At 44.8% G+C, this 64,725-nt stretch overlaps 1 protein-coding gene across 3 annotated transcripts; it reads left to right on the plus strand.

The window, feature by feature from the left end:
* Positions 1-25,787: 25,787 nt before the first annotated feature.
* LOC117873088 (serpin B6-like) lies at positions 25,788-41,269 on the plus strand. Of its 3 annotated transcripts, none has more exons than XM_034762111.1 (7): positions 25,788-25,844; positions 33,505-33,682; positions 36,350-36,487; positions 37,792-37,909; positions 38,147-38,289; positions 38,803-38,970; positions 39,845-41,269. In XM_034762111.1, exons 2-7 carry the CDS (start codon positions 33,515-33,517, stop codon positions 40,247-40,249), a joined length of 1,140 nt encoding a protein of 379 aa, XP_034618002.1. In that variant the 5' UTR covers positions 25,788-25,844; positions 33,505-33,514; the 3' UTR covers positions 40,250-41,269. The 3 variants fall into 3 exon arrangements, with proteins under 3 accessions (XP_034618002.1, XP_034618000.1, XP_034618001.1); XM_034762109.1 differs by lacking the exon at positions 25,788-25,844 and adding an exon at positions 26,762-26,907; XM_034762110.1 differs by lacking the exon at positions 25,788-25,844 and adding an exon at positions 27,016-27,169.
* The last annotated feature ends 23,456 nt before the right edge of the window (positions 41,270-64,725 follow it).

Below are 64,725 nucleotides of genomic sequence, written 5' to 3' on the forward strand. Positions count from 1 at the left end.
ATTCGATGTTATTGGCCTCCGGGAGCTATCCCACAGTGCTTCATTGTGACCGCTCTGGACAGCGCTCTCAACTCAGATGCACTGACCAGGTAGACAGGAAAAGACCCGCGAAGGTTTGAATTTCATTTCCTGTTTGCCCAGCGTGGAGAGCACAGGTGACCACGCAGAGCTCATCAGCACAGGTAACCGTCATGGAGTCCTCCCAGGATCGCAAAAGAGCTCCAGCATGGACCGAACGGGAGGTACGAGATCTGCTCGCCATATGGGGAGATGAAGCAGTGATAGCTGAACTCCGTAGCAGTAAAAGAAATGGAAAAGTATTAGAAAAGATCTCCAAGGCCATGAAGGACCGAGGCCATAACAGGGACACACAGCAGTGCCGCGTGAAAATTAAGGAGCTACGGCAAGCCTACCACAAAGCCAGAGAAGCAAACGGAAGGTCCGGGGCAGAGCCGCAAACTTGCCGCTACTACGCGGAGCTGCATGCGATCCTAGGGGGTGCAGCCACCACTACCCCAACCGTGTGCTATGACTCTCTCACTGGAGAAACACACAGGGAAGACGGTTCGGGGAACGAGGAAGATGACGATGGAGGTACTGTAGGTAGCTCACAGCAGCAAGGAAGCGGAGAAACCGGTTTCCCCAACAGCCAGGATATGTTTGTGACACTGGACCTGGAACCAGTAACCCCCGAACTCACCCAAGACCCTCAGGGCACACAGGAGACCTCTGGTGAGTGTAACTTTGTAAATATTTGTAAACATTACAAAAAAAAAGCAAGCAAGTCTGTTAACGTGTATGGGGATGGAGCGGAAATCCTCCAGGGACATCTCCAGAAAGCTCTCCTGGTTGAAATGGGGTGATTTTATTAAGGGGGACATTCAGAGGCGCCCGTTCCTGCTATTCGGACCAGAAATGTTCCCCGCTGTTAACCACGCGGTGGGGGGGAGGGGTGAAGTGATCATCCCAGAGAATCGTGTGTGTGTGTGTGTGTGGGGGGGTGGTTTACTTGTGTTTGTGCCGCATGTTAACCGGGAAACCGCAGCCCCCTCCTTTTACATTGAAACCCCATTTTAAATGGACAACCCAATTCATCCTTGAGATGGGAAATGCGCTGCTGTTTGCAACCTTTCCCGCATGTTAAGAAGGTTAAATAAGCCAAAACACTGTGGCCTACGATGGCTGCCTGCAAGCCGAAATATGCGACCTTGTAATGAAAGAGTGTACCCATTGTTCCCTAAAATGTGTCTTTTTTAACCACCTCTCCCTTCTCCTCCACCAGCTGCAAATGTTTCTCCTTCGCAGAGGCTCGTGAACATTAGAAAGAGAAAACTTAAGACGAGGGACGAGATGTTCACGGAGCTGCAGATGTCCTCCCACGCTGATAGAGCACAGCAGAATGTGTGGAGGCAGTCAATGTCGGAGATGAGAAAAGCCCAACATGAACGAGAGGAGAGGTGGCGGGCTGAAGACGATAGGTGGCGTCAGCTTGCAGACAGACGGCAAGAGGCAATGCTCCGTCTGCTGGAGCATCAAAGTGATATGCTCGAGCGTATGGTTGAGTTGCAGGAAAGGCAGCAGGAGCAGAGACCGCCGCTACAGCCCCTGTGTAACCAACAGCCCTCCTCCCCAAGTTCCATAGCCTCGTCACCCAGATGCCCAAGAACACGGTGGGGGGGCCTCCGTCCACCCAGTCACTCCACCCCAGATGATCGCCCAAGCATCAGAAGGCTGGGCTTCAATAAGAGTTAAAGTTTTAAAATGCAGTGTGTCCTTTTCCATCCCTCCTCCCCCACCCATCCCTGCTACCTTGGCAATTATCCCCCTACCTCTGTAAGGAACTAATAAAGAATGCATGAATGTGAAAAAACAATGACTTTATTGCCTCTGCAAGCGGGAGGGGAGGGGAGGGTGGGGTGGGGTGGTTGGTTTACAGGGAAGTAGAGTGAACCGGGTCGGGGGGGAGGGTTGGAGGGTTCATCAAGGAGAAACAAACAGAAGTTTCACACAGTAGCCTGGCCAGTCACAAAACTCGTTTTCAAAGCTTCTCTGATGCGCACCGCGCCCTGCTGTGCTCCTCTAACCGCCCTGGTGTCTGGCTGCGCGTAATCAGCGGCCAGGCGAGTTGCCTCAACCTCCCACCCCGCCATAAATGTCTCCCCCTTACTCTCCCAGATATTGTGGAGCGCACAGCAAGCAGCAATAACAATGGGGATATTCTTTTCGCTGAGGTCTGAGCGAGTCAGTAAGCTGCGCCAGCGCGCTTTTAAACGTCCAAATGCACATTCCACCACCATTCGGCACTTGCTCAGCCTGTAGTTGAACAGGTCCTGACTCCTGTCCAGGCTGCCTGTGTATGGCTTCATGAGCCATGGCATTAAGGGGTAGGCTGGGTCCCCAAGGATCACGATAGGCATTTCAACATCCCCAATGGTCACTTTCTGGTCCGGGAAGAAAGTCCCTTCCTCCAGCTTTCGAAACAGAGCAGAGTTCCTGAAGACGCAAGCATCATGTACCTTTCCCGGCCATCCCACGTTGATGTTGGTGAAACGTCCCTTGTGATCCACCAGGGCTTGCAGCAGCATTGAAAAGTACCCCTTGCGGTTTATGTAGTCGGTGGCTTGGTGCTCCGGTGACAAGATAGGGATATGGGTTCCGTCTATGGCCCCGCCACAGTTTGGGAATCCCATTTCAGCAAAACCATCCACTATTGACTGCACATTGCCCAGAGTCACTACCCTTGCTATCACCAGGTCTTTCATTGCCCTGGCAAATTGGATCACAGCAGCCCCCACAGTAGATTTGCCCACTCCAAATTGATTCCCGACTGACCGGTAGCTGTCTGGCGTTGCAAGCTTCCACAGGGCTATTGCCACTCGCTTCTCAACTGTGAGGGCTGCTCTCATCTTGGTATCCTGGCGTTTCAGGGCAGGGGAAAGCAAGTCACAAAGTTCCATGAAAGTGCCCTTACGCATGCGAAAGTTTCGCAGCCACTGGGAATCGTCCCATACCTGCAGCACGATGCGGTCCCACCAGTCTGTGCTTGTTTCCCGGGCCCAGAATCGGCGTTCCATGGTATCAACCTGCCCCAGTAACACCATGATTTCCACATTGCTGGGGCCTGTGCCTTGTGAGAGGTCTATGGCCATGTCAATTTCCTCATCACTCTCGTCGCCGCGCTGCAATCGCCTCCTCGCCTGGTCCGGGTTTCGCCTTGGCATGTTCTGGCTCTGCATGTACTCCAGGACAATGCGCGTGGTGTTCATAGTGCTCATAATTGCCGCGGTGATCTGAGCGGGCTCCATGATCCCAGTGCTAGCTATGGCGCCTGGTCAGAAAAAAGGCGCGAAAGTAGTATCTGATGGACCAGGAGAAGGAGGGCGGGAGGGAGGGAGGGCCGAGTGACGACATGGCGTACAGGTACAGGAACAGGGAGAAACACAAACAACTGTCACACAGAATGGTCCCCCCAAAGATTAAACTGGAAACCCTGGTCTTAGCAGGCCGTTGATTTCACGGAGGAAGGGGAAGCAAATGAACACAGAACAAATCTATTTTTTACATCTTAAGGTGGCAGCCGACGCTGCAGCATGAGTGACAGCCATACCAGTATGACGATGACGGGTACCAATCATAATATGCCATCATCTGCCAAAAGGCAAGGGGCTGCTGCTGTGTAGCAATGCAGCCCCACGTCTGCCAGCCCCACGTCCGCCAGCACCCAGCATCGCCCTCGGCCTCTTCTGGGTGCTTAGCAGACAATATTGGGCAATTGGCAGAAAATAGTATATTATGACTGGTAACCGTCATCATCGAAACAGTAGCATGTCTGCCCAGGTGGCCATGATTGACAGCCATACCAGTACGACGACGACGGGTACCAGTCATAATATACCATCGCCTGCAAGGGGCTGGTGCAATGCAGCACTACGGCTGCCAGCCCCACGGCTATCACTCATGCTACACCGTCTACCGCCAAAAGGCAGTTAGCAGCTGCTGCTGTGTAGCAATGCAGTCCCACGTCTGCCGGCACCCAGAGGACATATGGTGACGGTGAGCTCAGCTGAGCTGAGCGGGCTCCATGCTTGCCGTGGTATGTTGTCTGCACAGGTAACCCAGGTAAAAAGGCGCGAATCTATTGTCTGCCGTTGCTGTGACGAGGGGGGAGGGGCCTGACGACATGTACCCAGAACCGCCCGCGACACTGTTTTGCATCATCCGGGCATTGGGATCTCAACCCAGAATTCAAAGAAAAGGCGCGAACCGCTTCTCGGCTCGAGCTGTGGCGCAAACGTAGTATCTGACGGCCTAGGGGAAGGAGGGAGGGGGGCCGAGTGACGACATGGCGTACAGGCACAGGGAATTAAAATAAAGAACGGTGGCTGTGCATCAGGGAGAGACACAAACAACTGTCACAGACTGGTCCCCCCCAAAGATTAAACTGAAAACCCTGGGTTTAGCAGGCCGTTGATTTGACGGAGGGAGGGGGAAGCAAATGAATACAGAGAAAATCTATTTTTTACATCTTAAGACGACGGTGCAGCGTGACTGATAGCCCTCGGCATTTTTCTGGGTGCTTGGCAGCAAATACTGGGCGGTGTATGACGATGGTCTTCAGGCCTATTGTACGAGCTGCTGCTCAGGGAAGACTCTGCTAACGTGCGATGACCCGACTTGTAATAGGCCGGCTAACAGTCATAATACACCATTTACTGCCAAAAGGCAAGCCCCACGGCTGCCAGCACCCAGATCGCCGATGAAGGCTACCAGTCTACTGCACCGTCTACCGCCAAAAGGCAGTTAGCAGCTGCTGCTGTGTAGCAATGCAGTCCCACGTCTGCTGGCACCCAGAGGACATATGGTGACGGTGAGCTCAGCTGTGCTGAGCGGGCTCCATGTTGTCTGCACAGGTAACCCAGGTAACCCAGATAAAAAGGCGAGAATCTATTGTCTGCCGTTGCTGTGACGGGGGAGGGAGGGGCCTGACGACATGTACCCAGAACCGCCCGCGACACTGTTTTGCATCATCCGGGCATTGGGATCTCAACCCAGAATTCCAAGGGGCGGCAGAGACTGCGGGAACTGTGGGATAGCTGTGGGATAGCTACCCATAGTGCAATGCTCCGGAAGTCGACGCTAGCCTCGTACTGTGGACGCGGTCTGCCGACTAGAGCACCTAGAGCATTTTATTGTGTGGACATACACAATCGGCTGTATACAACCGATTTCAATAAAACCGGCTTCTATAAATTCGAACTAATTTCGTAGTGTAGACATACCCAGGGAGATATCATGAAAGTTGGCAGCACTGCACTCACACTTACTTTTCAATAGCACAAGCAAGGTACACATTCATGCAAAATACAGGACACTTGTATGTCATTTCCTGCCTCAGTTTCCTCACCACTCTGGAATTTCTGGGCTCCAAGTCCTTTCTCCTGCATGTCACTCCACCAGCACAGGCTTCTCTTTCTCTTCTGCTTGGTGAGAGCGAGCAGGCGGTGCTCCAAGCAGTCCTGATCTTTTGATAACTTCCAGTCCCCTCTACGGTGGGAAACCTTGTGGTCAACCTCAAGTCACTCCCTCAGGAGATCAAGATCCCACATCATGTGGTTTGTGGACCTGAAGTTCTTACTTGAATAACTGGCTCTATGTAGGCTGTTGCCCTGCCTCCCCTGGTGTTCTGATGTTGTAGATTGTCGCTAAGGTTCATCAGATTAAGAGGCACACATCCAAGCACCACACACTCCTCTCCGTATCACGATTAGTATGGTGCAAGAATTACAGCATGACATCCATAAAACAATAACAAAGTTACATTGCCTCCAGATTGAACAAACAAAGGCCGAGTCCCTGAGCAATCTGAGAAAACAAAATATCTGGAACCTCCTTTCCTTTAGATAGAAGTAGCACAATCCCAACAACCTTCTCCTCAGGATTTAAACAAAGTCTTCAGCTTCCATTTCCTTCAGGGAAGAGATATGGGAAAAGTTTCACACAATATTTAATAAGGTCTCCAGTTCCTTCTTCTTTCACAGAAAAGATATGAGGAAATTCCAGACAGACCTTAAACAAATTAATGAGCATCTTAGAAAAAGCCCCTCTGTAGCCCATCGGTTTTGTACTCTTAGCTAGCCAATGTCAGATCCCAAAAGCTAACTTTGTCTTCTATTTACCTGCCCCAGCCTGGCTCCCTGGGAGGCCAATCAGTCCCAGCTGTTTTCTGATTCCGTGCATCAAACCTTATCCTGGAGTTTCCTGACGCAGCTTCTTCTGACCTTCCTGAGCCCCAGGGGGCTAACAAATTATGCTTGTTACACAAGAATCATTATTATTTGCCTAGCAGGGATCTCCATTTTGGACAAGCCCTTGCAGCAACAGTAAGAAGTGCAGCAGCTTAGTCCACACCTCAGCTAGCATAGTCCACACCTCAAAAGGGATGCTGAAAATTGGAATATGTTCAAAAAAGAACTACAAAAAATATTTTGAGGTCTGGAGGACATACCACATTGTGAGAGATTTAAGGTCAACCTGGTTAGTTTATCCAAGAGAAGGTTTAGAATTGACTTGATCACAGTCTACATCTACCTACATCGGTAAGATTCTCCATCACATGACATCTTTAAATCAAGACTGGTGATTTTTCTGAACGATATGCTATACATAGCTCAGACAGAAGTTATGGGCTTGATGAAGAGTTTAATGAGTGAGTGTTATGGCCTGTGTTATACAGGAGTGCAACTAGATCAGTATTTCCCATGTGGTGGGTCCTGACCCACCAGTGGGTCATGGAAGGTTACAGATCGGTTATCACGTCCAAGGCCAGAATTAGCCTAGACAAACATATACCTCTCCCAGCCCAGCCAGTTTGGAGGGGAAGCCCTGGGGGAGGGTGCAGGCTTGGAGAGCAAGCCCGCCCATTACTCACCCCACATCAGCTGGGGCAGGCTTTCTTTCCAAATCCTTAATTTACACAAAGTGGGAAAGCTTCAGTGGCTGAGAACTGCGGGGCCCCGCTGGCTGACAGCGACAGCCCCGGGCAGAAAATGTCACGCATTCCATGACTTCCGTGAACTCCGTGACATAATCGTATCCTTAAATATGGCTCATCAGACACACAATATATTCTTGAGATTTTACTGATGCAAACAGCTTGTATTTAGAACTTTTCTTAATGTAGATGGGGCCAACAGGTTATATTTTCAGTTTTTGATTTACTAATTCTCTTTTATAACTGAAGCCAGAAAGAGAATTAGCTTTATAAGACGTTTTCCAAGTGGACCAGCAGGAAAATGATGGAGAAAGCTATAGCAGTGGGCATCTGCCCGGGATCAAGTTGGAAGAAAGTTATTACTTCAATCCATTCTGAGCTGTATGTGAATGAAAGACGCTTTCAATCCACACCAAGCTGATTTTACAAGGCACCACCCTTAGTTCTTTTATGATACCATATTGTTCTAGTGCCATCACACTTTTGAAGCAGATCGCTTATTTCTCTTTTTTATGAGCCATGTCAAGATCAAGACCATCCTCTTCTTTAGTAGACTCTATGCCTCTTAAGAAGTGTCTAAATAGTTTGGGTACTTTTTCTTCATTTTCCTGTATCTTAGGGTATGTCTATACTACCCTCCAGATCGGCGGGTAGTGTTCAATGTATCATGGATCAATTTATTGCGTCTTGTCTAGACATGATAAATCGATCCTTGTAGCAGGCCTGGAACTGCAGGGGCCAGAAGGGTGTTGGGGCCTTGCCTCTCTCTAGTCTTGGTGTTTGCCTCTCTATGGGCCGTCTGTTACTGTCACTCAGTCGTACGCTCTTCTCTCCCCTGGTAGGCACGGTAGCACGACCTGGCAGGCGCAGTCTATATAACCCCTCTTACGGGTGAGGTGGCGCGAACTAGTGGCCGGAGTCCATATAATCCCCCTTTGCAGGTGGGGTAGCACGGCCTCACGGCCAGAGTCCCTATAATCCCCCCTTGCAGGCGGGGTAGCGTGGCCTAGCGTCCAGAGTCTATATAATCCACCTTTACAGCAGGGTAGCACGGCCTAACGGCCAGAGTCCATATAATCCCCCTTTGTAGGTGGGGTAGCATGGCCTAGCGGTTGGAGTCCATATGATCCCTCACAGTTCAGGATGAGGGGGTAGGGGTAATCAGGCCCGCCCTCTCCACCGAGCCCCGACCCAGGGCCCTGGTAGCGGCAAGCACTACTTGCCGCTCGCTCGGCGGGGATCCACCCACAACACGCTGAGCAGTAATACAGCTTTAACGCCATTTATCTCTATTTTTCCCCTGGGTCACTTCCTACCAGTAATGGCAGTGCTTCTGTGGTGAGGGGTCCTCCCGTCTGTTCCTCCCCTGGGTCATCCTCCGTCAGGGTCTCCGGTGGTGCCTCGGCAGGGCTGACTCCCGGATGCTGGCTCGCAGGCCCTCTCTCTGCAGGAGCTAGCAGCATGCGTCCTTCCCCTCCAGCGGTCAGCCCAGACTGAGCTGATCTGCAGGCTTTTATATCTGAGCTCCAGTTGGAGCATGCCCAGCAGAACTTCCAGGGTGGGGCTTCCTCTGCCAGGAAGGAAGGGTTAACCCCTGCTATACCAGTGCGGGGCCGCTCTGCCCCGTCACAATCCCCGAATCGATGCCTGTACTCCACCTTGGCAGGAGGAGTAAGCGGAGTCGACGCGGGAGCTGCGGTGGTCGACTCGCCGCCGTGAGGACGGCCAGGTAAGTCAAACTAAGATACTTCAACTTCATCTAAGCGAATAGCATAGCTGAAGTTGCGTAGCTTAGTTCAACCCCCCTGCTAGTGTAGTCCAGGCCTATGTCATTTGTAGAATCAGGAATAGCAAACAGGACAAGTGACCACAATAAATTTAAAGATAAAAAGATGTTACTGCCCTACTGTAATTTGTGTGGACCTGATAATGGTAGTAGTGAATTTCAGCTTAAACTCTCAACAGAAATGTACCAATTTTTCAAGGGATGAATCAGAAGTGATGCCCAATCTAGGTGTGTCTGCTGACTTCACAAACATGGTGAGTCCTTCGGAGCTCATCTTTGAAACAAACTGGGAACGTGTAGCATGAAGCAAATAACGAAGAATGATTTGACCTACATTCCTATGTCAGTGCCAACTATCTAGGAATCTGCTTTTCCATTTTTCAGGCAGTGGTTTGAGTTTACTGGCATTCTCAGTAGACTCCAGTGTGGAGTTCAAAGACACCAACAAGCCCGGGGAGGCATTATTGCCATTACAGCTGTAACAGGTGGTTTGTAGCAGAATCAAAATATAGGAAGCAAGAATACCTGTCCCCCACCCCAATTATCTTGGCTAGAAATGCAGGCAAATTCACCAGTTGCCTGGGGAATACCAAGCAATTCTCAAGGCTGCCACTATTGTTGTGTTCATATGGTATGATTCAGATGTTCATTTTAAAATGAGCTCAGTGAGAAATCCTCTCCTAAACTCTCTAGTGGGCAGGAGAGATGATCAGAATGGTCCTATGTGGCCTCATTGTCTGATATAATTAAAGTTGCAAAGCTAACACTAACCCTTTGTTTTTCTGCAAACACCTTTCTGAACCAGTCAGCTATTGGGCTGCAGTTTTCCATGCTTAGTTTCTGTCAAAAGGTGATTTTTCTTGTCAATTTTCTAAAGACTAAGCAAATATCTTTGGCTGTTTTCAATCTGAGAGGGTTTCTACTTTCAAATTTCTGCATGAGGGTAACTCAAAATTCAGGGCTAGTTCTTTCCTGCTCTTAACATTACTCACGTGAATATAGTTACTGTAACAGGCACAAGTGTTTGCAAAATTGGGCCCTCAATAGGCAACTGGGCCCTCCGGGCCAGATTCTGGCACCCTAACTCACTCCTCCTCAATAGTCCAAAAAGGAAGTAAAGCTCCTTGGAATATCTGTCAGGTGTGGAAAAGGGGAAATCAGTGTGTTTCATCATTGTACATTTCTATGACGATATGGGTCTGTTCAGAAGTGTAAACAGATGTGGGTGATTTTTAAGAAAGAATGGGGGGAAGGGGAGGGAAAGAGGAGAGAGAAAGGGGAGTAAGTTCTATATTTGAAGGCTATACATGAAGAATACCCAGCCCCCGCTGGAGTAGCTGTACTGAACACAACATTGTCAGTGTGGCACAGGGCAAGAAGCCACCTCTGTATTCTGCTGCTATTTCAGCCTCTAAGCTATTCTTTTATTTCTCCTCATATAAAACAGCAGTGCTTTCTAGTAACCATTAACAGAGAAGGAGGCCACTTGGTAAGAACACATTAAATAATGTGTGCTGGAATTGTTTACACTCTGTCCTAGAAAGATATAGCGAAACTATAACACAATGAAGGAGGGGACACAATTTGAAGGAGCAGGGCGGGGAGGGGGGCGGTAAAGACAATGTGGTGGGAGGTATTCTTTCTCTCTGAAATTTGGAAAACACCAGCTGTTTGATGCAATTTGGTTCATTCAAAAAGGCAAAATCAATTGGTTTTCAGAAGTATTAAAAATAAATGTTTTAACAAGAAGCCCCCAGAGAGCCCTTTTCTTGCCCATCAGTGCATTGATACCAAGCTACATTGTTATAACTGGTTTCTGTCTGTTTCCATCCAGAAAAAAGTTCTTAGAGCCAGTTACAATAATGTTACATGAAGCAGAGAATTTTCTGATTCAGCAGCAAGGCAGCTGGCATAAAGTCACACCCTGTGACATCAAAAGAATCTCAGTGAAGTTTCTGTTCATGAATATTACCTGTAAACCTATCATTAACCACAGTGTGTTTCAGTGTTACTATGCTGTGTTACAGAGAAATTCAGGCTCCCCATCCTACTTTTAACCTTATAAGTCAACAGGAAAATGTCAAGACTGCTTGCTGATGTCTGCATCATCGCTGGGACTGCATTTTTGTGAATACAAGATCTAAAGGTGTGTATAGCTAGCAAAGTAGGACAGTTTATATATGAATTGCACCCTCCCGAAAAGTGTTTGTAAGTACATTTAGATTGTGCTTTTGAGTGAGCAGAAAACCCGAACAGAAGAGTCCTGTGCATATAAATGTTGCCAGTTTTGAAGATTTTGACTGAACAAAGAAATCATGCTTCTTCTTTGAGTGCTGTCCCTGTGGGTGCTCCACTCTAGTTGATGGTGTGTCCCGGTGCTGTTGATCGGAGATCTTTGATAGCAGTGCCTGGTCGGGATGCACATGCGCAGTTGCTGTCTCGCATCATCGTTGGAGTCTGTTTGGTGCGCACATGTACTGACCCCCTCAGTTCCTTCTCAACTGTCCTGGGCTGAAGACGGAACTCAGGGCAGTGCTCAACCTCTTCCCTTACTGAGAGAAAAATTAGATAAAAACATCCTAGTTATTACCCTACCTTTAGATAAGTTAGCTATAGTTCGATAGTTTAAAAAACATTTCTTTATCTCCCATTTTCCAACTTTGGGAGCGAACTCTCCATAAGTACTTGTTCATGGACCTTCTGTCAAGGCAAACTCTCAAGATGCCAGGTTTCCTGGTTTTAAAACATGTGGCTCCTGCAAGGACTACATGCTGCGTTCAGACGGACATTCACTCTGCGTGAAATGTCTCGGTGAGACGCACGTCCCAGCAAAGTGCGTCCATTGCAACAATTTGAAAGCAGGGGCTCGCCGCGCCCGGGACCTGCATTTAAAAATGATCCTCATGGAGAAATCTCTCCAACCAGGATCGGAGACGGGCATAACATAACCCTCACTTAGGGGCTGGTCCCAGGTTGGAACCGACCAAAGGCACAGCTCCACCCTCTCACGAGAAGAGGAAGAGAGCCTCGACTTCCCCACACAGGGAATCAAATAAAAATAACAGTCCCCGGTGAGGTTGTTGCCAGCGGTGCCAACAGCTTCAAGAGTCAGCACCGACAACTCCCCCCGCACCTCGGGCACCGGGCACACTGTGCAGAAAAATCGGGAGTCGAGACCCCAAAATGGACAGGTCTTCCCCTCTGCAGCAAAGGCACTGACAACCCGGGCCAGAGTCGGCGCTCTTTGTGCAGCCAACCCCAGCGCTGACAGGGACGTCGGCACCAACGACACCACCGGCACCGATACACCACCCGGCACTGGCTGATGGCACCATGATGCCCCTGCCGGCACCCTCCAAGGCTAAATACAAGACGTCCAACCCAACAGCACCTAACCACAAATCCTAGGTGCTGCACCCCTTGCCAGAGCATCAATTTATAACACACTAAGACATCTCTATTGCCCTGGTGCCAGAATCACCTCTACTTGGTACCGAGGGCTCAATTTTAACCTAGCCAATCTCTCCTATGGACCGGTCAGTGTTCACGGACAATGACGACGTTAATCAAGAGGATGCAGTCTTTTCACCACCTGATTCTCCTCCACCACCACAAAAACCAACACACAGGGCTATGGCTCACAAGGAGCAACCCCAACTTCCATGGTTCGCCCTCCCATGGATGGGACCTCACATGCCATACCCTATGCAGTGGCCACCTTGGGACCCAGGGGTGGCCAACAATGCCCACTACTCCCACACCTCACCACCCAGAGCACAGATTCATGCTCCACCAGGATCCCCAATCCCATCTACATTTAGAGCTACAGAGCATCCACATGAGGAAGTAGAGGAGGAGCCTGCACCCGAGACAGTCACCAGAACAGAACTCCTCTTCATCTCCAGATGAAGCTGTCATGCCACCCCCACCAACAATGGCAGACAACTTCAAGCAATTTCAGGAGCTCTTCAAAAGGGTGGCAATCAGCCAAGACATTCCTTTAGAGGAAGTGCAGCAGACCCAACACAAACTCCTGAAAATCCTCCAACCATCGGCAGCATCAAAGATTGCACTCCGTATAAACGATGCCATACTGGAACCCGCCGACATTATATGGCAGACACCAGCCACTGCCTCACCAACCTGTAAGAGAGTGGACCATAAATATTATGTCCCAGCTAAGGGCATGGACTTCTTATTCTCTCACCCATAGCATAATTCCCTCATGGTTGAAGCAGCGAATCACAGGGCAAAACAACCCCAACACCAGACAAAACCATAGGAAAAAGACCTCAAACAACTGGATCTCCTGGATTGCAAGGTCTACACATTCATCCACTTTGCAATTTAGAATCACCAATTACACTGCTCTTCTTGCTAGTTATGACTTTGATAACTATAACAAATTATTTGAATTTGCCGCTGACATTCCTGAGGACAGAAGAGGAGACTTTAAATCAGTCCTTGTAGAGGGACAACTAGTATCCAGGACAGCACTACAAGTGTCCCTGGATATCACTGACACAACAGCCCACACCACGGCCACTGCAGTGGTGATGCGTAGGGCCTCATGGCTTTCATCATCTGGCATCCCTAAAAAGCTGCAGATCAAAGTGGAGGATCTACCCTTTGATAAAGAAAAACTCTTCTCGGCAAAAAACCAATGAAGTCCTTCACAAAAAGATTCCAGGGCCACTCTGTGCACACTGGGAATATACACGGCCCCTTCCAAGAGAAAGTGGTACCAGCCCGACCAGAGGCTTCGCTTGCAACAATACAACCGCCCATAGTCTAGGGTGTACGAGACTGGGAGGAACCAAAGCAGACCTACTAGACGCAGACAAAACCAACCGGAACAAGCCACATCCCATCGAGAAACAAGCTGAAATTTTGAAGGCTTGGTTGAGGGTCTGAGCAACCACTCCTTAACACCAGCGCCTACCTGTCCACTTCTGCCATCGCCTCCAATGCTTCCACCATGCTTGGCAACAGATCACACAGGACCGCTGTGTCCTGGAAATAGAACAGTTGGGCTACTCCATTCCCTTTATTTCATGCTTCCTACCCTTTCCCTTCCCAGTCCGTCTTCAGAGACCCCTCTCACAAGCACCTACTACGAACAGAGGTAACTCACCTCCTACAGTTAGGTGCAGTGGAACCAGTTCCCAGACAACACAGAGGGAAGGGGTTTTACTCGCCCTATTTCCTGACCCAGAAGAAAAGTGGAGGATGGTGACCCATACTAGACCTGCGAAGACTCAACAAATTCGTATGCTCCCAAAAATTCAGGATGGTCACGTTGGGCACAATAATACCTGTGCTGGAACCAGGGGACTGGTTCTAAGCCCTCGACCTACAAGACGCATACTTCCATATCTCAATACATCCAGCACACAGACGATTTCTATGATTCACAGTGGGGCACGACCACTTCCAATACAGAGTGCTATCATTCAGTCTCTCCACAGCACCGAGAGTGTTTTCCAAAACTCTTGCAGTGGTCGTGGCTCACCTACACAAACAAGGGATCATATTTTTCCCATACTTGGACGACTGCTTCATCAAGGGCCGATCATACGAAGAGACACAAACGGGATGAAACTGGCCCAGTATATCTGTCATTCACCCAATGAATGGGGAAGGCTTACCAAGGTGACTCAAACCAAATTAAGTCTCTTAAATGACAAACAAAACAGGTTATAATTATAACTTTCCAAAGTGCAACCAGTACTGCAGCACCTGAGGCTAAGAGCCCACTCCTATGCTATGCTAGTTCTGTGGAAGTCAAAACAGAAACAATCTGTAGACCAAAGCTTGAAATCCTAAATACAACAGAATTACCTACATTGAGTCAGTTCCCGGTAAGTGAATATTGTTGCACCTACAGAATTTTAAGTTAGCCAAAGGTGGGTGAATCGTATCTAACAACTATTGGCAAAAAGTGGCTGTTGCTTAACATAGTCACACTTTCTCTGTAATGATGTTAGGGAAGGATGTCACAATCTTATTGTTAGTTAAAGTAGCATGGACTTCTAAAGTGATGAAGCAGCTTAGCAGAGGGGATATGATAGAGGTCTATAAAATTATGACTGGTGTGGAGAAAGTAAATAAGGAAGTGTTACTCCTCATAACACAAGAACTAGGGGTCACCAAATGAAATTAATAGGCATCAAGTTTAAAACAAACAAAAGGAAGTATTTCTTCACACAACGCACAGGCAACCTGTGGAACTCTTTGCCAGAGGATGTTGTGAAGGCCAAGACTATAACAGGGTTCAAAAAAGAACTAGATACATTTATAGAGGTTAAATCCATCAATGGCTATTAGCTAGGGATGGTGTCCCTAGCCTCTGTTTACTAGGACCTGGAAATGGACAACAGGGAATGGCTCACTTGATGATTACCTGTTCTGTTCATTTTCTCTGGGGCACCCGGCATTGGTCACTGGCGGAAGACAGAATACTGGGCTAGATGGACCTTTGGTATGGCTGTTCTTATGTTCTTATGACCAATTGTTAGGAAACTCATTAAGGTGATCCTTGCAGAATTTTGTGGCTCCTCTGTCCCACCTTCTGTGAGTTATTGTGCATGTATTGGGGAAAAGTGGAAGGTCAACCCAGGTCACAGAAAACCATGCTTTGAGACAAACAACAGGACAATGAATATTTTCTCAGAAAAGGAGCTGTGTTAAACCATGCAATCAACTTTGGTTCATAAAACTGTATTCAAACTTATATTCTTATTTCATCTGAAGCAAGTCATGCATATTTACTGATGACACGTACGTTTCAAAGAAAGAAGTAGTGATATTTATTTTTTATGGAGATATATAATTTCACAGACCAAGACTAAACCGGTGCAGATTATGTTTGTGAAAGATACATTTGCTACTTGGAAACAATGAAGGGCAAAGTTGCTGAGCTTCCATACGTCAATACTGCAGCATGCTCACCCTATTATCAGATGACACTGAGGATAAATCTACTGGACTGACAATGATATCACGAAAGTTACAACATTAAGGAGTATCATTGGCATGATGTATTATTATCTAGATGCAGCCCAAAAGAGTGCGAGGAATTTTCCAGAACAAATAGACCAGGTCTGTGTCGCAGAAGAGCTTACAGCCTAGTTTCAGATGTGATGCAATGAGAGAGAGTAACAAACCATGGGGCAGTAGGGTGAGGAATGAGAAGCAAGGGGATAATTGGTTTCAATATATGCACATCTTGTGGATTCCATAAAGTCATACGTATATTTAGGGAATACCTGATTCTCTGTTGTAATATGCAGGATTTTCAGCATTCTGTTGGAATAGCTGCATTACTTTCGAGTGGGAAGTGTAGAACTTGCTATACATTATGTGGTGATTCTGTTAAACAAGAATTCCAAACTGGTGGTTAAAGCCAGTTTTTTTGGTCTGGGTAGCACAAAGTGGACCATAATCTGACTTTCTGGCCCCTTGCATTGCAGTTAATGCACTTCCAAGACCTGTACTCCCTTTTCCCCTATCTATCTCACAGAGTTGGAAGGGACCCTGAAAGATCCTTGAGTCCAGCCTGCTTCACTAGCAGGACCAAGTACTGATTTTGCCCCAGATTCCTAAGTGGCCCCCTCAAGGAGTGATCTTATAAGCCTGGGTTTAGCAGGCCAATACTCAAAGCACTGAGCTATCCCTCCCCCTCTGTTTTCTATGCTCTCTTTACCTAGTGAAGTAAGCAATTACTAACCCACCTTGCAAGGGACTAAGCTCCTCACAGTAGGTGCTGAGTGCTCCCAACTCAATGGGAACCAAGAGATCTCAACAACATGAAAAATCAGATGCTCCGTTTGCAAGCACATCAGGGCAAGGACCATATCCTCTTACTTGTCTGCAAGACCCCATGCACACCAATCATATATAGTTGTGATGGGACAAGTCTTCCTTGCATGCACATGTAGATGTTCTATTAACATTAACAGGAGCTCTATATGTGCATAAGAGGGGAACATTCCCATGTACGTTTAAATAGAAAAAACAGGGAACTCCTCTATTGACCCAATCCTGCATTCAAGGTCACCTCCCATTTAGATAAACGTGAGCATACATCACTTAGCACCTTGCAGGATCAAACCCTATTTGCATGTAGCACATCCTATAATGATGGCAATAGCCAAGGGTGGTAGCAATGTATGTGTTTTGTGCCTTTAAGATGAGCTTTTTTCATTTATTCATGATTTCGTTTTTGCTCTTTAATTGTCTAATTCCCTCTCTTTTTTAACTCAGTATAGCTAGAGAGGGAATTGACTTATGAGAAATTATCAACTGGACCAGCCCAGAAATGATGAAGACAACTGAAGTGGAGTTGTTTCTGCCCAGGATCAAGCTGGAAGAGAGCTATAACCTCCAGTGCACTTTGAGCAGTATGGGGATGAAAGATGCCTTCAGTCAGAGCCAAGCTGACTTCAAAGGGATGTCTGAGCATAATGATCTGTTTTTGTCACAAGTTTTTCACAAGTCCTTTGTTGAGGTCAATGAAGAGGTTACTGAGGCTGCAGGGTGGCAGTGCAGTTGTAGTAGTCAGAAGATCTGTAAATTCTGTAAGATTTAAGGCAGATCACTCTTTCCTCTTCTTCATCAGGCACAACAAAACCAACAGCATCCTCTTCTTAGGCAGATTCTGCTCCCCCCTAGAATGTATTACTCTCTGCTACTAAATAAGATCATTTGTTCACCGTGCAACTGGGAAATACAAATTGAAGCCTGAAATTCAAAGCGTAGGTCTAGTTTGTGCTTTTAGTTAAAGCACTGAGCATAAGCTGCCTCCGTCAGGAGTAGCCTCAGAAGTAATTGTGCCTCAGAGACACACACTGAGGTACATTTTCTCCTGTGCTCCTCTGCTGCACTGAGGGACAGTAATCTACTGCAGCCCCTTACAGGGTGCAGCATATTACCCACTGCACTGAGCCTGCTCTCCTGGCTAGTGTTATGGGGGCCAGAGTCATGGCTCTGTAGCCTCTGTCCCCAGGGCCAGCCCACAACATTTTGGCACCTGAGGCGGGGAGCTCAAATGACGCCCCCATACACCCTCACTTGGGCCAAAACTTTGAAAGGTCTCAATTCTGCCTTCTTCCTGGTCTACTCCTCTCATGGTACTGCTCTGCTACCTACCCCAATAAAGGGGAACTAACAACTTAAAATGCCTTGTTCAAAAATTTTAAGTAACACTTAACTTTCAAATCCTTGAACAGCAAATGTAACTTTTCTTGTCTGCATAGTAAACATTGGCATTTTTATCTGTTTGAATAATCAAAGTGCCTTCTTGGTTGCAAAGATTTGAACTGCTTCCTGCTGAAGGTCCACAGTCTGGGCCAGCTCATGCTCTACTGAGATGGTTGCAAGGCTGACCAGCCGCTCCTGTGTCAATGTGGAGTGTAGATGTATTTTTATTAACTTCAGCTTGGAGAAGCTGCGTTCTCCACTGGCAACTGTTACAGGAAGTGTTAGATGTATGCACAGAGCAACAAAAGCATTTGGAAAGTGGGTGGTCATCTTATTTGTGCACATATATTCCAGAACAGCCTTTGGAGTTGATCCTACTGAAATGTATCTTGAAAGGGCTTTCAGTTCATCACCTAAATCATTCATATCAATATCACGCATGTCATCATGTGTCAACACTGTCTCTAGTGCCCTGTATTGCTGGTGTAGGTCTTCTTCAGGTATAGTGAGGATTTCTGGAATATCATACAACATCCCAAATATACTGCTGTGTTCCTTGAGCTCCATGAAATATTCTTCAACTGACTGTATTGCACAATCTAGCACCTGGTTAAAGAATTCAACTTTGGATTGTTGTTTGGGGTCTCTTATGGGATTATCCCTTGCCTCGTAATCAAAATGTCTTCTTCTTCAGTGACTCTTGTATTCTTGAATGGGTGGGAAAACAGCTTCAGTGTGAAGTTCCTCTGCCGACTTCTGTGCACCCTTCAGAACATTTTGAAATCCCTCATCTCACCGGTAAGACTGTAGGTATAAATTTGCTTTGTCCAGTTGTTCCATTGCTCCAGATATATCAAGGTCAACACCTTGGAGTCTTTTGCTTACAACATTTATTTCAAACAGTATGTCATGCCACAACACTAAGCCACACAGAAATTTGAAGTTATGTATGTTTCTGGTGATTCCATTTCCCTCTGCCATTGTTCTCCCACGAATAGTTCCTGTCATAACATTATTCTACATAATGGCAACTATGGCATCATCTATCTTCCCAATTTGGTGTTTGATAGGCTTTATGACCTCCTCTCAACTTTCCCATTGTGTGGCACTCAGTGGTTTCAGTGTCAGAGAGGATGTTCCCAGATGTTGCTTCAAAATTTGCCATCAATGAGTTGATGCAGAGAAAAATACATAGATGCTTTAAATTACATTAAAAAATTCAGCAGCCTCACTAGAAGCTGATGCTGCATCACTGACCACCAAGTTCAATGAATGAGAACTGCATGGGATAAAAAAGCTCAAGGGTTTAACTCTCGGATCCATGTCTGCACTCCTCTGTTCTTTCCTCTCATGTTGGCACCATTATCGTAGCCCTGACCTCTTATGTCAGCTATTGCAATTCCCGTATCTTTCAGCTTTTTAAGAAGCACATTTGTCATACCAGCTCCTGTAGTATCATCAATGTTAATAAATTCTAGAAAATGCTCTCTGACAGTCACCATTGCAGGGACATTTTCACTAGGTTCTGTTGTTGTTACAAAACATACCATTAAAGTCATTTGTTCCGTATGGCTGTCAGGTGTGCCACAATCTCCTGTTTGACTTTTGTTGCCAGTAACTGCATGATCTCATTTTGAATTGTTTTTCCAAGATAATGGTGTGTGTACATTTCTTGGGTGGTGACTCTTCTTAGATGCTCCTGGAGTACAGCATCAAACTCAATCATCAGCTCCACAATTTTAAGGAAGTTTCCATTGTTTGGCACCTACAGCTGATCTGAAGTGCCACTCAGTGCTAGGTTTTGGGCAGCAAGCATTCTCACAATGGCAATAAGCCTTTTCAGAACATTTTGCCAGTAAAGAGACTCTGATGCAACCTTTAACCTTTGTCTCATCTCAAGCTCTTTCCACTTATGGAATGCTCTCTGGTGATTTGCTGCCTTCTCATTGCATGCCAGATATCTAGCCAGATTCTTCCAGTCCTTTGTTCCTGACAGAACCCAATGTGGCTGGAACATTAGACTGGAAGAGTTTGCAACAAAAACAGTATGCAGCATTCTGGGTTTTTGAGTACATAAGCCATGGCCTCTCCACTCTGTCACCATTGGGGATTTCATGCCAGTAATGTGTTGGATGGAAACTTCTATTTTCATTGTCTTTGGGGAACATGAAGTTTTTCACTGCATGCTGTGGCCCATGCAGTACAAGGAAGTCCCTCAAGCTACTGCTCAAGTGGGTCCACAGTCCTGGATCATCTAGCCTTAAGGAATTAAACTCAGCAGCAACTGTTTCTTGTGTCACCACCACACTCTTCTCTGATCTACACTTTTCTTCAGGAATGTGCATGGTTACATCCATTTGAGATGGAGATATGGATGCTGCAGTAGCTGCCAGGTCACCTGCACTCTGACTAACTGGAAGATCAGGCATCTCCTCACCACTCATGTCCTCACTGGGGCCGGAAAACTCACCATGAACATTTGTGTCTATGTATCTCAGGAAAGCTCCTTCCTGCTTCCTTTGCTTTCTTTCTTTTTCTGAATGCTGCCCCAGAGGGGCGTTTTCTTCTTTCACTTGTGACTGCTATCATAGAAATTCCTGTCCGTTCCAGTTGAGGAATAAGGAGAGACGGACACAGCTAATCAAGCAAGGAGCCCCAGGAGGGGCGATCCGTTTATTTCAATTGCAATTGGGTTCAAGCTCATAAGTCAGCAAGAACAAAGAAAACACTTACACCAAAGCATTATATGCAGTTGACTATGATAATCTATCGCTCTATGATTGGCCAAAATTTGCCATCATTAGCATACATAGTTAGCAAGCTACATATATCCCCCCCTCTTGTGACCCCTTATTGTTCATCTACTTGCCCCCCCCGCCCCCCGCCTTGTGTTATTCTGCAAACCAAGCAGTAGTTATCTACAGGATGCAGGCACAGAAAGTTCCATTGTCTCCAGGTTTGGAGTTTGGCTACACACTGCTCTACAGCCAAAATACTTCTGAAATAAATGTAGTCAAACTTTACTAATTCTGGGTCACTGAGAACGAAAATTATGCTTAAAATTGTTGATTGGCTCTAGTTTTCAAGATATGCTATTGGGACAGTATATACGACCCTTGACTTGGGAATGGCGGAGGATAAGTGAGTTATAAAGGGAAGCGTTCTCAATTTAAACCAGAAATGACTAAAATATATCTTTGACTGGATCTATGAATAAATCTATGACTGGGTTTGGACAGTACTTGCTTTTTAGGCAAAACAATGAATGATGCAATCTGAAGCTGGTATTGCATCATACATGATATGAATTGCATCATGTTATTCCTAGAAGTCATGGATGATGCAATCATAACGAAGCTTACATCACTCTGCTGAACAAATTGCCCTATATCAGCTCTAGAAATCATACAGTGTCGTGCTCTCTTATTTGTCAGTGTTCGATTTTGCAAAGGGACACATTTCTGTTTAGCCAAAGTGAGCAGAGATGCCTCGTACTTGTGTGAACAGTGCAGATGACTTCTGCTACGTTTGTGGTGAAGTGACTTTTGCATCACAAAAGTGCAGTATAACCACTATGATTAAGAAAGCCTATCACCTTTATTTTGGCTGCAAAACTGGAGATCAGGACAAGAGGTGGGCCCCACACATATGCTGCAACACTTGTGCAACAAATCTTCACCAGTGGTTGAACAGGAAAAGGAAATCTATGCCTTTTGCAGTGCCAATGATATGGAGAGAGCCAACAGATCATACCTGCAATTGTTACTTCTGCATGGTGCCTCCAGTTGGGAAAGGTGGGTCAAAGAAGAAAAAGTGGACTGTGTATTATCCAAACATTCCATCAGCTATACGCCCAGTACCCCACGGAGAAGGACTGCCGGTTCCTGATGCACCAGAATCATTCTCACTTGAGTCAGATGAGGAAGAGGAAGAGGATGAAACTTCTGGTCCTGAACCATCAATGTCACAGGACCCACATTTTCTCCCATCCTCCTCCTCTGAACCACACCTCATAACACAAGGTGAACTGAATGATCTTGTCAGGGATTTGGAACTACCCAAGAGTAACGCAGAGCTGTTGGGCTCCAGACTACAGCAGTGGACTCTCCTGGCAGGTGATGTTAGGGTTTCCATGTTCCGTGACCGTCAAAAGGATCTTGTCCCATTCTTCTTCATGGAAGGTGATCTTGTAGCCTGCAACAACATCGATGGTGTGATGGCAGCCCTCAACATCGTTCACGATCCAGATGAGTGGAGACTGTTTATTGATTCATCGAAGACGAGTCTTAAAGCTGTTTTACTGCATAATGGCAATGTTTTGCCATCAATTCCAGTTGGTCATGCAGTCCATATGAAGGAAACCTATGACAACATGAAACAACTTTTGAGGTGCATAAACTATGACCAACATCAGTGGCAGCTTTGTGGCGATTTGAAGGTTGTTGCTCTCTTGCTTGGTCTGCAGACTGGATACACAAAGTACTGCTGTTTTCTCGGCGAATGGGATAGTCGTGCAAGAGATTCCCACTACATCAAGAAAGATTGGCCACTCCGAAAGTCATTGGAGCCTGGGAGGAAAAGTGTTCAGCATCCACCACTTGTTGAATCAAGGAAGATTTTGTTACCACCCTTACACATCAAGCTGGGTCTGATGAAGAACTTTGTCAAGGCCATTGACAAAACACAAGCAGCTTTCAAGTATCTCCATGGAAAATTTCCAAAGTTAAGTGAAGCTAAGATAAAGGAAGGTGTCTTTGTTGGTCCTCAGATTCGTGAACTTTTTCAAGATGATGCATTTGACCATGCACTGCGTGGCAAGGAAAAGACGGCACGGAAAGCCTTCCAGTTAGTGGCAATAAATTTTCTCAGAAACAACACGGCAGACAACTACAGGTTGTTGGTGGAAAACCTCCTCAAGGCATACAAAAGCCTTGGTTGCAACATGTCGCTAAAGATACATTTTTTGCACTCTCATCTAGATTTTTTTCCACCGAACTGCGGAGCAGTGAGCGACGAGCACGGCAAGCGATTTCGCCAGGACATTGCAACAATGGAGAAACGCTATCAGGGCAAATGGAGCCCATCAATGCTTGCAGACTATTGCTGGACAGTGACAAGAGTTGCTCCATTTAATGAATACAAGAGACAAGCCAAGAAGCACCGAGTAGACACTGAATAGGACTAAACTATGTACATAATAGTTTGTTGCCTTTTGTTTCATAATAAATTTTATTTATATAACCCTTTTGCTGATTTTTAAAGTGTTACATAAACAGGAGAGGTGAAATATTATCATGTAAAGCAACCATAAACACATGAAAAGACCTAGGTTTACAATTTATGATTAAAACTCTACTATCTACACAATACACATAGACCTAAAATGTAAAAACTTAAATATCTTAGAAACAGTAGCCAATCGGTTGTTTTAATTGTCATATTTGAATTCAGCACATCAAAATACATAATAAATAGCACACTTTATCTCGGAAGCAGACGACTTCTCAAAAATTGTAGACCAGTGTTATCAATAGCTGATGCTGCATGTTTCCCATGTGCATGTGACAAATTCTGCTGGACATACATTGTACATTCATAAGCACTAAAAGAGTTGTTAAATCAGTAATAACACTGCTCATAGAAGCAGAGGAAAATCGACAATTCCTTCTCTCACTGACTTCACTGTAAGTGTGATCTGGCTGACTGAAGTGTTATCACATAGACTGTAACGAGTTTGTTAGAGATCTTGTCTGACATGTAATAAACTTGGAAGTGTATAAAAACATTAACTATCTTTAGTCTAAATTTTCACTTTGAGAATTAATATTTTGGAAATTATTGTAATTTAATAAAATCCAAGGCAAAAACATGTGAAATTCAATCTTCACCAGAAGCTCTCTAAACTAAACATTTACATTTAGTGAGACCATCCTACCTCCCTAAGGGCTGTTGTGTTTGGATCAGAATCACCTGAGGCCTCTTTATTTTCAAGCATGCACGGGGTGGGGGGGGAGGGGGAGACCAGCGAACTGGCAGTCCCCCTGAATACAGATTTTGAGTAGCTTATATAGCAAAAAAACACAATTAGTAATACATACTTTCTTATCAACATTATTGCCATATTTGGAATGCATCAGGGGTCGGCAACCTCTGGCACACGGCTCGCCAGGGTAAGCACCCTGGTGGGCCGGGCCAGTTTATTTACCTGCTGACGCGGCAGGTTCGGCCAATCGCGGCCCCCACTGGCTGCGGTTCGCTGTCCCAGGCCAATAGGGGTGGCAGGAAGCCGCGGCCAGCACATCCCTTGCCTGCGCCGCTTCCCACCACCCCTATTGGCCTGGGACGGTGAACCGCGGCCAGTGGGGGTTGCGATTGGCCGAACCTGCCGCGTCGGCAGGTAAATAAACTGGCCCGGCCCCTGGCGAGCAGCGTGCCTGAGGTTGCTGACCCCTGGAATACATTTTCCATAAAGGGGAATACAGCATAGCAAGCTTTCCTGTTATTCTCAGTTTGCCCTTTGCGGTTACAAGCTTCCCCTAAAACTACCAGGGAGCAGTTATGAATCACAAGCCTTGTGATTATAGATAGTTCTGCATTTGTAACTTTCTTTCACCCTGCCTTCCAACATCCCCTTTTCTCCAGAAACCCGCTTCTTCCAGTTAACTTGACTAATGTCCAGGCTGGAGCCAAAGTACAGGCCTACGTGAGCCAACTAAAGTTTAGGCCTAGCAAATTTTCCACAACAGGGCCAATTTCAGTTTTTACTGATGTCAGAGGAAGGATTCTGGATGAGGCACTAAACATTCTGCCAATGCTCTCTGACAATGTCGGCACAGAGTCAGTGAACTGGCCTAGCCTCCCCAGCCAGTGAACTTGTCATCTTTGTCCATTTCATGACATGCTGCTGTTTCTAGAGGGCTATGCAGGTGTGTCATGTTCCTCATACTAATGTTTGTTCCTGTGCCTGATCTTTTGAAAATGTTTGTAAATTAGATTGTCTAACAGGTCTAATGAGCACAACTTATATGAAAACTTCCACCAGCATACCTCCTGTCTGACTATAATGCTCATGGACATATGATCTAAAACCTGCAGCATTCAAACAACAGTCATGTGTTGTTAATGTAATTACTAGTTGTAATGTGTATGTGTGTATATATATCTCCTCAATATATGTTCCATTCTATGCATCCAAAGAAGTGGGCTGTAGCCCACGAAAGCTTATGCTCAAATAAATTTGTTAGTCTCTAAGGTGCCACAAGTACTCCTCTTCTTTTTGCAGATACAGACTAACACGGCTGCTACTCTGAAACTAGTTGTAATTTGTTCCCATTCCTAGTTACCTATGTCACTAATAAAGTAGAAAAATAGGTTTTCAGTTCACGAATGCAGTTTAGCAAAGATATTCCTGTTATTTACACAAATTCCAATGTGCTTTTAGCTGATATTTTACTCCATAATTCCTGTATGACTTGCACTTAAAGCAATAAAAAAACCACTGAGATTATGTTTCCACTATTCAAATTGGTGAGCACAACTGATACGAAAACTTTCACCAGCATGCATCCATCTGACTATAATGTAGGGTTACCATCCGTCCGGGTTTCCCCGGACATGTCCAGCTTTTTCAGCATTAAATGGCCGTCCGGGGGCGGGGGGGGATTTCTAATCAAGTAGAAATGTCCGGGATTTCCCCCTTCCCCTCATGCAGAGTGCGGCTCGGCTGATTGGATGGCGGGACCTGATTGAAAGCCGCTCACAGCCACTGGGGCCTCTAGCAGCCAGAGTCCCTTCCCCTCTCCACTCCCTTCTCCCCCACAGAGCAGCACAGAACAGTGTTTGAGTCCACAGCTCTCCCTCTGCTGGGTGAGTGGGGGAGCAGAGGCTGCAGGGCGAGGAGGATCAGGGTAGGCAGGGGCATAGAGGCTGCAGGGGCAGGGCAGGTGGGGGCATAGAGGCTGCAGGGTCAGCGGGGTGTAAGGGCAGGCGGGGGGGTGCAGAGGCTGCAGGGCGAGGAGGAGCAGGGCAGGCAGGGGTATAAAGGCTGCAGGGGCAGGGCAGGCAGGGGGTGCAGAGGCTGCAGGGGTGAGGGGGTGCAGGGTGAGGGGGGAGCAGGGAGCACAGAGGCTGCAGGGGCTGCAGGGTCAGTGGGGAGCAGGGGGCACAGAGGCTGCAGGGATGGGGGATGCAGAGGCTGCAGGGCAAGGAGGAGCAGGGCAGGCAGGGTCATAGAGGCTGCAGGGGCAGGAGGGTGCAGGGCAGGCAGGGGGCTGCAGGGACTGCAGGGCGAGTGGGGAGCAGGGAAGCACTTAGCAACCCCCAACCAAGATCAGAGCGGGAGGGAGGAGGGGGAATGCAGGGTGTTCAGAGGAGGGGGCAGAGTTGGGGCAGGGACTTTGGGGAAGGGGTTGGAGAAGGGGTGGGGTTGGAGCGGGGCCAGGGGTGGAGTTGGGGCAGGGGCGGGGCCCCGTGGAGTGTCCTCTTTTTTAAATGTTTGAATATGGTAACCCTATATAATGCTTATGCTTGTCTTTGTCTGCATCAGGTTGCACAGTGGTGTTTAAAATCATGCTATTTGAAATGTTCACTAACACACTTGGCAAACACATCTCTTTTCCTAGTCTAGACAGGGCCTTAGCGACTTGTTTCTATGAACTGCCGGGAACAGCATGTATGAAATGTAATCCTAACAGGGTAACTCAAACCCGCTGGTGCAGGAAATTAGGTATGGGCGGAGGCTGAGGGATGAAACGCCCCATGGTGGCTCCCGGAGGGAGAAATCGATCCCTCAGCTCAGCGGAGCTAACACAAGCCCGAGGCCGCCTCCCCTTTGCCCAGCGCCACCGGAGCCTCTTCAACCACCTGCGCGCCCGGCTCCCCGCAGCAGCCGCCGCCCGATTCTGCACCGGTCTCGCAGCACCGCCCCTGGGTCAGTCCCGGCCTGGCGCCCTCTGTCCGGGGCCGCCTGCGTGTGGGGCGGGTCCTGCCGCGCTCGCTGCCTCGGGCGCGGTAGAAACCCCGAGCCGGGGGCGGGGAGCGGGGCTGCGACTTGGGTTTAGTTTCCAGCCTGGGGCTCAGGGCCGCTCGGTTCTGGCGGGCGGGAGGAGACGCTGGGAGCCGGAGTCCGCCCCGGGCATCGGCCGCACGGTTGGTTCACGCAGCCGAGGGCGGGGGGGTCTCGCTGGTGTCCGGTGAGTTTGTGTCTCTTGCAGTGACCGCTCCTGCTCCGGGCACAGGGACAGTTTGTGCAGGGGGGGGCTGAGAGCCAGGAACCGAACTGTAAACCCGGAGTGTGATGGAAACACCGCAAGCCCGGGGGGGGCGGCACCCTGTGCTCCTGCTGGGATGGGCGGGAGTGGGGGGCAGGTCTGCCTGGGGGGGAGAGGGGAGGAGTCAGGCTCCTAAGAGACCAGACACCTGAACCTTGAATCCACAACTCACAATAGGCCCCGAGGTGCCTATTCTCTGCCTGGAGAAGGTGGCTCAGCCTGTGGTTTCTTGCTCCCAGTAAGACCAGGTGGAGGAGGAACCCTGTGATTCTGTGCATCTTGCCCTGGGTTTTGCAGTGTCAGCCAAGGACCCTCCCCTGGTTCCCTTGCCGGAGGGGTAGGACAGAGCTGGTGGGTGTGGTACACGCAGCACAGGATGCTGGTACTTGGGATTTATTCAATCCGAGGGGTCCGGCCTGGGCTGCTGATTCTTGTGGGAGAGGCTCCGGCGATGGGAGGTGCCTGGCACTGCCATTTACTGAGCCACTAAAACAGGGCACTTGTCTCTAAATGACTGCCCTAGAGCGCTGGATTGAAGAGGGCAATAAAGCTTGCAATGAACATACCACGATTATTTTCAAAAGCTCTATATAGTGGCATAAATCCGCACTACCCATGACAGAACTGAGCCTGAAGATTTTACAATTTGCTGCAAGCCCCACGTGTTGTTTTGGCTGGTATTTCAATAAGTATATAATGTAGCCCTATTAGTCCCATGATATAAGAGAGACGAGGTGGGTGAGGTAATAGCTTTTATTAGACCAACTTCTGTTGGTGAGAGACAAGCTTTTTGGTAATATAGAACACTGTAGCTTTAAGCCAGCATCTAACTTCAGCGGGGACTTTCTGCTGCTGCTTGTGGTTTTGTAACAGCATAAAAGGAAGCTATTCAGACTGCACTGGAAAGAGCAAATGGGGGCCGCATCTGGCTAAAGCTGGGATTAATTTTTTCTGACTCATTGCTTGAATTAGGCACATTCTGGGTCTCTCACTTTTTTTCCCTCTTTTTACAAATAGAGCTAACTGTATATTGAAAGATATGGGATATTGTGATCACCAGATAGTCTTATGTATTATTTCACTATAAAACAAACCTTTTCATTTTGAGGTGGGGGTGGGGAGCCACTTATAGATATATACACTTTAGGCCCCAATCCTGCAACAAGCCCTGCATAAAGCCCCACTAACTGCCTTATGGAGCTCTGTGAGGCTGCAGAGGTCCACACATGCAGACTTCTTGCAGGATCGGGGCCTTAGTTTTTAAGATAACAATATATCTACAAAAACATTACAACTTGTTAAATACTGTTTTTGCCTTTGCTCCCATTATGCTCCCTCACAAGAGGAGATAGATATGCATACACAATTTTTTTTTAAATTATGAGATTAATTTTTAAAACTCAAATTGTTCCACGCACAAAATTCTGTCATTTGCACACTCTAGTGCACCAACCTCTACCTAGTTCCTAGCGCTCAAGGCTTCTACTGCTACCAGGTTCCTAGGGCTCAAGGCATTACCTTACGCTCTAGGGCACCCATCCTTACCCTGTTCCTAGGGCTCAGGCATATCCCTCTTAATTTAGGCACTCTAACTTTACCCCTCCGTAGGCTCTGGGCTCTACTCCTCTGGACTCAGAGCAAACACCCATTCCCTGTGGACTCAGGGCTTAATCTTTTGCAGGTTTACAGGGTCTTTTTCCAGTGAAAGAACCTTGCATGATAATATCCTACTTAACCTCTCTTTATTAACAATCACCAAAACAGAACGCACACACTATACATACAATGCTCACCACTCCCAATTAGACACATGAACTTTTCTTGATGGCCAGTCAGGATCAGGTCATCTGGGGGACTCAAATTTCTGCATGGGGTCATTGGCAGAGTATTGAGGTCTGACAGCTCTGTTTGGGAAACTAAAAGAGCAGCTCCATTATCATGGTCATGAAAGGAATCTGATTGGCTAGGCCTAATAGTATGGACTGTGGTATACGTAGACATGTATACCACAGAGAAATGCATTCCTTTAAGGGAGATGGGGAAGAGTGTTCTTTTCCTAATAGGATTATTGTAAAATGGAAAGGGGCAGACAATTCATTTACTTGGTATCATTGCCCTCAAACTGTTTTAAAGAACTTTAATCCAGATGATCAATTAATATTCTAAATCAAAGAGAGTCAGTGTATTCCTGCTATTTCCAAGTTAATAGCACTATTTTGGAACCAGAGTGAATGTCTGTTGGTACGCTGATTATTTGTTTTAGGGTTTTGATAAACTTCTGTCTTCGGTAATAAGACAGCGTGATCAGGACAGATCGGTCTTGCAATATTTGGTCAGACGTATTAAGGAACTAGAAGATTTATGATTTGCTGTCTTGAGTCGCCTAGTTTTGGGGTCAAGGAGGACAAAGAACAAGTGCCAGTACTGAGTCTGTTATTTTTCCTGTAACATAATAAATTTAATTTAAATCAACTTGCAGTTTAAGTTCAAGGTGCTTTTAATAGTGCCCAAAAGGTACGTGATGCAACAAACAAGCAAGCAACAAACATTGCAGGAATTAAAACTATAAAATATGTATCCCATCTACACAAGAGAAGTGCAAGTGTTTACCTGTGTATGTGGTGTAAAATTCCCTGTGGATTCTTTTTTAAATTCAGTCTAAGCTTTACCGTGCACAAGTCTCTCATGTTCCAGTGGTACTTAGGGTAACCAAACATGGACTGAATCAGACTTTGAATTTCTGGTAACACTGCAACAGGAACCAATTTGTAATGTCTGGATGTCATAATAACCAACAGTAATTCCTCTCCTCTCTTTTTTTTTTTTTTTTTTTTTTTTTTTTTTTTAGATTCAGTGGGACAATAGGACGGAGTCTGGGCTCTGGGACTCTCCCCCCACACAGGGTCTTAGTGTCTTAGCTCCAGCTTGAGCCTGAATTTTATACTGCAGTTTTATAGCCCTGCAGCCCAAGTCAGCTGACCCAAACTAGCCATATCTGTGCCTCAGGTCTTTCATTGCAGTGTAGACATAGCCTGTGTGTCTTGCCAAGGCCACACAGGAAGTCTGTTGTAGAGCCAGGAGTTGATACTGGGTCGCCTGTGTCCCAAAAGAGCATTATAATCAACAGTCCATCCTTCTACAATAATGATTTCTGTGCTACTGCGCTGTAAGTGTGCACGTGAGAAATCCCCTAAATAGCTGAATATTCTTTTAGGATATTGTTATTAAAAAGTTGCCTTGACAGTTTTGTAGAGCCTGTGCAGTTTGTTCTAGCTCTTTATTGCCATATCAATTGTTAGGGGGCTTTTTCTTTCACTCTCTCACTTCCCTGGTCCTTCTCACATGAACAGAGAGCAATACCCAAAGTCTGAAGGTGCAAACAATTTGATGTTTATTGGGGTGAACTTCCAGCAAGCATGATTCCAGTTTCCTTCCTTAGTGTCCCCTTTCCCAACTCTGATGCCACAGAGCCTTGTCTGTGTCCCTGTTCCCATTCCCCCCCCCTCCCTTAATGAAACATGATTCCTATTCCCCCACCCTCCTTACTTCCTGATTGACTGCAGACTATATAGTAAAACTTGAGTTCTGCTTAGCTATACCTTAACCAATCACTTTACTGAAATTTAACTAACCAATCCTAACATATTGTAACACGATTATTTAACCAATTATATCCTACCACCTTAATTGGTTTACACCTAACAAAATTAATTATACAGCAGACAGAAACAATCACAGAACCAGACAGAGATTATACAGAGAAACAATCGGGAAGTGGAGACTACAGTGATAGAATACAGAAATGACAGGTTTCAGAGTAGAAGCCGTGTTAGTCTGTATCCACAAAAAGAACAGGAGTACTTGTGGCACCTTAGAGACTAACAAATTTATTAGAGCATAAGCTTTCGTGGACTACAGCCCACTTCTTCGGATGCATATAGAATGGAACATATATTGAGGAGATATATATACACACACATACAGAGAGCATGAACAGGTGGGAGTTGAATACAGAAATGAGGATTTCACATCCCAGCTATTGATAAGTGAGTTCTTGCCAGACAGGATGCTATCAAACTAAGTTTCCTTTTACATTTTCTAGGCTCTTCCCTTTCTCTGGAGGTGCTAGGCATGATCAGGACAGGATTGTATTCCTAACAGCCCAATAGCACCTTATTTCAATGTGACTGGTTTGGAATGTGAGGATGTGACCGTTCACTTCCCAGCTTATGGCTGCCTCTGCTGCTTAGCCAAAGGGTTAGCCCAGAGGTAGGCAACCTATGGCACGGGTGCCGAAGGCGGCACGTGAGCTGATTTTCAGTGGCACTCACACTGCCCGGGTCCTGGCCACCAGTCCGGGGGGGCTCTGCATTTTAATTTAATTTAAAATGAAGCTTCTTAAACATTTTAAAAACCTTATTTACTTTACATACAACAATAGTTTAGTTATATATTATAGATGTATAGAAAGAGACCTTCTAAAAACGTTAAAATGTATGACTGGCACGCAAAACCTTAAATTAGAGTGAATAAATGAAGACTTGGCACATCACTTCTGAAAAGTTGCCGACCTCTAGCTTAGCCTAAGAACAGGGCTCAGACTGTCACAGTAAAAGAAGGCCCTTACACAGACAGACAGTGATTTTGATTCTCTCTTTTATACCTCTATAACTAGCTAAGTGATAAGAATACACCTACATTCTTAAAGCATAGGCCTTTGCAGACAGGCCTGAATATCTATATCCTAACATCAATAACCAAATAAATCCCCCACACAATTAATTTCAGTTAGTATGACCGGCTGGTCATAGGTTCTGAAAATACAAAAGATATCAGTCAGCTCTAATTGGGAGCTTTCCAGTAATTTCTTTATGCACAAGTGTATTTAAAATGAGCAACTACCGGGCAGCAGCATCAAAATAAAGCCATTCTGTTATGGAGACTAATAAAGAGACTGCAATGCGGACTCCTTTCATGGGCTATTTGACAAAGACAACCAAATTCACTTCATATAAGCTACAGACCAGTCATCGGATGGCAACACTGGTTCGTTTTATTATTAATATATGTTCTTGGATGGGCACATATGTCTACTATTCGTCTTCATTAGACTTTCTTTAATCCCGAAGATTCGGTCATACTACAATGTGAATTAAGGATAATACTGTTTTGTCATGATTGCTGTCAGTCTCCCAACTGGTTGAGTGAGAAATGCTGGAAGCAGAATCTCCTGTTGGTCACTGACAGACAGGAATAGATGGGCTGAGAGTATAAAAGAAAACTAGTGCTGGACAATTGCCCTCTAATTGAGGTGTCAGGAAGGGAAGAGCAAAGGAAGTTTAAAAATACTGAAATGAAAGAAAGGGATGAAATATTAAAGAGAGAAGACTGCAATAAAAAGCTCTCATCTTACTCTCTCTCCTACTTCCCATTGTATTTTCCTATTTCTCTTCACATTTTGCCTCCATCTGGCACTCCACCCCTCTAGAGCATATAGTCACAGGATCCACTTTCCATAACTCTGCTGTGAAATAGAAGACAAAAACTATCCTAGTGGGCTAGAAAGCAGCGGGAAGTAATACGTGGATTTACCACTGAACAAATAAGGCAGGTGTTTATAGAAATTTACACCCAAAATCAGTTTGGTTGACTAAGAAAGTTACCAACCCAGATCATAAAGTACATGCAGTGAATATTTTACACCATAGAATCTAATATAAATTCAAATACAGTAATTATGTACTACAGATTGGATTAAAATAAACTTGAGGTATTAAGTATTGCACAGCTGTGTCTTAATCAATGTGCCTCCAATAATGACCATTAACTATAAAACAAATTCAACATCTGTTGATAAATTTGGATCACCCATATAAATATGAAATATAAATTGTATTCATGTGACTAGACAGTCTGCCAGCTAGGTACTGAATTCCTGAAAAACAGTGTATAATTCTATTGAAACTCAACACGAATCTTAAAGAATTGGAAAACTTTGCAATTTGTGTGAGTTTGTCCCACTTGTTATCTGAAGGCTCTTATATAAACTCGGATTTTGAGCGAGAGAGAGGGAACACATGATCCTTAAACTTATTTGATGCTTTGCTATAACCTGAGGTGGTGTAAAACCAGTGTAGTTCCACTGACCTCAGTGGAGTTATGGTGCTTTATACCAGCTGAGAATCAGGCACATTAAATACTCATTACATTTTAAATCTGTATCTTATGTGATCTTTCCTTTGTGTTTTATCTTATAGGTTCTGAACCATGGATAACCTCAATAAAGCAAACACCACCTTTGCACTCAACCTATTCAAAAAGCTGAGTGAAAATGCCAATACGCAGAACTTATTCTTTTCTCCTTTGAGTATCTCCTCTGCTTTGTCCATGGTTTTTTTGGGTGCAAAAGGTAACACTGCAGCACAGATGGCAAAGGTATGTCTGGATAAATTTGAACCCCTTAAGACAACTTTGGTCTAGAAGCTGAACCACAAGTCTCTATTGTATGTTTTGTACCTATGGAAAACTCCCATTATCATCCTTGTGTGCCTGAGAGTAGAATTTTGGTGGCACCATACAGCTGAGGTGCCTTGAAAAAGAGAGAGCTGTCTAGCTGCCTCAAGGGTTAGAAAAGAACTTCTTCAATTACATTCTCTGGGATTAATATCAGATTAAACTTAGAGAATTTTTCACTTGGACCAGAGCTCAAAGAGCCGGGAAGCAAATATGTCTTAAAAACATAGCCAGGAGAATTTTCTTAAAATCATGCCCCCTTTTAGATGTCAAGTTGGGCAACCAAAAAAATCACTAGTCGCTTTTGAAAATGTAGGCCTAGTTCATTAAGCTCTTAATGCCAAATCCTGTTCCAATGAGCACTCAGAACCTCTAGAGAGAAAGAGGGCCTAGGGAAGAAGAGTTGGGTGCCAAGTATGGAGCCCTGAGGTCCCACTGAAAGGTCAAGCAAAGACCTAAGAGGAGACCCAGGAGACAGTCACAAATGCGAAGGGAGAACAAGATTTAGAAAAGGAGAGTGATCAATAGTGACAAAATTGGCAGGAGTCAGGGAAGATGAGGATGGAGTTGTGGCCCTGAGATCTGTCTGCCAGGAAGGACTTCTGGGTTGCAGTTACATACCCGTTTAGGTTCTCTTAGCTTGTGGGTTTTTAGTGTAGTCTGCTTGGTTTCCTGGGGTGAGACTTTCAAATTTCAAAACTATAGCTGTCTGCTAGAGCCTTGTACAATATTTGGCTTAGGGGAGGAGAAGAGTTGTCTAAACTTGCAGCTTCAACAGTAAAATAGGGTGGAGTTGAAACCGATTCCTTATAATCTGTAAGGACTTTTAGAATTGGGATGTATATGTCTTTTGTTTAGAATGGTTAACTACCGTATGAGTAGACGTTGCTAAAAATTACATGTACTAGTGGGTGCGAACATTCTTTTGTTGTGTGTCAGTAAAATCTCTTGCTCAAAATATCAACCAGTACAACCGCTCTGCAATTGTTATGGAATTCATATTATGGAATTTTTTAGCAGTTATTACTTGGAAGCAAGCCCAACATTTGGGAGGTAGTATTTTTGTAAAAATTCAATCTTTTTAGTGTCACTTTAACTCAAACCAAGGATGAATTTTAAGCTTTGATACTAGGGTTATTTATTTAAACTACAGTGTTTATTTAAACATTGAGACAAATTCTGCTGCTGCATTGGTGTAAAACTGGAGTACCTATTAGATTTCAATGGAATTGTATCAGATTTACACCTATGTAAATGAAAGCAGTTTGGCTTGATCTTGATTTTCAAAATGTTGACCTATGAGATGTGACATCAGTGAATTTAGCCCAGAGACTTACCAGGGGTCTCCCGCAGAGTTATCTCCGACTGCATTTGGTTGAATTGGGCCTGTTGGTTTCTATGAGGACAGTGCCTTCGATAAGCTGCCAGTCTCCCCTGTTGTCTGTTTGGCCTTTTGGGAAACCTCTGGGGTCTTGGGCTATTTTTCTCACTTTGGGCATTTGCCTGCCCACATGCAGTAAAGCACTGTAGAGCTAACGTTTTCCCTTAGAAAGGGCTTTTTAGGGTGTCTTACTTCACTATTGTGTTTCATACTAGAAAAGCCATTCTTGATCTCTATTAAATAAATCTTGCTCATATTAAAGCAAAGACTAATATACTGGAGCACTAGGTCATTCCATAACATTTCTTCTTTTCACTAACGTTTAAGCTGAAATAAGAACCAGATCTGTTCCTGAATATATTCCCAAGAGAACCTATGCTAAGTATTGTACTATCAGGTGCTTCATCTTAGTGAAGAAGAAGAAAAAGAATGGGAAATGGAACAATGCAAACATGCAATAAAAATCCATTATGGAAGGCAAAACGGAGACCCTGTTGCAAAGGCAGCAGCATCCTATGGTAGTGCTTGAATTGAAGGCATAGTTCCAAAACATTGCTGGAAGCTTTGGGGAAAGGACTGTTGAAAGGGATACCGTCAACATAAATCATACCTTTTGTCTGAATTTTTTTTTTAACCTCTTAGTGTTGCAAGTAACAGTTAAGATGAGGGGAAAATAAGGGATATTTCCCCCAGTTTGTATACTTGTGCATTTGACAGCACTTTGTGTTTCTTCCAGAGAGACATTTTCCCTGTTTGTCAGGCTCTTTCGCACAATGAAACAAATTAAAAGAAAGTAACGATAAAGCTACAAAAATCGACATGGGGAGATAGAGAACTATAGGACCGGAAGCTACTTTAAATTCATGTTTTGAAACTGAGTAGATTTCAAGTTGATGGTTTTCCTTTAAACTCTACAGAACTGTTCATTTTATGTGCCCTAAAGCTAGAATGGAGTGAGGGGTCTCTTCAAAACAGTTATGTTTATTTCCACAGTAAAATATTTTATCATGAACTTTCCCTCTTCTAACCAGCACAATGAGCTCCAAATGTGTTGTGTAATGCGAAATCCTTTCCCTTTTAGGGCTGCCTTGGGTGTTCAGGCTACAACTTTCATCGCTAAGCTGCTGAAGGGCATTGTACTAACCTGTCCCAAAGCACGTTTCATCACATGTGGGTCATGCCAAGTGTATTCCTGTCTCTTTCTATAGGTGCTTTCTTTGGACAAAGCTGAGGAGATTCATGATGGTTACCAGTCACTTATTTCTGAGATTAACAAACCAGGCACTAATTATGCGCTTAGGATTGCCAACCGGCTCTATGGGGAAAAGACGTTTAAATTTCTTGCAGTAAGTCAAACATTCAGTTTGTTTTTGTGTTCTAACACATTTGCTATGTTTCCATTTCTGAGTGCAAATAAAGGTGTTGGCTTTAATCTACAGTCACTATGTAGTTCAGGATCTGACTAACCAAAGCAAGTCTCCTTATAAAATCCATTTGTGTGTTCAGCTGACTTTTGACAGTCCCTAGCTCTGAACTCTAGAGAACTGGAGCGGAGTGCTGTCAATGGAAGGGCCATCAAACCCCAACTGTTCAGCATTCCATTAATCACTCAGGCATTTCTGGCCAGGAGCTAAGATTTTAAGAATTTCCTTCAAATGGCGGGCAGGGAAGGGAATAGGCATTATTGTGTGACTTTTTGGGGTGTCTTCCTTCCCCTTAAATTGGACAAGGCACTCAAAGGACACAGGAATGGACACATAATTTTTTAAAATCAGACAGAAGAGTGATTAGAAATTCTCCAAAAACTTAGCTGAGAATAACAGCTACTGGGGCATACATTTCCCTTTTTAAATGTATCCAAAAAGAGTACCCCTGATTTTAACCTTACTCTTTCTGATACCCTTCCTTCATCTTAGAAAATTAAGAGGTAACTGAAAATCTCATGAGTTTTAGATTCTAAAAAACAAACTTACATTTTCAGTACGGCAATCAACCTTACCCTCCCCAATCTACAGTAATCTTATTACTAAAAGGGATTGCAAGTATAAATTGACTCAGATCAAGAGCTCCTCTCAATTAAAGTTAAAACCAATGTGATTAAATAGTTAAACTTTGCATCTTTGGCATTTGGTCCATAAAATAGAAGACTCCAAAATACAAATTGGAGAGAGGGAGCATGATTTTGACCTTACCATGTAATTACTGACCTATTGACATTTGCACAGTAGACGTTTCATAAGGCTGAAGAGCAGGTTATTATGGTCCACACATACTATACAAAAAAAGATATAGAAATAACCCCCCTGAGGTTTCACTTCTGAACTAGATCAGGTTTGAGTTACTCTGGGAGGGTTACGAAAACCTTTATCTAGAGACTAATTTACAAAGCATTGTACTCTCAATCCGAAGCAAATAGATTGCATCATCATGCAGTCTTGTTGTTGATCTGTCAGTAAGAAGGCTGCTCAAACTAAGAACGTAATAATAGAAAATAAAATGCTCAGCTTGAAAAGAAGTGACGACAAGTTAGGGTTAGGACTGCCACTTTCTGAAGGGGTGGAGGAAGAAGAGGTAGATTCTATGATTGAGTCTTCTACAACTGCACGTCAGAAAAATATATTGTTCAGACATCCTGCTTTGTTTGTTCTAGACATTTATAGACTCCTGCCAGAAATTCTACCATGCAGAGCTGGAACAACTTGACTTCTCTAAAGCTGCAGAAGATTCCAGAAAACATATAAATGCCTGGGTAGAAGAAAAAACTGAAGGTGAGTAGCTTGCAGAGTTCCACGGCGTCTTTCTAAACAGCCAAAGCCTGCTTAAAAAGCATATGGTCATAGGAGCGATACAATAAGGGAGGGAGGGGAAAAACAGAACTGAATCCTTCAAATTAAGATGTAGTTCTTGTATTGTGCAGCTGGTAGAGGATACTGTAGTTAATAACAAAACTAGGTAGATAGATATGTATTAGCTAAAAGCTATTTTTCCTTTAATGTGTCATAAAGGTAAAATCCAGAATCTGTTGGCTCAGGGTGTTGTTGATTCAATGACTAGACTAGTCTTGGTGAACGCCATCTACTTCAAAGGCAACTGGGCAACCCAATTCAACAAGAATTGCACAGTGGAAAAGCAATTTAAAATTAACAAGGTATGGAGAAGGGAAATGTCACTAATTTTGCACTAGACTTCACCCAGAGAAAACAATAAATGCTTTTAATCAGGATTGCCATAAGTACACTTTGCCACAACCCTCTATTCTATTCTATCCCATCCCATCCCCTCAACACAACCCCTTTGGTTATTTTTATTGTAAACATCTTTGAAACTACATTTTCAATTAAATACATCTACTTTAATGTATTTCTTGTTTCCTTTATTCTCTCACACTGCACACTAAGCAACTAAAATACATGTGGTATTTCCCTCTGAATAAATCCCAAGGGACTGGGCATTACAAATGGGGAAAAGCCTGATGGAATTCTGGTTCATTCCCTGCCACCCCAAAGGGCAGTGGTAGGACCCTTCCCTACAATATTTTCTAGTGCTCTGTCCAGCCTAGTTTCAGATGTCCCATGTGATTTGAATCCCAGTTCTTCTAGTTTAGTACCAACATGCTGGCTCTGTAGTACTGGTTGACATTGATACTTTATTTTTTTTAAAGAATGAGAGCAAACCAGTGCAGATGATGTTCAAGAAAGCTAAATTTAACATGAGATACGTAGGAGAGTTTCACACCAAAATCCTTGACCTCCCTTATGTTGATAAGGAGACTAGTATGATCATCCTGCTTCCTGATGAAATCCAAGATAATTCCACTGGCCTGGAACAGGTAACGCATTTGTACTGAATACAACTTTCAAATCCTGCTAGAGAAGAGCATTTGACTAAGTCTCATCTAGATCTGTGAATTCAAGTCCCAAGCTCCAAACTCACCAATATTAGCACAGGGTGGGAGAGCTGCGGAGGTGTTGCATCTGTCCCCCAAGAGATGGGAATACCATGGGTCACTGTCAAGTAAGCCCAGCTCTCTCTGATGTCCAGAGAAATGTTAAGTTCTGAAAAGAGAGACTTCTTGACCAGAGGAGGGGCCACCGGGGATTGAGATGAAGCCAGAATGTAATGAGTGACAGATTGAAGGAGATCCTGGAGAGCTTCCATTCTCACAAAAATCAATTGCTGTCTGATGGATTTCCCCCCCATATTCCTTTCTAACTGTTGTGGGTTGGGCTCTCCCTCACTGTACCCGACCCTCTACCTAACATTTCTTCATATGGGAGTCCTCAAGTGCTCCTCCATTCAAGAGCTACTGATTTCCTTTCTGTGCTATACTGTTACTGGGCTGACAAGGGACAGCAAAATAGTAATGCCTCTCCCACAGTAGCCACCTCTGCCAAGGACATGTCATTACTAGTGACAACATGCAATTGCATGAACTTGTCACCATGAAAGATGGCCTTGTGCCGGTACTTGCCTATAGCACAGTGGGGCTCTGATCCTAATTGGGGGATCTTTTGTCTGTATTGAAAAAAGAATAAGAATGTTTCTGACTGCCATTTCTTTTTGGCTTCTGACTATAGCAATAATATTCACTCTAGACCAGGAGAGGATGCTAATCTCTGGGTAGACACACACAGTGGGCATTGTTTCATTAGTATAAATTCATGGCTTTTCTTCCACTTTAATTTTGTGACCTTTTCTTATAGCTGGAAAGAGAACTTACCTATGAGAAACTTACAGAGTGGATAAATCCAGAAATGATGGACTATAGTGAAGTGGAGGTGTGTTTACCCAGATTTAAGTTGGAGCAAGATTATGATCTGAAGCCTGTTTTGAAGAGCATGGGAATGGCTGATGCATTTGCCAGCGACAAGGTGGATTTATCTGGAATGTCAGCCGGCAATGACCTAGTTCTGTCTGAGGTTGTTCACAAGTCCTTTGCGGAGGTAAACGAAGAAGGCACGGAGGCAGCAGCTGCTACTAGAGTAATGCTCCGTGGGTGTTGTTTACGGATTGTACCACGGTTCACTGCTGACCATCCTTTCCTCTTCTTTATCCGGCACAACAAAACCGGCAACATTCTGTTCTATGGCAGATTTTGTTCCCCCTAAAAAGAAAAATTGCAGCTATTAACACAGTAAAGTTATTTCCATTTTACTATCTTGGGATTTTTTTTGCACTCTAAGCAACAAACTTGTACAGATGCTGTACATTACATGGTGCAACCCTAAACCCCATTCTCTCTTGTGCCTGAAACAGCTTTTTGTAGTCCTCTATTCAAATTTAAGCAAGAGTTTTAAATAGGATCATTTAAGAATGTCTGTTCCAAGTGGTCAGACTTCAAATGGCATTTTCCATAGTTCACTGGAAAACACCCCTTGTATTCTGTATACCTAAATAAAAGATTTCTTTAGCTTGAGTCCCTGCTCATCTTTAGCCATAACACCTTGCTTAATGCATCCCTCCATCTCTGTACATAATCCCCTAGAAATTTGGTTCTCATACTTGGGGATGCTTGGCAGCAAGTGGTAAGATCTCGTGGGGAGAGGAAAACAAAAGAAGACCGACTTCTGACTGACCTCCAAATGCTTTTGCAAATTTCCCTTCTCCCTGTCTCATTTTCCAGACTGGTTCATTCCCTGTCTAGCTGTGACCCCATTTTAAACAAACCAAACAGCTGTTGGCAGCCATCTAACAGATTTTTATTAACGATGCTAACACAACTGTTACTCTTGGGGAAAAATTGAGCAAGTACTTATTCAAGACAAGGAATGAAGTCAACTCCACTGAAGTCAATGGTAAAACTTCTTATTGACTTCAGTGGGGTCAGAATTTCACTCTGCATATGTCTTATTAGTTAACCTGGGTTACACTAATATTTTTAACAATTGTGAAATAGAACAGACCTTTCTATCTCTAGCAAAGGTTATAATAAAGGCCTTTCAGAACGCAAGAGCTCTCATATTTGTATCTAATGTAACAAAGCACGAAGGCAAAATGTAACAGCAATTTGTATATCTTTTTTGCTTAGGCTGATAATGCTAAACTGTCCAGCCATAGTGGCCTTATCCAGTGATTTTGGTCTTGCTGTTTCTGCTCCTTGAACCAACAATAAAGGAACTGATGTGAAATGCTGTGGGGTCATGTTTTGTTTGGTTTTAATTATGTAGTTCTTCAGCTGGAGTGTGATTGAAACAAACAAACATTGTGCTAATTTCCCATTAATAACTAGCAGGGACAGGCTCTGCCATTCTAAGACTGCACTAGCAGGGCTCCCACCTCCAATGAAGTCCAGTATTTATTGCCTCCTTTATAATACTTGGCTGCCAAGAACATACGTAAATGGAGGGAATAGGGTGGTTACCTTGGAACATAGAATTTAGTGTTGTTCTGAGTGTTGCAGCTAACTCACTTTCAATCTCAAATTAGGTTTGCTAACAGCATCTCATAACCTGGCAGAGTGAAGTCTGAGTAGGTAAGGCCATAGCTTTCTCTTCTATAGATGGAATTAGTTTCAGTGAAAATCTCGTTGTTAAAAATAACCTTTCACTGTATTATAAATTGCAATAAGATACCACTCCTGGATTGTATGCAAGGTTTTCATTCCCTCTGCCAACTACAAATCCTGACCCTTCACAATCGTTGCCCCTACAGGCACTGGAACAGGGTTCAGCATTATCCACAAAACTGTAAGGAAGTAGAAACACTGACTTGACTTTGAAGGAAGTGAAAAGGAACAGTCCCTGTGGGCAGAGCTAGGGCATTCTAAGCTGCCCTTGGAGCTGACAGTGGACATGCACCACAGCAGTTCCTTAACTCTGAAGAAATTGAGGGAAACCCTCCCACCAGCTGAGCCAGTTCACTATTCAAATGTATTTAATTATATGTATTTCAGTAGTGCCTAGAGCTCCAACCATTACTGGGGGCACATTGTATTTGTGCAATGTCTAGTACAGGGAGACAAAATACTCAAGACCGAAAAATTGTGGAAGGGGGAAGTAAAGTGACTGGTCCAAAGTCACAGCGGGTCACTGGCAGAGCTGGGAGTAGCACCCACATTTCCTAACTTCCAGTCCAGTGCCCTGTATCTTAGATCCACGCTGCCTCATTGTCATCACGGAGCCAAAAATCATTGCTGATGGAAGCGCGAGCAACTCATCTGAAGTCAGTTGTGGTGTTCCTGCCACCAATGATTTTTGGCTTATAATTCTTTCACATTTAAGAAGCGTTTAAGAATTTGCTCTGTGTAACTAACTTCAGCAGCAACAGCACTCTGTTTTACTTCCGTAGTTTTAAGATTTTAAAATCCTAGAGTCACCTGCTTCAGTGTTAAGTTATTAGGCAGTGAAAAGTGAAAATAAGAGTAAGGGCTGTTTACAATGGTGTCCTGACCAAATCCCAACTTAGGTTAAGGCATTCTGCAACCTAACAGCCCCCTACATTAACCGGTTTTTCAGTCTCTGGTTTTTGATCTCCCCTGCCTGATTAATTACTCCCAGTTCCACAGGGTGTCCGGTTAACCGGTAAGTCTGGAACTCTGGTGTTAGTATCTTTGAGGTTCTACTATAGTGGAGTAGCTCTGTATTTACATTGTAGGGCTGAGAACAAAATTTAAGACACACTCTGCAGTTAGATGCTAGTAAAGAGAAAATCGCAGTTATGGCTGAATTTCTAGCGTGGCTGTGGAACCTGCTACTACCTTGCTGCGCCTGGGTGGGAATTGCTTCTGGCAACTGGTGAGGAGAAAGGTGCCCACTCCCTGCCAACCCTCAGACAGCAACTTTCCTTAGTTCACAAGTAGAAAACTGGGGCACAGACTGTGGGAAAAGGCAGGATGGGAGAACACAACAGTCTGCTGTTTTTTCTCAGTCTCAGCTCCTTTCCTATACTATCTACTACTCAATTCATTTCAAGTCTATTTATCATCCCTGGGCAGTCCCACCCCTCTTTCTTGCGAACACACACACGTCTCTTTTCTCCTCTTCCTCATTATGAGCTTTCTGTTCTGTTTTTTCTGTCTCATGTCTTGTCATGTTTTCTTTCACACCCTTTACTCTTCTGAACTTTATTTTCTTCTTTTCTGTCTTCCCACCATTTCTTGCTAGCTTGCCCCTTCCCCTCCTGCCTACTTATGCTGAAGCTTGCCCCCCCTCTTACCTCTCTCTTCTGCCCACCAAGTGGCACACCCACCCAGAAAGGCCTTAGGGACCCTGAGCATTCACCTACCAGCAGCCTAGCCCTAGTTCCTCACCCCACTAGGTGCTGAGGATTCTGAGCAGACCTAGCCACCCACAGAAGTAAGTTATTACCTCCCACACCTAGTCTCTATCCTGGGATCCCCGGGGATACAACAACCCTGCACACAGACCCAGCCAAACAGGCTTACGTGCCTACGCTCTTCCACCCAGCTGTAGCTGGTTCCTCCACTCCTCCATTCCCCACTTTTCCCTCATCCTCCCCTCCCGATCCATTCCCCCTATCGCCACTGCCTCTACCCCTCCTGCAGAGGTGGCCACCCACTCCCCCTGCAGTCATAGCGCACCCAGCTGGTGTGGGGCTGGTGGCCCAAGTCCTCCCCCGAGCAACTGCAGCCTCCCTCGGTCTGTGTGTTTCCCTCCCCTAAGGCTTATCTGCAGCCCAGCCCAGGCACACCCTCCTGGCCCTGGGCCTTGCTAAACGTGCAGGGCTGAGTCACTGGTTCACGTGTCTCTCCTACTGCCTGGAACCGGTGAATCCCCAGCCAGCTGCAGGGTAAGAAACAGCAGCAGTGAATTTGTCCCAGTCTGAGGGAAGGGGAGGGGGTCGGGGGACACTCATTGGCTCCAAGAAATGGGGCTAAGGGGAGGACCCTGCGCCATGTGCTGGGGTCCGAGCAGGAGCCTGCAATCTGCCCCCCTCCAGCATATTAGAAATGTGCAGCTTGGGCTGGTCCCGAGTACCTGGGCCTGTTCTTCCTTCCCACTCACTGCATGCCCAGAGGGGACACGGAGGCAGCCGTGCAGGAGAGAAGAACCCACAGTACCGGCAGAGCCTCTCCCACCCGCCCCCAGGGAGATGAAGTTGCTTCGCAATAGCCTGCCCATGGCAAGTTCTCCGGTTCCACAGCCTTCCAGGGAAAGCCCTGGATGCAGTTTCTCCTCTTCCTCCTCCTCCCTTTCTTATGATTTGCCTCTCGACTTTCACTCCCAGGCAGAAGCAAAACAGGTGCACATCAGGTTTAAATGAAGTAAGTGTCCACACCCAAAGTGGCACCTGTTAAACATCACAACTTCTGTGTATGGACAAGCTGCCGGAGACTAGAGGGGCAAAGGGCCTGTCTGTGCTGTAGCAAATACCTAACAGTGGGGCAGTGGCATGATACATGAACATTTACTCCTGGGGGAATTGTGCATCAAAAAATTAAAACTACTGTGCAAAATATTTTTAATTTCTACAAAATTCACCATATTTTATTTGTGAAAATAACAAAATAATCATGCCAGTTTCAATTATTTTAGGGCTGGTGGTTAATCACAATTAACTGATGTGATTAACTCAAAATATTAATCACAATTAAAATATTAATTGTGATTTGTCACAGTTTTAATCATACTGTTAAACAATTGAATCACAATTGAAATTTATTAAATATTTTTGGATGTTTCTCTCCATTTTCAAATATATTGATTTCTGTTACAAACAGAATACAGAGTGCACACTACTCATTTTATAATATTTGCACTGTAAAAATGATAAAAGAAATAGTATTTTGCAGTTCACCTCATACATGTACTGTAGTGCAATCTCTTTATCGTGAAAGTGCAACTTACAAATGTAGATTTTTTTTGTTACATAACTGCACTCAAAACAAAACAATGTAAAACTTTAGAGCTTACAAGTCCACTCAGTCCTAATTCTTCTTCAGCCAATCACTAAGACAAACAAGTTTGTTTACATTTAATAATAATAATAATAATGCTGCCTACTTCTTATTTACAATGTCACCAGAAAGTGAGAATAGGTGTTCGCATGGGACTTTTGTAGCCGGCATTGCAAGGTATTTATGTGCCAGATATGCTAAACATGCCCCTTCATGCTTCGGCCATTCCAGAGGACATGCTCCCATGCTGATGACTTGCATTAAAAAAATAATGCATTAATTAAATTTGTGATTGGACTCCTTAGGGGAGAATTGTACGTCTCCGGCTCTGTTTTACCCACATTCTGCCATATATTTCATGTTATAGTAGTCTTGGATGATGCCCCAGCATATGTTGTTTGTTTTAAGAACACGTTCGCTGCAGATTTGACAAAACACAAAGAAGGTACCAATGTGAAATTTCTAAAGATAGCTACAGCACTCGACCCAAGGTTTAAGAATCTGAAGTGCCTTCCAAAATTTGAGAGGACAAGCTGTGGAGCATGCTTTCAGAAGTCTTAAAAGAGCAACGCTCCAATGCAGAAACTACAGAACCCGTACCACCAAAAAAGAAAATCAACCTTCTGCTGGTGGCATCTTATTCAGATGATGAAAGTGAACATGGGTCGGCCCGTACTGCTTTGGATCATTATCGAGCAAACCTGTCATCAGCATGGACACTTGTCTTCTGGATTGGTGGTTGAAGCATGAAGGGACATGAATCTTTAGCGCATCTGGCAGGTAAATACCTTGTGACGCCGTGCCATGCGAATGCCTGGTTTTACTTTCAGGTGACATTGTAAACAAGAAGCGGGCAGCCTTATCTTCTGAAAATATAAATAAACTTGTTTGTCTGTGTGATTGGCTGAACAAGAAGTAAGACTGAGTGGACTTGTAGGCTCTGAAGTTTTACATTGTTTTATTTTGGAATGCAGTTACAAATGTAGAATTATATACAAAAATGTAAGTTCAACTTTCATGATAAAGAGATTGCACTACAGTACTTGTACTAGTTATTATTTTTCAGTTTATTTTGTTTTTTTACAGTGCAAATATTTGTAATCAGAAAAATATAAAGTGAGCACTGTACACTTTGTATTCTGCATTGTAATTGAAATCAATATATTTGAAAATGTAGAAAACACCCAAAAATATTTAAATAAATGGCACCCTTTTATTAATAGTGCAATTAATTACACAATCAATCAAGATTTTTTTAATTGCTTGACCGTCCTAATTATTTTGGTAATTTATTTCAAAATACCTGTCAACAAGTATGTCTGTAACAATACAGGCAACAAAAAAGATTCAGGAAATGTTTTTTGACAAGTAGATTCCTTACTAGGCACAGTAATACAGAACTTTGAGTAATAATTCATTTAAACTACCATATAGAAGTACACCTTTACTCACAGAGTTGTGTTTACTTCATAAGGAATCCCACTGAAGTGAGTAGGACCACTGTGAAGGAAGACACTACTCAATATGATGTGGAGCACAGGGAGATGGGAGAGTTGGAAAACAGAGTCTGACCCGTTTGTATCTGAACCTAAAGTTAACACCGTACACTGATACAAATGCCTACAGACCGCGTGGGAGTTAAAGAAGTATTAGCAGGAATGTTGTAAGCAAGACAAGAAATATTTTTTCCTCTCTACTCAGACCTGATAAGGTCAGTGACAAGCACCCTCCCATGCATTTTTCATACATTCTGAAGGAGTAAGAAGGGCACAAGGCCTTTATCCATCTCCCTTCCTTGCAGGTCATTAATTGATGACCTCATGGGCTAAAGCGATCAGATATTGCATTATTTGGAAATCAACAAATTTCAAAGCAAAAGTTGTTTCAAGGGGTATTCCACCCTTCACTCTCTCTTGGGCTTCTTAAAAGAGCCTTTGGGGGTGGGAGGGGAATGCAGATGAATGTGAATGTCAGCTGACTGAAAGATGAGAAGGGGAAGGAGCGAGCATCACCATCATAGCTGCCACCCCTCTATCTCCTGGGACCCCAGGATCTAGCGTGACATCATTGTGCCTTTTTCTTCCTAATCCTGAGAAATGTCCTGACCAGACTGCACCAAGAAAGAGGGATCCAGTTGACCTCACCACCTCCATCGGCTCCAGCTGAATCCCAAACACCACATAAGATGTAAGACTGTTTCTCTCTTTCACACCACACATCACATCCCCCACACACTCTTTTTGTGTCTGTTTCCTTCCCCATCTTATTTCTTCCCTGGCCAGCCAGGACTGTATGTTTTGCAACACTGCTGTAAGCCTGAGAGCAGAAAGGCAGCTAAAAGTAAAGCCCTAAACAGCCTGATACTAAGAACATAAGAACAGCCATACTGGGTCAGACCAAAGGTCCATCTAGCCCAGTATCCTGTCTTCCGACAGTGGCCAATGCCAGGTGCCCCATAGGGAATGAACAGAACAGGTAATCATCAAGTAAGCCATCCCCTACCGCCCATTTCCAGCTTTCTAGCAAACAGAGGCTAGGGACACCATCCCTGCCCATCCTGGCTAATAGCCATTGATGGAACTATCCTCCATGAATTTAATATTGTTCTTTTTTGAACCCTGTTATAGTCTTGGCCTTCACAACATCCTCTGGCAAAGAGTTCCACAGGTTGACTGTGCGCTGTGTGAAGTAATACTTCCTTTTGTTTGTTTTAAACCTGCTGCCTATTAATTTCATTTGGTGACCCCTAGTTCTTGTGTTCTGAGAAGGAGCAAATAACACTTTATTTACTTTCTCTACACCAGTCATGATTTTATAGACTTCTATCATATCCCCCCTGCTAAGCTGTTTCATCACTTTAGAAGTCCATGCTACTTTAACAATAAGATAACCCTTTCTGGCCATGCATCACACCCCCAATGCCAGACTGGCGTGGAAGAGAGAAATTAAAGCTCCTGGATACACCTTAAAGATCTTCCAACATTGATATGAGCTGTTTACATTGAATTCTTTGTAAGGAAACATTATTGATGCGTGCTTTGGCCCAAGTTAGAAACTTAGTCCATACTTTTTGGAAATACTTCAGTAACTCCAGGGTTTGGCCTATGTGTTGACTTGACATAGCCATTAATGTTCTTTAGAGAGCACTTACTTTGGCATTCAGCCAGGAAGGCTGTGAGGTGTTGTACCTCAGTTTCCCTTTGTGCACAGCAGTTCAAGCTTGTAATGGTTTTTCTGCTGTGGAACATTTTAGAATTGTGTATAGGCATTAGCTGTGAAACCTTAACATTATTAGGCTTTTTAACAAAAAGTGTGTGCTTATTGAACCAAACAATATAATCATAAGGGTTTCTATTATGTGCCACTCTTAACATGTTCAAGGGTTTTTCCAAAAGACCATGCACATTGTACATTTTTTTACAGTTTTTGGTATCAGCAACAAGTTAGTTTCAATTATTAGCAACATCAATTTTATCACATGTATACCTTTAGTCATTTTTGTCATACCAAGCCTCTTGTTTAGACAAATCATTCTTTAAGTTAGCTTGTTCAATATCTCTTTTTACCTTTGCAGCTTTTTCTTGCTCTCAGGGTCTTCCTCAACATACGCTTCTAGATTAACTACTTTCTTGGGGTTTTGGTATTTTAGAGATGAGGGGGGCAAGTTTGTAAGGGCATTTTGCTTTAAGAGTTAGCCTGCCTTTCTTTTTTTCCCTTGTCAGCTAGGCAGTTTGCATGGACATCATGTCTTAAGAGACAGCCATTTTCTATTGTTTGAACTACCAATTTCTGCATCTACAAGGCATTAGATGCATTATAGCTTACTAAGAAAAATCACATGACAAATCCAAAGTTGTCTGTGGGTCTATTCATAAGGCTGCTTTGCTGTGTAAACCCAGGAATCCAGCCTTTTTCTTGAAACTGAGACACAGACTGTTTACTTCCAATATTAACTAACAAAGGCTTCTTTAAGTTATTCACACTAGATTTTTCCAAAGCAAATTTACTGGATTCATTTTTATTTGAAAGACTTTGGCCATTAGGCACCAACACACTTCCCTCAGAAGAGAGACTGTTTACTATTAACAATGCTCCATTAAGAGTCAATTAAGAAGCAATTCCTTTTCATAGACTTTAAAGACTTCACCAAGAAATTCCTTTCCTTCTGCAATATGCACTGCAACAGATTCTCTCAGCTTTATTTATGTCCAGAACCGACTTTGGCACAACAGACAAATCACCAAACTCCTTCTGAATTCACTTACATTCAGAATCACCTCTGGCCCACCAGGAGGATTTTTTACACATCCCACTTTCAGGCAAGCTGCTGGATTTCATAGTCAAAAGATTAGAAGCATTCTTTTCCTTGTTACAAGTTTCCACACTGTCAGTGGGTAACAGAGGCAAACCACCTTCATGCTTTCCTTGTGCCCCGACTATGATATCAACCTGATCAGACAAGGTTGTCATATCTTTACCCAGCAACACACTAGCAACAGGCAAAATAGAAGCATCAGAATTGCTTAGTTTATGACATCAACTGGATGCAACCTGGTTACAATGTCATTACCCCTAGTAGATACAAACTTAGGAACATTTACATCCTGGGCTTCAGTTAAATCTAGATTTAGCTCTGAGGCAACTGATAAATTTTTAACCAGCATAGGCTGACAGGCTTCTTCTGTCTGCCTTACAGACAAAGAGCTGGAGAAACATTCCCCTTAACAGACAAACAGCTTGGGATATCATTTCCCTTGTCCCAGCACTTATGGCTGTTCACAGACAAATGCTTTGAGAGTGGGACAGCTTCCTTAACAGGCAAGTTGCCAATCCCAACAGACAAATTTCTGCTTTCCACAGACAGTGGCTTTCCACAGACCGAGCTCCTTTAAGCATATCACTTTTACAAACTTTATTCACCAAGAATGTACTCCTTTCATCCTCAGTTAGGGTTTTAACCTGATCATCAACTTTAATCTGCTCTAGAGAAACATTTTCCTGAGCCTTATCTAATGCCAGATTCACTTCTGAGATATTAGACAGACACTCAGAAATTTCTTCCACATATGCACTGCTTTTTTGCACAAGAACAGCCATCTTCCCCAGACAAACATTTGGAAAAACCTTCCATAGGCAAATCATTGCCCCTAATAGACACAGATTCAGGATTGCTTCCTTCCTGTGACTGGTTAACTTGACTGAACAAAGCTTTAGTATTATCCCCAATCAAAAGATCCTTAGGCAATAACTTTCTTACACCAGCTATAACTTCATATTTAGTACCATTCCATTCAAGGTGGATTATGGCCAAAGGCACACTTACAGGAAACAGAGGATTACAATATTCAGACTCTTATCTGGTAAATAATCATCCTCTTTGACAAGATCTGCTTTAACAAGGGTGATGTTAGAAGCTGTAATTTGCCCTAACCAGCTTTTACCATTGATTCTTACATTCTCTGCACAAGTTATAGGGTTATCTTTACCTGATCTCACAGTAAAAGTATTTACATAAAAGGTGACAGTGTTGGGTCTATTTGGTTACCCTTTTACTGATCATAGCAAAATTGGTTAGACAGATAATTGCTTATAGTCATTCAACTTACCAACATTGTTATAAACTGGATAGATTCTATCTCCATCTTTGCTGTTGGGAGGAGCTGGCTTTCCAGTATGATACAGTTCCTGTTCCTTTAGTCTCTCGAGTTGGAGCTTAAGTCTGTCCACTTTTGCCTTAGCTTCCAGTTCCTGCAATCGAAGATATGCCATTCTTTGTTCATGTTCAAACTGCTGTTGCTTTCTTACTGCAAGAGTTTTCACTGGGTCTGCTTCCTGATTACTGGCCATTAATATATTTCAGTTCTTGCTGTGGGGCCTTTTTCTTAAAAGACAACCCCCTCTGTGAACACAATTCTTCCAGGTCTTTTCTGTCAATATCTTCATAGGATCATGGGTCACTCACTGTAACTGATTTTTAACCCCTAAACTCTCCAATATAAAAATTAATTTTTGACAAGCATGCAGTTCTGATCCAAAAACCCATTTAACCTGTGGTAATGTGTATCCAAACCAGACTACGTCACTGTGACTGGGATCCCAGTGGGGGGCCAGCTGAGGTCACTCAATTAGGGTGAATTGCAAAGAATGGGGCAGACAATCCCCATGCTGGTGGATTTTTCAATACTTAGATTTACCAAGCCAGCACAAAACAGCTTCTTATTACTTCACTGATTGCCCAGAAAACAACAACACAGTTCCCTTAAAGTAACCCAGCCTCAGGCCTCCATCCAGGTACCCAAGTCAAATATAAAAGAAAAGGTTCTACCAATCCCAAAGGATCGGACACATTGCCTCCCAGATTAATTAATATCCCAGATCTTAGCCAAATACACGCTACAACCAATTATTATTAACCAAACTAAAGAGAAAGAGTATGGTTAAAAGATCAATATATATACAGACATGAATTCAATTCTTGAGGTTCAGATACTTAGAGATGGTGAGCTTTGTAGTTCCTCTAGAATTTCGTCCATAGGTCAGGGGTTAGCAACCTTCGGCCCGTGGCCCACCAGCAGATTACCCCGATGGGCCACAGGTTGCCATGCTGAAGGTTGCCGATCCCTGCCATAAGTTATAGCCTGATGTCACCTTCAGGGAGTACCAGCATAACTGGGATTTCAATCTTGTAACTCAAACTTCCCCTGATGAATCTTAAGCTGATCTGAGATGAGAAGGATTGGGACCCAAGGATCTTTTAATACAATTTTAGGCCTTCTTTGACAAGTTGGAGTCCCTCTGGGAACAATAGGCCCTCATTTCCTAAGCATCATTGTTAATTATTCACACAGCTTAACATAAGGCAATGGCCTGTTTCTTCACCATCCACAGATGATTTGCTATACATTTCAAGGAGAGATGAATACAGGGACATCCTATGTTTATAGTTCATTTAAATGTTAAGTTCTTTTGATCTCTGAATTAACAGAAAACAGCATACACAGGAACTGTTTACACTGTTAACTACTACTCTATATATGTAGAGACAAACACAAACGTTATCACCCTACATATCTTTAAGGATTGAATTTGAGTCATTTATTTTGCAGGACGCTTAATCCTTGCTGGCCACGCAGCACACCAGTGAAGTATGATTTTTGTGGGGTTTCTTTGCTCAGTCAAAGTCTTCAAAACTGGCAACATTTATATGCAGGGGACTCTTCTGTTCGGTTTTTCTGCTCACTCAAAAGCACAATCTAAATGTACTTATAAACACTTTTTGGGAGGGTGCAATTCATATATAAACTGTTCTACTTTGCTAGCTATACACACCTTTAGATCTTGTATTCACAAAAATGCAGTCCCAGCGATGATGCAGACATCAGCAAGCAGTCTTGAAATTTTCCTGTTGACTTATAAGGTTAAAAGTAGGATGGGGAGCCTGAGTTTCTCTGTAACACAGCATAGTAACACTGAAACACACTGTGGTTAATGATACGTTTACAGGTAATATTTATGAACAGAAACTTCACTGAGGGTGTGACTTTATGCCAGCTGCCTTGCTGCTGAATCAGAAAATTCTCTGCTTCATGTAACATTATTGTAACTGGCTCTAAGAACTTTTTTCTGGACGGAAACATCAGACAGAAACCAGTTATAACAATGTAGCTTGGTATCAATGCACTGATGTGCAAGAAAAGGGCTCTCTGGGGGCTTCTTGTTAAAACATTTATTTTTAATATTTCTGAAAACCAAATGATTTTGCCTTTTTGAATGAACCAAATTGCATCAAACAGCTGGTATTTTCCAAGTTTCAGAGAGAATACCTCCCACCTCTGGCTTCCCTACACTGTCTTTACCCCCCACCCCACTCCTTCAAATTGGGCCCCCTCTTTCACTGTGCTATAGTTTCACTATATCTTTCTAGGACAGAGTGTAAACAATTCCAGCACACATTATTTAATGTGTTCTTACCAAGTGGCCTCCTTCTCTGTTAATGGTTACTAGAAAGCACTGCTGTTTTATATGAGGAGAAATAAATTAACAGCTTAGAGGCTGATATAGCAGCAGAGTACAAGGCAGGTGCAGGCCTTCTTGAGAGGTGGATTCTTGCCCTGTGCCACACTGACAATGTTGTGTTCAGTACAGCTGCTCCAGCGCGGGCTGGGTATTCTTCATGTATAGCCTTCAAATATAGAACTTACTCCCCTTTCTCTCTCCTCTTTCCCTCCACCTCCCTGCATTCTTAGTTAAAAATCACCCACATCTGTTTATACTTCTGTACAGACCCAGGGCCGGTTCCAGGCACCAGCCTACCAAGCATGTGCTTGGGGCGGCACCTGGAGGGGGCGGCACTCAGGCCTGAGAGCGGGGCCACGACTGGGCTCGCTGCCCTCCCCCGGTGCTCCTGCCGGCCGAGGAGAGCTGGGCCGCGGCCAGGCTCGGCGCCCTCCCCTGCTGCGCTCCCTGCCGGGAGACGGCAAAATGCTTTTTTGCCTGGGACGGCAAAAATGCCAGAGCCGACCCTGTACAGACCCATATCTTCATAGAATCATACAATGATGAAACACACTGATTTATTTCCCATTTTCTACATCTGACAAACAGCCAAAGGAGCTTTGTGTCTCTTTGGACTATTTAGGAGGAGCACTATGCATCCGAAGAAGTGAGGTTTTTACTCACGAAAGCTTATGCCCAAATAAATCTGTTAGTCTTTAAGGTGCCACCAGACTCTTTGTTGTTTTTTTAGGAGGAGCACTCTGATTCTGCAGAGTCAGAAAGCTTATCAGTTCTTGTGACATATTAAAATGGCTTCCCTCTTCCTCCCATAGAAATGTGAATGTTCAAGGTACCACACAGCAGGTTCAAGACCATTCTTTGTTAAAAAAGTGTCTTGGTGTTCACTCCATTATCTTTATTTTCCCAGCACCTTGCTGGCCAAGCTATTTTCTCCAACATACCAGGGGTCACTGCCCAGCTCCAAATGTGCTGCCACGCCCACTCCCAGTAAGAGGTTTATTCTTTTATGACAACGGTTAAACCAACATTCTGAACAGTCTTAAGTCAATACCTGGCCCCTGGGCTTCAGGGCCACCCCTCCCAGGGGTCTCTGACACTCCAGCTCCTGGTAGCTTCTTAGCCTCAGCCAGCTCTGTTCCTCTCCCCTAGGAGTAGCAGGATTGCTACCCTGAGTCCCCCTTTGCTTCAGGGACTCAACACAGGGGTTAGCTCCACTCCAGTGTAGTCTTTGTTGTCCAGAGCTCAACTTGTCTCAGTACTTCCCCCTCAACTGTTTACTAGAAGTCCTTTATAGACCAGGTAGCCCAGCCCTCTTTAATTAGCTGGATGGGGCTCACCTGCTCCAGTCAAGGGGCGCTGGGCTCCATCTATTTAGAGACCAGATGCCCTGTGACACTAGGAATCTAGTGATTGGAGCTCTGAGTGGCTCATTTTGTTTTGGTTCAGCACAATGGGCTCTGCAAGCTCTTCCCAATTCAACAACACTTACCTCTGTATGTTAATTATTGTCAGGTTCTATCTCCTATTGTTGAGACCCACACTTATTTTCCCTTTTCTACATCTGCCAATTATTTTAAGGATCTTTACTTCCATTTTGGACTATTTAGGAGGAACGAGTTAGGGTGTCAGAATCTGGCCCGGAGGGCTCAATTTTTCAAACACTTGTACATTTGAGTAATTATATTCATGTGAATAACATTTTTAAGAGCAGGAAAGAACTGGCCCTGAATTTTGAGTTACCCTCGCACAGAAATCTGAAAGTAGAAACCCTCAGATTGAAAACAACCAAAGAGATACTTAATCTTTAGAAAAATGACAATAAAAATCACGTTTTGACAGAGACTAAGCATGGAAAACTTCAGCCCAATATCTGAATGCTTCAGAAAGGTGTTTGTAGGAAAACAGAGGATTAGTGTTAGCTTGTTAGTTTTAATTATGTCAGACTGTGAGGCCACATAAGACCAGTCAGCTTAACTTCAGTAACCAGAAAGAAAATGGAGCAAATAATAAAGCAAGCAATTTGCAAACACCTAGAAGATAATTAACAGTCTGCATGGATATGTCAAGAACAAATCATTTTTAACCAACCCAATAGCTTTCTTTCACAGGGTAACAAGTCTAGTGGATGGGGGTGGGGAAGTGGTAGACGTGGTATATCTTGATTTTATTAAGGCTTTTGATAAAGTCTCACATGATCTTCTCATAAGCAAACTAGGGAAATACAACCTAGATGGAGCTACTATGAGGTGGGTACATAACTACTTTCTGGGAACGGTTTTCCAATCAGTTATCAGTGGTTGGCATGGAATGGCATATCGAGTGGGGTCCCTCAGGGATCAGTTTTCGGTCCAGTTCTGTTCAATATCTTCATCAATGATTTAGATCAGTGGTTTTCAAAGCCGGTCTGCAGCTTGTTCAGGGAAAGCCCCTGGCAGGCCAGGCTGGTTTGTTTACCTGCTGTGTCCGATCACAGCTCCCATTAGCCACAGTTCGCCACTCCAGGCCCATGGGGGTTGCGGAAAGCGGTGTGGGCTGAGGGATGTGCTGGCCTCCACTTCCCGCAGCCCTCATTGGCCTGGAGCGGCAAATCACGGCCAGTGGGAGCTGCGATCGGCCAAACCTGCGGACGCAGCAGGTAAACAAACTGGCACGGCCCGCTAGGGGGCTTACCCTGAACAAGCGGTGGACTGGCTTTGGGAGCCACTGGGCTAGAGAACAGGGATTTAGAAAGGAATAGTTTTGGTTAATTTTTAGCACCTGTTCAGAGACTGACCTCCAGTGTCTGACTTGGTTTATCACATATATGACCTTTCCAGATACTTTTGGCTGAATCGGAGTGCTAAAAGGTTAAGGGAGCTTGCAAATGCACGGGTAACAGCTAGTTAAGAAACCAGAAGCGTTTGCTGTTTATTTGCATTGCAGTAGTGCCCAGACAACACATCCTGACTGGCGCAGGTTCTATCAAACAGTTTTTAATCCCATTAAAAATGTTTATGAGGTTAAGTCAGTACATTTTTTATTTAATCAGCAGAACTAGTTATTCAAAGTATTGCACAAGTCATTTTCTAGAATTCTTATGAGATATCAAATGTCTCAACATTAGTCTCCTTAATTTAGGATGATGAGAGTTTGTTAGACTCTCAACTCCAAAACTGTATATTTTAAAGTTAGAATGGAAAATGTTGAGGTCTAAGTTCTTTTTAGCCTGGCAAAAATGTGGATTCTTGACTTCTTCATTTTTGTTGTTATTGTTGTTTCCCTGGTAGTCCCAGAATTGGGGGAACAAATTCCTTTCAAACACAAACTGTTATTGTATGGGCAGCCTGCTTTTCAGTTTAGATTTCTTTGCCAAAATTTGACGGGGTAAACATCTACCTGACGCTGAGATGGCCCATCAATTATTCCCTTAATAGTAATTCTTGGAAACAGTAATGTGTCTTTCACTCATCCAGACTCAGTTATGTGCCCTTACTCCAAGAGATTTAGACTAAAACATTACTGACACCTCACTGTGACTCAGGGCCACCCAGAGGATTCAGAGGGCCTGGGGCAAAGCAGGGGAGCTGCAGCGCTTGTACTCACCCGGCGGTGGTCCGGATCTTCGGCAGCATTTCGGCGGCAGGGGGCCCTTCAGTCACTCCACGTACTTGGCAGCACTGAAGGACCCGCCACCGAAAAATGCCAAAGACCCGGATTGCCGCCGGGCCAGGGCTCACGGGGACCCTGAGGGGCCCGGGGCAAATTGCCCCACTTGCTCCCCGCCCCTCTGGGCAGCCCTGCTGTGACTGTCAGATATAGAGCTGGAATAACTTGGACTTATTGAGGCAAAGAAATACATGAACAGTACATCCATTCTTCTGGGCTTGCTGCATTGGAATTTTTTTTTAAGATATGGGCTTGAATTGAATCTTATATGCAAATACCCTGGAGATTTGGGCAAGATCTGAGCTAATTCTGCCTGCAAACTCTTTGATTCATCAAATAAAGGAATAAGTCTCTTTTGTTGCTAGATATTCTGCCACTTCTCAGGACTTGTGTCGGTGACATAGTGTATTTGATCAGGCTTGTTATCTTATACAGTGTGTGATGTTTGATTTGTCAGCTCGTGTGTGTCTGTTGGTTGCATGGTAGAGAGGGGGAGAGAGACAGTGAGAACCCTAGAAAGATGAATGAATGAATTTAATTCATTCAGGAAATACACCACTTTCTCAGTGGGTTTACTTTTCCCCTTAGAGTGTAGAATGACTGACAGTCATGTACAGCACTCACCTATTTAGTGTTAAAGACTCTTCTATGAGCTCTTTCATAAGAGAGGCTGCATGGAACAGTGGATTAAGATGGATTGAGAGTTCCTCCCACTTCTTCGCTGGGTGACCTAAAACAAATCTCAGGTAACCTCTCTCCTCATCTGCTAATCTACTTCACAGGCTCGCTGTGAGAATTAGTAACCCCTGTACAGTGTGCAGCCCTATAGGAGTGCTAATCGTTCACTGTGGTTGTTGTTGTGGCAGGATACAATGAAAATGTGTTGGTTCAAAAAGTGTCACTTTGTATAGTATTCCCCGGCTGAATGCTTAACTCCTCCCAGCAGAACAGAGCATCACTGCAATGCGGGACTCTTTAAAATGATCATCATTTAAGGTAGTCTGCATTTGCTTCCTAAAACGAGCACCAAAAGATTCCCAAACTTGGAACAGACGTGTCTAGAGTACAAGTGGAGATGCTGTCTGTTAGTCTGCTCCCTGTGTCAAGAAAAGCAGCTTTCTGTTTAATAAATTGCTAAGAGAGTCCAACAACCTCAGTTGAAATAGACACAGCCACTAGCAGTGCAAAGTGTTCCCCTTCAAACCTCTTTAAACAGTGTATGCCAGAACTTTTACTGTTGTGCTAACACCCTGAGGCCCTGGTCAAGATTAGGGCAAAACATTTCATTCATACATCTAGGAACAGACAGCCTCAGGCAAAAAGAGCTTACATCTTGTAATCATGACTGCAGCACAAATACCATAAGTAATACCAAGGTTTCTTTGTTTTACAGATTTTGTAGTTCAACTAATGATGGGTGGAGAGCAGATGTAAAATAGACAGACCAGAAAGTTTCCAAAGAAAATCAAGATAGCTGCTTTTATTTGTAGATGAGATCAGAACTGCTGTATATCCAGATCTGGTGCAGTCAGTTCCTGTCGTTGTTCCTAGTTACTGACAAAATACAATTAATGTGCTAAGAAAAGAAACAAAGAAAATACTGTGCTATATATCCAGTTGCTGTTCATAATGAAACTACCAATTCGTTGATGCCCTCAGTGTTAATTAATTGTTGCTTTATTAAGGGAAGGAGAGTCTTCCAAAGAAAAGAATCATGTTGGGTTTTTTGTGGTGGATAAAGAAGAAAGGATGATCAGCCTGAAGCACTACAGGAGGTATGTAAGAAGTTGTTACAATAACCACTCCACTGGCACCTGCTGCCTCTGTGCCCTCTTCATTAACATCCATGTAGGACTTATGAGTGACCTTTGACACTGTCAGGCCCCCTTCTGTAGATATTGTGATGGGTTGGATCACAGAAACCCCCTTGAGAGCTGCCACCAGATGTGCCAAGACTACCCCTGCTTCTGTTTTCCCTGCCAGCTCAGGACTCCAGCACCCTGTCTTGCTGAGCCAGACACTCCCGTCTGCCTCAACACAGACCCAGGGTCTGAATCACTTGTCCCAAAGCTGCAGGTTTACCTGAAAACAGCTCACAGTAGCGTGCTTGTCTTTAGCACTCAGATGCCCAACTCCCAATGGGGTCTAAACCCAGATAAATCCGTTTTACCCTGTATAAAGCTTATGTAGGGCAAACTCAAATTGTTCGCCCTCTATAACACCGATAGAGAGTTATGCACAGTTGTTTGCTTCTTCAGGTATTAATACATACTCTGAGTAAATTACTAAATAAAAAGTGATTTTATTAATTACAGACAGTAGGATTTAAGTGGTTCAAAGTAGTAACAGACAGAACAAAGTAAGTCACCAAGCAAAATAAAATGCGCAAATCTATGTCTAATCAAACTAAATACAGATAATTTCCTCACCAGTTCCAGAGCACTCCCTTTTACAGGCTAATCTCCTTTTAGCCTGGGTCCAGCAATCACTCACACCCCCTGTAGTTACTGTCCTTTGTTTCAGTCTCCTTCAAGTATCCGGGGGGGGGGGGAAGGTGGAGAGGCTCCTTCTTTAGCCAGCTGAAGACAACATGGAGGGGTCTCCCACAGGTTTAAGTAGACTCTCTTGTGGGTGGAGACCCCCCTCCTCCCTCCTATGCGAAGTCCAGCTCCAAGATGGAGTTCTGGAGTCACCTGGGCAAGTCACATGCCCCTGCGTGACTCAGTCTTTACAGGCCAACATCATTGTCCACATGGTATCTTGCATGTCTCCAGGAAGACTTCTCATGTGGATTGGAGCATTCCAAGATGCATTGTTCCCTAAGTGTCTCCTGATCAGGTACTTAACCTGGCAAATTCCTTCCTAAAGAAGCTGACCAAATGCCTCACAAAGCTTACTTAGAAACCAAGCAAGCATACAGCCCATATTCTTAACCTCAAGTAGAAAATGATATACATGTACAAATAGGATGAATAGATATAGTAGACCATAACCTTTACAGAGATATGTTACCTGGCACAGGCAGCACAAAACATATTCCAGTTATGTCATACATACATTTATAAGCACCCCCCCCCATAAAGCCTTATGGGGTACACTACACTGTCACAGATATACCAGAGTGATCAGCTGCATGTGTAAAGAGATCAGTCATAGCCAAAGCTGTTAAATTGATTTGAAACTACAGTAACTCCTTGCTTAACATTGTAGTTATGTTACTGAAAAATGCAACTTTAAGCAAAACCATGTTAAGCAAATCCAATGTCCCAATAAGGTTTAATGTAACTAGAGAGGGGTTAGGTTCCAGGGAAAAAATTTTCAGCAGACAAAAGACATTATATATATATATATATATAGTGACAAGATGGCTGATGTTAGTATGGTGGGTCCTGTGCTTTTCTTGGCAGGGGGCTAAGATGCCACCCCTTGCCCCTACTCTTGGGGCACCAAGGGCCCCTGCTAGTGGCCCAGAAAGGTGGTAAAGGAGAGAAGCAGGGAGGGGTCTGGGTTTGCTCCTTACTCAGAGCCCCAGCTCCTCTCAACCCCTGCAGGTTCTTACCCTCTTCCCTCTTGGGTGGGGTACCTTTGGTCCTTAGACACTGGGGGAGGGAGTCTCCCTTACTCCAGTTCTTTGATCTTTCAAGTCTCACAGCACACCTCCAAACACCAATCCTCTCTTCTTCCCCTCAACTGCCTGAGGCAGGGGGGTTTTATTAGGTTCCTGACAGGGCCTTAATTGACTGCAGGTGCTCCAATTAACCTATAGCCACCCTCCCTAGTCTACAGGGAACCACGCCTTAATTAGCCTTGGACTTATATATTTCCCCTCTAACACTGCTCCCTGGTGTTCTCTCTCTCTCTCTCTCTCTCTCTCTCTCTCTCTCTCTCTCTCTCTCTCTCTCTCTCTCTCTCACACACACACACACACACACACACACACACACACACACACACACGTTTTTAAAAACAGTTTAATACTGTACACAGCAGTGATGATTGTGAAGCTTGGTTGAGGTGGTGAAGTCAAAGGGTGGGATATTTCCCAGGGAATGCCTTAGTGCTGAATGATGAAGTAGCACTCGTCTGAGCCCTCAAGGGTTAACACATTGTTGTTAATGTAGCCTCACACTCTACAAGGCAGCACAAATGGAGGGAGGGGAGACAGCATAGCAGACAGAAACAGACACACACACCCTGTGTGTGAGAGAGAGATGTGCATTGCCCCTTTAAGTATGCTGACCCCACTCTAGGTACATTGCCTTTTAAGTAGATCAGCAAGTTGAGACAGCAGCTAGCAAGCTCCTTCCATCTATGGAGATGGGGTAAGCGGAGGGCAGGAGCAGGGGGGGGAGGGGGACACCCTGACATTAGCCCCGCTTCTCCCCGTCCCTTGCACAGCTAGCAGAAGGCTCCTGAGAGCAGCTCCAAGGCAGAGGGCAGGAGCAGCACATGGCAGTGGGGGGAGGGACAGTTGAACTGCCCGGCAATTGATAGTCTGCTGGGCGGCTGCTGCACAGGGAACTTAGGGGAGCTGATGGGGGGCTGCCGGCCCACCCTGGTTCCAAGCCCCCACCAGCTAGCTGCAACGGGCTGCTCTTCCTGCAAGCAGTGGACAAAGCAGGCGGCTGCTAAACAACTTTATAATGGAGCATTGCGCAACTTTAAACGAGAATATTCTCTAATTGATCAGCAACCTAACAACGAAACAACATTAACCGGGATGACTTTAAGTGAGGAGTTACTGTATATTGCTCCTCCAACTTTATCTGGGGGAGGTCTACTTTCACTTTTCTATTTTTCATGTTAGCAGAGCTGGTCCAGGCAGTTAGTTCTCAAAGGTGATTCTACTTTCAAGCTATCAAGACAAAAACAGGGAAATCAGAATTATGCAAATATGGATCAAAAGCTGCAAAATACTGAACCAACTGAGGAAACACAGCTAAAGAAGCATCTTGTTGAAAGCTGTCTTTCATTAGTCTGGACATAAATTACTAAACTTAGTAATCGTGATCTGCCATGTGTCCAAATCTGCTCCTTAGTAACCACACACAAGTATTTCTGACTCATGCATGTCAAAATATTTTTATTGGATGCTTTTTTGGCCTCTATGTAAGAGATGCAATGGGATCTAAAGAACTAAACTTTGCCCTCAGTTACATCATTTTTATCTCTATTACCCTAATAGATTTGGTCCTTTGAGTTCCATTATCTGTTGGTACTAGAACTCAACTCTCTACATGGCAGTGCAAAATCAATAAGTTGATCTATCTTCTCTTTTTTTAACTAAAAGCCCTGAGCATGTGTGACAAAATATATCCCTATGTTCACACCCTACAGACTATTGTAATAATCTTTGTACAAGGCAGGTCCGGCTTTAGGCCGATTCCACCGATTCCCGTGAATTGGGCCCCGCCCCTAAGAGGGCCCCTTGCAGATCGGGCAGTGTCCCTGCCTGAAGCAAAGCTCTGTGGCTTTCCCGGCAGCAGCAGCTGTTGCTGCTAGGCAGCGAGAGACGCTGGCCGGCAGGGGCCTGAGGCAGAGGCAGCAGCGGCTGTTGCAGGTCAGGAGGGGGGAGGGGGGAAGAAGGCACATGTGCTTTGCAGCCTTCCCCTCCCCTCCCCCCAGCACTCACCTGGAGGAGACACCGAGGGGGCTTCCGGTCTGGTGGGAGACAGGAATCTCTGCAGTGGACCTCACTCACCTTAGCAGCTGCTGGGGCTTCGGTCGGTGAGAGTTTGACCCCGTGATTCCCCCTAGGTGTGTAATATTGGGTTGGTTTTGTGGTTTTCGGTGGTGTTGCTGTTTGAGGGTGAGTTGTGCCTGTTTCAGAACTAAACTCGGGATCATGTAACCCAGGAAGAAAGCCCCGAGCCAGTACTTAGTGCTGTGAATTCCAGGTGAGAGAGAGAGAGACAGGGAGGTTTGGAGGAGGAAATCAAATACATCAGGAGGGGAGAATGCGAAAGGTCTGCAACACGGCAGGCTGAGACTTTTATCTCTCCCTTCTCCCCCGAGAGAGGGGAAACTGAGGCACGGAGTGATCTGATTCCCCTCCCCAAATTATTTTGCAAAGAAGGGGGACGGGGGGCTCCAATCCAAACCAGTTCCCTTCCCATCAACTCTGCTTCCCCTGCTGCAAGACTGCTGTAGGGGCTGAATATTTCCATTAAACTCTGGCTCCTTCATTTGCCCTACAACAATAAAATAGACTGGCTTGGGGGGGAGGAATATCCCCCCCCCAAGCTGTGTGGACATTAAGGTTTTTTGGGGGAGGGGGGGCACGATAACATTCCAGATCGATCAAACGCCCAGCTCAGCTTTCTAGCCATCCAGCAGCTCTAGGGTAGGGAAGGAAGGGGCTCTTGGTGCAGAGTGGTCACAAAACAGGGGTGAATTTAGCAGGGGGGGGTCCGGTTGAAATCCCACCTGATGCAGCCACACAGAATCTCTGGCAGCACTAGGAGAGGCCAGGAGTGGAAGCACATGGCCCGGGGTTGGGGGGACATTTGCCCTCAGTCCTGGGCTCTGGGGTGGACTAGACTGGGTGGGTGGTGGGTTCAGTCTAGTCTTCTAGCCTGTTGCTCTCGCTGGGGTTTGTGGTTTTCATCTGGCTCCACCGAAAAGATCAAACAAGCCCAGTAGAAAAGGGGGGTGAGAGAGGTGGGAAGGGGTTTGTAAGGGGTTAAAGTGACCCATCAACGAAAGAGTAAAACCAGAGTTTGACTGGGTTTCCCCCCAGCCACCACTCCTGCAAACACTGGGCAAGGGGCAGCCCCATCCCCCACTGAGGCTATGGTGAGGGGCAGCAGGGGAGGAAGGAAGCCACATGTGATGGCAGTCCCCTCCCCCCCAGCACCCACCACCCCTTCTCCGGCCCCCAAACTCTGTCCCAGAGCCTGCACCCACGGAGAGGCAGCCGCGTGCTCTGCAAATCAGAGACCGTTTCAATGTAGTGCCAGGGGGAAGCAATGCTCAGTCTGTCCTGAAATCCTGTGTGGGATGAGTCACAAAGCTGGGAACCCGCTGCAGGGAGCTTTCCTGAGCCGAGTTACTGAGCTGCTCCTTCTGGCTAGAGGAGATGGGGCTTCGCACAGACAGGGCCCTGGACTCTTCACAAGGCTGGGAGAGCAGCTCTGGGGGGGAAGGTGTCCTGGGGGAAGGCAGCGATTTAATGGTACACCATTAAATTTGAGATGCTCTCTCAAAGGGGGTGGCGTTCCCCAAGCCAGGGGCTTTCTTCCAGAAAGGTCACCGCTCAGGGAAGGAAATGGCAGGAACAAAGGGAACCATTAGTCTCCTCTCCGGCCGCTAATGAGCTGTCGTCCCAGCCCTGATGGAATTAATGGTCTCTGTTATCTCCGCTCTGCAGCCTGGTGCCTGCTTTGTGATGCCAACCTGCCGAGAGAGAGAAAGATCAGAAAGGAAACAATGCCTAAGTCTTGTATAACAGGCTGTCACTGTCTGCAAAGCTTTAGCCGCTGCCCTGGGGAGCTAATCGGGGTGGGCGGGGGAAGAGGAGGTTCACCATTAGGTTTAGAGAGTTTGGCAGCCAGGTGCAATTCTAATCAGTTGAGGATATCATACAGGCCCAGAGGAGGTGTCAGCAGAGTACTTCTGTTCTGCACAGCTGGGGGACAGGACGAGTCTGCTGGGAATGGGCAGTTTTACGCCACCACAACCGTGCCCACATGTCCATGCTGCTTACCAAGCTTTGGGTCCAGAGATCTACTCGCCCAGAACAGGTAGCCCTGCCTGTGACCTTGTCGCAAGGGATGCAGGATTGGGAGTCCAGGAATGGAGGTTGTTCATAACTCTGAAATGTTCATAACTCGGAACAAAACATTATGGCTGTTCTTTCAAAAGTTCACAAAGGAACATGGTTGTCATACAGCTTTGAAATTTTACTATGCAGAAGAAAAATGCCGCTTTCCCTTTATTTATTTATTTATTTGTAGTAGTCTACGTTTAACACAATACTGTACGGTTCTGTAGTTGATTTTGTGCGTGTGTGTGTCTCTGGTGCTGTCCGATTGCTTTCGGTTCCAAATGAGGTGTGCGGTGGACAGG

Source organism: Trachemys scripta, chromosome 2 (assembly GCF_013100865.1).
Source record: "Trachemys scripta elegans isolate TJP31775 chromosome 2, CAS_Tse_1.0, whole genome shotgun sequence".
In the NCBI taxonomy this organism is placed as follows: Eukaryota; Metazoa; Chordata; order Testudines; family Emydidae; genus Trachemys; species Trachemys scripta.

What these genes read in the sequence shown, in the direction of transcription:
- LOC117873088 (XM_034762111.1), top strand. Translation starts at nt 33,515, where the DNA reads ATGGATAACCTCAATAAAGCAAACACCACCTTTGCACTCAACCTATTC. An exon ending in CTGCAGCACAGATGGCAAAG is followed by an intron (nt 33,683 to 36,349) that starts GTATGTCTGGAT and finishes CTCTTTCTATAG; the next exon opens with GTGCTTTCTTTGGACAAAGC. An exon ending in ATTCCACTGGCCTGGAACAG is followed by an intron (nt 38,971 to 39,844) that starts GTAACGCATTTG and finishes CTTTTCTTATAG; the next exon opens with CTGGAAAGAGAACTTACCTA.